Here is a 60,948-nt window from a genome sequence, read left to right as displayed (position 1 = left end):
CAAAATGGCGTAACTTTTCAGTCAGCTGGAAAAAGCAAACATTCAGCCAACCACCACCGTGCTTTATAATATTAGACATCTCTACCTACTACCACAGCAGAGATTGGTTCAGTTTCCAAACCACCTTTTGTCATTATCCTAGACAAAGGTAGTGATGGGAGGAATGGAGAGGAAACTCCCCCTTCACAAGAATTCCAACATACTCCACTTGATAAAGCAAATCTAGACTTTTTTTATTTTTTTAACAATTTGCCAAGACTGGAATGAGAGATAAATAGAAGGCACAACAATTTTGTTTTTTTTTTTATACAAATACAAACTAAAACATGAAAAAAACCTCCCTATTTCAATAAAAAATTTCACAAGTTCAGGAAAAATGTTTTAAGAGTCAAGTTCTAGACATTTAAAACCTATCTCACAATCCAAAATTTGTAAGTGGTAAAACAGTAGTTAGAATTCCTTTTCGTGATCATGTATCAAAAGAAAAAAGATTCTATGGATACCCTTTATTCCACTTTTACAGCGCCACAGAAAGAAGAATGAATGTCAATTTTTCAAGTGGCAACATGGCCAGACCAGAGGATGTGCACATGACCCTCAAGGGACAAACAATAGTTTCTCCTGCCTTGAAATGCTTGCCAAGTGCTAGGTTTTCCTACAGGCTCTTGAACACATGCAGGTGAAAGATTATTCCACTGACTGAAACGCACCCAATTTCAATATAGAGCGCAAAAAACAAAAACAAAAACAAACAAAAAAAAAAACACACCACATTCCTTTAGGAAAGACCCACTGGTATACACACACACAAAAAAAAAAAATCCAGTCCGTAAGTTTGCAGTGAGCAAGGAACTTCCATTCTTTTCTTTTTAAAATCCACTTTTCCTAAAATATTGTTCCACAAAGCTGGAATCTGGGACAAGGACTAGGGGGGGGAAAAAAAAAACCAAAACACAAAACCATAACAAACAAAAAGGGGCCAAAACAGTATCAAACGTAGCAGTCTATAACAGGCCAGGGCCACATTCCAAGATACCCAAGGCTGAAATTCACAAATCTGCAGGAACAAGGGTTTGTGCCACCATGCCAACATCCTTGATGCATTCACTGGCGTTGCCCGATGCCCCTTCCAGCTCCAAATCCTGGTTTCTGAGACATTCCTCCACGTGGAGGCCCTCGAATCCCACCTCCCAGCCCTCCCCGAGTGCCTCCAGGTCCACGTGGTCTGTTGTCTCTGCGATCACCCTCCCTGGCAGCTCGTGTTTTCTTCTCCTCCACGTTCAAACGCACCTCTCCCCTGAACATGATGGGCTGCAAGAGAAAGAAAAGATTTACGAGCATTAACAATGCAGCTGTAACTCTCCAACAAAGCCTTTCACGTGGGTAAGTTTATGCTGTTCCCTTCAATGGGATTAATATTAGGAATGGGAGCAAGCCAAGAAAGAAGGTTAAATGGCAGCTACCTATTTACAGGTTAAAAAAAATACTACATCAGTTTTGTACTCAGCCAGACATTTTGTTAGGGTGGCAGGAGAAGGCTATGGGGGGAAAAAGAAAGGGACAGTTGATCCATCCTTCCAATTGTTTGAACAGTGACTTCTCGGGCAGTTGAACACTTTACATGCTCCACCTTTCCTAGCAAGTCGTTGGAGAAGATGAGCTTGTTTCACTGACACACTTTAGTGCAATGAAAAGTCATTCAGATCACTGCTAGTTCCAGTTCACTTTTCTTCTGTTTTGAAGCAGCTCAGAGGCCCATATTGCACCCTTCCTGCATTCTGGGGAAATCCTTCATTTTCAGCAAAGCAGCATTTTATATTGTGTGATGAGGAGTTACTGAGGGCGTGTCTATATGGCAGCAAGAGAACTACCCTAGTACACGAAGCCACGCTCTGGGCCTTTCAATGTGCTGCAGCAGTGCACACATGGGGAGTTAGTGCACGGTGTGCTGTAGATTCACCACCTGGCTTGCGACACAGTAACTCACTGTGTAGACAAACCTTGAGTTGGCAAATTGCACTGAAGCAGGGAAGAGGCCAATCAGAACATATGCCCTATTAGCACTAAAAGCTAAATAAGCTACTGCCACAAGGCTGAGGAATTAAGTCTACAAAAAGCTAAGAAATTCAAGAGTGAGGGTTCCTTCATACATATATCAATTATCTCTCATTAGAGACCATGAATTATTCTGGATGCTCCAACATATAAAGAAGGGCTTGAAAATCCCCCTTGCTAGTGACAAGCAGAAAGCTTTTCAGCTAAGATTCCCACTTGATGATCCGTTCCCCTGGAGCTGCCCTGGCATGAGGGGTACCAACACCCTTCCCAGCAACCAGGTATGGGAATAGGGTTTAAGTATCTCTCTGTCACTTTGCCCCTAAACTTTACTGGCAGGGCCTCCCTTTCACACGAACTGCTAGCAAGCAGGTTTAGCTCTCTGGTTGATAGTTTACTAGTAATCTTTAAGTCCTGATATGCAGTATTTGCAATGTAGCAGAGATAGTATTGTTGCAAGAACTGGTCTAGAATTAAAGGAAACATGCTTGTGTCCAGCATACTGTGCACGACGGCCGGAGAAAAATCAATACAGATAACGAAAGTTAAATTACAGATGAAATAAGGGTTCTGAATTATTAGAAGTAAACAAATATTTGAAATGTTCAACCCTGGGTTAAATACACACAAAGCCCCCACTACGGTCTTATATTACCAAGAAGGAGAGCATCAGTGTTAATTATACTTTAAGTCTGACACAAACATTCCTTAGAGCCTGCAGATTTGTGACTTGCAGGAAAAGAGCACAAAAATGATATAAACAGAATTAATACAGAAAAGGGCCAAGGACTGGCCATTCCTCTCCAAGAGCCTGTAAGTGTGATGTCACACCAAGGGGGTGAAAGAGAAGTGCCCCTGACTGCTGCGAACTACAACTCTCTAACTGCTGGCTGTACGGGCGCAGATGTGTGTGGGTGCAAGGTGTTTAGATCTACCACCTACACAACAATCCCCATGGGGTCACTAGCTATAGCCTTTACATTCTTAGTGGCTGTGGCCAGTCTGAGAGCAGGTGACTCTGCACCCTGCTTGTTTAGGGTGCAAATTCCTTCTTCAAGGAAAACACTAACATGGTTCCCCCCGCTTTTTCAACGCTTCTTTCTTTGGGCTCGGTTTTCCATGGCAGCCTTATCTTGCTTTTGGTTTGCTTTAGGGATGTAAATATCCGTTCAAAAAGTTAACTGTTTAAATGATTTAAATTATGTTATTTAAATGGTTAACCAATTGAAGGGAGAGGGGCTGCTCCTGGAGCAGGCAACTGGCAGAGTCTGGGGGCTAACAGTTAGGATTTGTTAACCCGTTAGACTAATGCTTACCGATTAACTGTTTAGGTTCGTAAAATACTAGTTTGCTTCAGCACTAAATTTGGCCAACTGTGTGTGTTAATTTCCAAACAGCATGAACACGTGAATCACACACTTATTCAGAGTGGTTCATTTATGGACGTAAACTGGGGACAGAGGAAGAAGAGAGGGGCTAAAAATCAGCTGGCTAGAAGAATGTCCCTTCTCCTTAAGGGTCAGACAGACATTGCCCACCATTAACAGAGGAATGAATTCAAATACATTATTTTGCAGAATCCAATCTCTACTGGTCCAAACACCACCACCTTACCCTATTGCTAAGGATCTTCTGAACTGGTTCAGGATCATCGAACACCACAAACCCAAAGTTAGGGAGTTTCCCACCGCTGTTGATGCGGAGTTCCACAACGTTCCCATAATCTGCAAGAGAAGAGCCAAGTTCTTTGGTCACACATTAGAATGTTCTGCAGAAACAGACATGTGCTTATGGTTGCAGCCCCAAAACCCTGTGGTGAACACAGCAAAGTCAGCAACTTACTTTGGAAGAAGTCCTTCAGTTCAGTTTTATCCACATCATGAGGAAGGTTCCCAACAAATAGCTGGTGACTGTCTGGGTACCTAACAATCCGTCTAGTTTCCATGTCACCCTGCTCACCTTCACGAACTTAAAACAAAAAACACTTGCTTAAAGCCAATCATCATGCACAATACCTGTACAGTTCTAATCATCAGTGTAACTGGCATGCAGTAAGATTCAGACTCAAGTTCTAGTGGAATTTCAATAATTTTCACAATAGCCATGCATTAGAAACTCACACTGACGAGCAAACAAAACAAAATCTAAATACTACAAACTTTTTTTATATTCGTGAAAGTTCATTTCTAAAACAGAGGTTCAGGTCCAGATCAGCTAAAACAGCAACAGTAGCAGGAGTGATTTAGAATATCTATCATTAAGAACTGAAAAACCAACTCTAATTGGCACATGGTATATTGAGTGCCTCATGGCTCCTTAGGCAATTAAAAGGTGATAGAAAGGGGGAAAAAAGTCAAGTACTTATGCTCTTCTAGCTTTTCTTACTTGGTCTAGGCCCTCTCTGTGGTGGGATGCTTGTTCGCTGCTCCCTCACCCTCTGATCCCTCTGTGGCCTCTGTGACGGAGTCTGGGATTCAGGCTTGGACTCAGGACGGGGCTGCAGAAATGAACAACCAGTAAGTGATATGTAAAACCAGGCAAGGCTAGTAGCAAGGTTCATTTTTCAGAGCTTACTATCAAAGTTTAGATTATACTGAGATAATTTCCAATTTGCAAAAGATTGGTAGTTCTTTTCATCAGTGGCTACAGAATGCATTTCAGCTCAAGTTATACTTGTAACGTCAAAATGAAATGCTGTTCTGTTTTTACTGTGTAGTGCTCAGTCAATAAAATGTACCCTGGGGCTACACAATGTCAGAAAGGGAGATGAAGCATATCTTGCCTAATCATGGCTGAAAGATTTTAGTACCTCTAACTTGGCAAGTTTGCCCAAGCTCTGTGGAACTGCCCTCACTAGATTTTTTCATGTTTTTCAAGGCAGATACCCTCAACACACACAGTGAACACATTTGGTCCACGCTGATGAAGGTTTTCTTCATAGCTACAAGGGTTACAAATGTGATTTTTGTTTAAAAGATTATTTAGAAAACCCCTAACAATTCCAAAACCCCATCAAGAATCCTAAAATGAATGCTATAAGCAGGGAATTTCTACTGCATATTTTCCCCCCAGGTCACCAAGTAATTTGTGATTAGTGCAGAATTCCTACTTGTGAGGCTGGTACTTTCACAACATGAGGTGGTATTCCCAATACTGGAACAGCTCCACTGGGTGGGAGGTTCTTGCTGGTTACAGATGCCCATGAAAATGTCTAAAGGAATAAATAGCGTTACTTAGTAACTCAAGGCCTGCAAGTTTTAGTTCTAGCAGCAGGCCCAGACCCTGAGCTGTGCCTCTCAGAAGTGGCAGCTGAGGTGGTGGACACAGCTTTAAAACCGCTTTTGAGCCTTCCGAGTTCTGGGTCCAGCCCTCAGCGGTTTCCCCACAGCTGCCTATGAACCATCCCAACTCAGAAAAGCTAGAGTGCAGAGTATTCCAGCCACAGTCTCACTCCCAGCAGTAGCCTAGGCCTATTACACTAGGCCTGTGGCACCCATGGATCCCCGCCCCCTGCTGCAATGGCGGAATCAGAGGGAGGAGGGATAGCTCAGTGGTTTGAGCATTGGCCTGTTAAACCCAGGGTTGTGAGTTCAATCCTTGAGGGGGCCACTTAGGGATCTGGGGCAAAAATCAGTACTTGATCCTGCTAGTGAAGGCAGGGGACTGGACTCTATGACCTTCCAGCTCTATGAGATAGGTATACTTTTATTTCCATAGATTATTTGTTTCCAACCCCTGAACACTGCATAAATTGCATAAACAGGCAGGGATGCAGCACAGAATTGGGGCTATTGTTAGACTCCTCACTGCAGGGGTTACACCCTAACCGTATTTGGAAAGGTACGGTCACAACCATAAGTTGGCTGGGCATAGTCTGGCTTTAAAAGAAGAAAAAATTCAGTGGCTACTGATGCTTATTGATTAAATTTTCACAACTGTGCAAAATGCATTTTAAGACTTCTTTCTATCTCTTTAAATTTTCACAGTTGTGGGAAGTTAGATGGGGCAGATGCTTATTTAATGACAGCAGACATATAACCGTTAACACACAAACTGTCAATATCACAGGTCAAAATATAAAAGTAATTATGCTGAAATCAAACTCTAATAGAGGGGTAGGCAACCTATGGCATGTGTGCCAAAGGTGGCACGCGAGCTGATTTTCAGTGGCACTCACACTGCTCGGGTCCTGGCCACTGGTCCGGGGGCTCTGCATTTTAATTTAATATGAAGCTTCTTAAACATTTTAAAAACCTTATTTACTTTATATACAACAATAGTTGAGTTCTATATTATAGACTTATAGAAAGAGACCTTCTAAAAAGGTTAAAATGTATTACTGGCACGCGAAACCTTAAATTAGAGTGAATAAATGAAGAGTCGGCACACCACTTCTGAAAGGTTGCCAACCCCTGGTCTAATAAGTTCTCAAGCAGTATTTTTCTTACTTTGCCTAAATTTTGATTAACAACCACCAATAAAAACCTAATCCTTCCAAGCCTTACCATAAGCATTCAATTTAAGGACAAATTCAAGCCAGTTTCTGGAGCAAACTGAACAGGTACAAAATACCGAGGGCCTTGATAACGTGTCGTCATATTGAGATACCAGCAACCAGCTAACTGACCAATCGCTTTTCTGTGGATAAGCTCAATTTGAGGTGAAAAGGACAATTCAGGAGCAGGAGAGAAAAGTCTTATGCAAAAGAATTTGGATACTTCTCATCCAGCTACCCCATCTTGCCAGAGCAAAGATGATGGTGTGTTCTACATAATGAAGAGGAGAAAAAGGATGAACATACAGATTAAAGTCACTCATTTCATTACCCTGGAGTCCTCTTGCACCACAGGAGCGGGGTCTGCAGGGACCGGAGAAGGACTCTTTTCCATAGTCTCCTCAGGAACAGTTTCCTCCAATACTGGCTCAGATTTTTCTTCCTGCACTTCTGGTTCTGGCTCCGGTTCAGGCTCCGGTTCAGGCTCTGGTTCTGGTTCCACTACTGGCTCCTCCAGCTGTTCCTCCAAGTCATTGCTATTGAAGAACACCAGGAATGGAAACAAGATGTCTTTTCAATTCGGATAAAGAACAGTATTGAAGGCAGGCTTCTAACCCAGGTATGCAAAGTACAATGCAATCAAGAGGAGCAGCACAGCAAAATTCACTTCACTAGGCATATACTTAGAACGTGTTATATCAGCTGAAAACAGTTGCTCAGCCTCACAGCTAATAGTGTATCATTTAACAAGGTTTATGCTACAGCTTCTGCAGCAGAAGCCTGACTTCTAGACATAAAACATTTTCATTCCTGACTTCTCTTCACATTTGATTCCAGACCTGGTCCTTAAAGAAATCACACAATGCAAAGTTTGCCTTCACCATATTAAGAGTATAATCTTTTTACCTTACAGACTGCTCGTAGTAAGCACCGGTATCATCAACTGTCTCAGGGGTCTGCTGTCTTTCCTCAGGTTCCTCCACCTCCTCCTCAGATTCTAGAGTGGGTTAGGGAAGGAAGAGAACTCAAGTTACACCTATCACACTGTCCAAGCTCAAAGGGATTCTTTCAAAAAAACAAAACAAAAAACAAACAAACAAACAAAAAAAAAACAAAAACAAAAAACAACCACCACAAATTTTTGGGAAGTTTTATTTTAATATCACTGCAGGAAGAAGGACCGTACCAGCGACTGCAACAGTCTGTATTCCACCAGCCCATGCTGAAGTACCAGCAGTACAGAAGGGACAGGAAAAAAAAATTATATATATATATATATTATATACACACACACACACACACACACACACACACACAGGAGAGACAATTTGAATTTACTGCAAATATGCCTTCTCATAAGAGAAGAATCTTCTCTAGTCTGAGAATTGAGAGTAGTTTACTATGCCCACTAATGCCACAAAAATCTGGCACTGGTAGAATGCTCCAGGATCCTGGTACTTACTTACCCTCTGGAGGCTCGGTGTCCGAATCACCAAAAACCTCATCTTGGTAGCGGAAGATGTCGTTATGGACATAAAACTTATTTGCAACAGAACCCTGCAGGCAAGCAGGAATAAGAAGTTGGTTCCATTATATTCAGTCTCAGAGCAAAACATTACATGATTATGAAGAGTTTACAGCCATAGTGACAGATCCTGGTCAGAGCTCTGCCCCCTCCTGTGACACTCTGGCTGTGCGGAAGTAGCAACTGCCCCAACAGAGGGAACCTCTGGGTGGCACAAAACCAGCAAAGTTGCTTCTACACTCAGCTCCCAAGCACACAAGGGACATTCTTGGGCAGGCTATGAGGGGAGAATACTAGCATGTGCTGCACTCCAAAGAATCACCACACTAGGTGATGCACCTTAGAGCAGATTTGTAGTTGAGGTTGCCCTAAGCTATGATAGGACTGGTTTGGCCTCCAGTCAAGCAGAGGATCACGGGAGTGGAGAGGTTGCTCTGTACCACTTTTTGCCCCCCATTCCATATACTGCACTAAGCAGTTTATGGCCCAGATCCCTAGGTTTGGCCAGTGATTAGGGAATATTTGCCAGTCTATGAGGAAAAACCTATAAACTCATCTCCAATATGGAAAATTCAAGTACTAGGTTCATATTTGCTTTGATATACTTAATTTTTCAAATAGAATAAAGGCTTGACACGCCTGTCAAAATGGAAATATTGTTGCAATCATAACAGCCACTCCACCATAATAGCAAGCACACAGCTGTAGGTGATGAAGAGAACTAGGATAACACCCATAAAACTCTGCAGAAAGCAAAGAGACACTGTACAGCTTTTGAAAGAATTCCTGAAGCAGAAAGGAAAAATGCTATTCATTCCAAACAAGCAACTATACCTTGCTTCATTATGGCTGACAGGATCAATAAGGCCAAATTAAAGCCAAACAAAAGGTTAGCAACTTTATCTAGCTGTGGATTTGAAAAGTTTTTGGGGGGCCATCTCAGTAACAACTTGAGAACAATAGATCACAATTAGAAACAGACTTATGGGCTTGGAGCTGCTCTACAATAATTCATGAATACTGTAGGTTGACCTAGCAAATTGGATGTTTACTGTGTTAATATATAAGGAAAACAAGCAGGAAGGAAACAGAATGGCTCAAGATAAGACACCTGTTGATAAACACAAGGGGGCATTAAGAGACAATGCTAGGATGTAAAAAGCCTGGGAACCAAAGTCAAAAAGACTATAGAAGTTTAAAAGGGGACTAGAGGTGGTTTTGGAATTAATTGATAAAAACTTAACATTAACAAGTCACGGGGACCAGATGGCATTCACCCAAGAGTTCTGAAAGAACTCAATGTGAAATTGCGGAACTATTAACTAAGGTTTGTAACCTGTCCTTTAAATCGGCTTCTGTACCTAGTGACTGGAAGTTAGCTAATGTAACGCTAATATTTAAAAAGGGCTCTAGAGGTGATCCTGGCAATTACAGACCGGTAAGTCTAACGTCGGTACCGGGCAAATTAGTCGAAACAATAGTTAAGAATAAAATTGTCAGACACATAGAAAAACAAACTGTTGAGCCATAGTCAACATGGTTTCTGTAAAGGGAAATCGTGTCTTACTAATCTATTAGAGTTCTTTGAAGGGGTCAACAAACATGTGGACAAGGGCATCCAGTGGACATAGTGTACTTAGATTTCCAGAAAGCCTTTGACAAGGTCCCTCTCCAAAGACTCTTACGTAAATTAAGTTGTCAAGGGATAAAAGGGAAGGTCTGTTCATGGATTGAGAACTGGTTAAAAGACAGGGAACAAAGGGTAGGAAATAATGGTAAATTCTCAGAATGGAGAGGGGTAACTAGTGGTGTTCCCCAAAGGTCAGTGCTCGGACCAATCCTATTCAACTTATATATAAATGATTGGAGAAAGGGGTAAACAGTGAGGTGGCAAAGTTTGCAGATGACACTAAACTGCTCAAGATAGTGAAGACCAAAGCAGACTGTGATGAACTTCAAAAAGATCTCACAAAACTAAGTGATGGTGCAACAAAATGGGAAATGAAATTTAATGTGGATAAATGTAAAGTAACGGACATTGGAAAAAAATAACCCCAACTGTACATACAATATGATGGGGGCTAATTTAGCTACAACAAGTCAGGAAAGAGATCTTGGAGTCATCGTGGATAGTTCTCTGAAGACATCCACGCAGTGTGCAGTGGCAGTCAAAAAAGCAAACAGGGTGTTAAGAATCATTAAAAAAGGGATAGAGAATAAGACTGAGAATATATTATTGCCCTTATATAAATCGATGGTACGCCCATATCTCGAATACTGCGTACAGATGTGGTCTCCTCATCTCAAAAAAGATATACTGGCACTAGAAAAGGTTCAGAAAAGAGCAACTAAAATAATTAGGGGTTTGGAACGTGTCCCATATGAGGAGAGATTTAAAGAGGCTAAGACTCTTCAGCTTGGAAAAGAGGAGACGAAGGGGGGGATTTGATAGAGGTATATAAAATCATGAGTGATGTGGAGAAAGTGGATAAGGAAAAGTTATTTACTTATTCCCATAATACAAGAACTAGGGGTCATCAAATGAAATTAATAGGCAGCAGGTTTAAAACAAATACAAGGAAGTTCTTCTTCACGCAGTGCACAGTCAACTTGTGAAACTCCTTACCTGAGGAGGTTGTGAAGGCTAGGACTATAACAGCGTTTAAAAGAGGACTGGATAAATTCATGGTGGTTAAGTCCATTAATGGCTATTAGCCATGATGGGTAAGGAATGGTGTCCCTAGCCTCTGTTTGTCAGAGGATGGAGATGGATGGCAGGAGAGAGATCACTTGATCACTGCCTGTTGGTCCACTCCCTCTGGGGCACCTGGCATTGGCCACTGTCGGTAAACAGGATACTGGGCTAGATGGACCTTGGTCTGACCCAGTACGGCCGTTCTTATGACTCAAAAGCAATGTTCCCTCTAATTTTTCCCATGCATGTGAGGAATGAATTTTGTTATGTGCACCAATATGGAGGTGATGTGTGGTGTGGGTAGGGCCAAGGAGTTCAGGGTGCGAAAGGGGGCTCAGGGCTGCGGCAGAGCCTTGGGGTGCAGGGAGGTGAGGGTTCTGGGATGGGGGTTGAGGATGAGGAGTTTGGGGTGCAGGCTGCCCTGGGGCTGGGAGGGGAGGGAGAAGAGAGCTGCCTCTCCCCAGCAGCTCCGGGACTGGAGGGGAGGTGGTGCGGCAGCTCCAGGACTGGAGGGGAGAGGGCCGCCTCTCCCCGACTGCAGCAGCTCTGGGGCTGGGGCTGCAGCTGCAGGAGAGGTGCCTCTCCCCGCTGCAGCCCTAAGCACCTGCCTGGCAGTGCAGCTTAGAGGGAAGCTAGTTCAAGAGGGGCAGGCAGTTGTTCAGGGAAAACAAACCCAACCCAGGACCTGCTGCGGTGTCTGAAGAAGATAGACCTGCCTTCACTACCATGAGGAGAAGTGTATAGTAAGAGACATGTATATACCAACTATTTTGCTGCACTTTGACCGTGTCTTAAAAGTAGTAAAATAACACTAATGACTTCTATTTCAAACAGAAAAGGGTCAAAAGAAATTCATTCCATTCTATACCAAATATTAACTACTTTTAATCCATCTGTATCTGGATAGCACACCATAGCTCGTGTCTGTGATTGGACTTCAGAGAAGAAAAGGTGATTAAATACAGAATACCAAGCGACTGATGAGTAATCTAAATGAAATCCCTGAAAGCATCCTGACTTTATGGATAAGTCCAGTGTCATATTGCCCATGTAAGCGTTAGAGAATTTATTAATAAGCTCAGAGACGAACTCTTTGCTGAGATGCTGCATAGTAGTAGTTGTTTCCCTAATGGTGCTGTATTTAAGAAGTGATATTTGAGGTATGCCAAATATAAAAAGTTTAATAGATCACAAACACGAAAGTGGGATTTTAGGTCAAACTAAGTCCAGTTAGGAAAGGCTGGAGACATGGAGATTAGGAGCTACCCTCAACTATACAGCCTCTAGAGTAAAGGCACGTGCTCAACATAGCAAGATACTTGTAAATAAGATGGGTGGTCTGCAATGATGCTCATCATTGACATCTCTTTCCATGCATTAATCATGACTCAAAGATAATTTGTTATGAACTACCAAAGTTGAAAAAGACTGGGAGCTACAGCTTCCAAAACGGAAATTGGAAACTGCCAAGTTAAAAATAATGTCACTCAATTATGATCACTTTCTTCACTCCCACTTTCAACTGTCATATGATTTTGAAAACTGCTATTTTGAAAGCAACTGCAGCGGGAAGTCAATACTTTATAGCATCAGAAAGCTTGGAATGCAAGTCTTCAAATGTAGGAGAGCTTTGTTCTCCAACACTAGATGTTTGAGGTATCAGCTGCAAGATACAACTGTTAAGTGGGGGATCTGCAATATTTTGAGAATACCTACCTAAGCAATATTTTAATGATACTTACTAGCCACAACTCAAAATGTGACATCCCCTCCTGATACTGTTCCAGGTTAGCATAAACAAATTAAAGTAATGTAACTTCTTAAAGCATTTGCAGCACACCACTGTTGGACTCTTGTGCAAGAAATACTTCCCAATTGGAATCTTCAGATTCCAGTGGTGAGCTGAATAGCTACAACTATTTTCATGTCAGTACTAGCACATGGGTTAAAGTAACAGCAGAGCTCCATAAAGCATACCTCAGGTGCAAGTACAAACGTCTGCATGAACCTGCGCACTGGCTGCATGTTATTGGAGAGTTCTCCCATCACCTGGACTACAACACCATCATTAAGAGTAGCATGGGCATCCACATGACGGATCTTTGTGTGGCAGTCCTTAAAGTTCAGTGACAGCACCTTCTTGTGGATGTCCTGCAAAAGGCAGAGAAGAATCAGTTACCCATTTTCTAAGATAATTCAGTTTATCAGAAAGACTTGTATAGTGCAGATTGGTGGGTATAGAGATTATCAAGTTTAGTGAGAGGCTTGCGGCCTAGGGTTGCCCTCAAAGCCCTAGAGAGCATAGTCCCAAATGCCACTCCCCCTTGGTGTAGTTCTTTATATTTAAACTTTTCTCAATACCTTCAGTCTTCACTATTTTAGTCTCTCTAGGTCAATCTGCTGTTTGGCCTTTCCCCCCTCCCTCTCCAATTTTGGTGCCACTTGCAAATTTGATCATAAAAATGAACTCACATCAAGGCAACACAGACAGACAGACAGGCCATGCCACGCGCTTTTTCTTCTGAGTTGAGACAAGAGTCAAAGAGGACACTTGGACTTTGCTTTAGTTTGCAGAAGATATCATTGCCTGAATACCATTAAATGCTTCACCACTGACACTCTGCTTTAATGTGGTGTTCTTATCAGTATTTTATATCCATCTCCAAATTTCATAGCTTTTGACAGTTTTGGGAACACGTGACAAGTTTGCCTACCAAGCACAAAAGGATGGCAAATTATTGCAAATTAATTCTCAAGTCCCAGAATAGACTTCTCCAAGATGTTCATATTGCACCCAGTAAAACTACAAACACCTCAGAGAGTATGGACACACATATGCTCAGTATCATCTAATAGACAGATCTGCTTGAAACACTAAACAAGCCAGAAGATCTTAGATCAGAAAAATCTAACTGTAAATATTTAATTCCCTGCAAAAGTATTTCACTCAGTTTTACAGACGCTTACAGATTGCCCATAGACTGCATCAGCTGGTTTTCCATTGGAATCCAAGCCACCATGGACATAGGAAGAATTCTTTCCATAAAATCTGTAAAAGAGGGAATTTATAGATTAAGCCTTGTTGCATTAAAAATTGAATCATGTTACTGGTCTTCAGCAGACAGTATTTTACTATAAAAATACTATATTTGAACTAAGTCTTATTAACAGCACACAGTCAAGATTGCTCAGTCCAAAATTTCAGCGCAAGCAAATCCAAATTCCTATTTGCAAGTATTTGTTCTTCAAAACCAAAATTCTTCAGTTTTCCTACCGCAAGGTGCAGAGTTCAGCACAGAAGATAATACTCTCACTGAACAGGCCCTCGAGTTTTCTGCTCTTTTAAAAGAATTCAAGGGGTGTCTAAAGTCACCTAGCCAGTTCCAGGTTCTCTGGATAGGTTTTAGGAAGACAGTACTCTGGAATCTGTCATCTTCCCTATGGGTAGATACTCAACGATACTCAAACCACTGGTAGAGGCTCAAGACACCAGTTTTGACATACAACTGTACTCTGGAAAGTGGCCTCTAGAAACAGCAGTGTTCATATGTTTATTGCTTCAGTGATTTCTAGATCAAAATTTGCTCAGTTAAAACTCTTTTATCCCAATTAACTGCTAACCCTGTAAACTCACCTTAGTATATAAAAGTCAAGTTGAATTATTTCTGACTTAGACACTTTCAACAAAGAATCTGTAAGTGGAACTTGGTTCTGTTGACTGCCAATTTTACAGACTTTTCCTGATCATAATTACACTAGATTGGTTTTATTACACTCTTAAGAGGAAATAGAATTATTTTAAACAAAAAACTGAACAAGCCATGCCAGCCCTAGTACCACTATTTACCCAAGTAGAGCTCCACTGACCCTAAAGGACACCAAATGACTGCAGAAAGCCTATAAAGACTGTTTTTTTAAAAGGTTCTTAAACACATTTGCATGCTGACTCTCAACCACAGCCTAGAGAAGCTTTAACAAAACCATATTCTGCTGGAATATGCAGTTCCATCAAAATTGAAATCCCTTGTGAAATGTTTTTGATTTTGCCAAAGCTTTGTTTTGGAAGAAAAAAGTTCTGACAACACCCATTTCACTATGTTCGGAAGGAAACATTTTGACTTTGTTTTCAAACATTGTTTTGAAAATTTTATATCGTACACAAGTTTTGACTAAAAAAAAAAAAAAAAAAAAGTTTTAATCAACCCAAAACAATTTCTTCACATTTTTTTTGTGAGAGTTTAGAAATTCGTATCTTGAAATCCTTTGCAAAATGAAACTTCCATTCTATACATAGCTCTAGTGGAGACATTTAGTATTTATTTTAATTTTGACACGTACCACAACTCATCTATAATTTTCCTTCTAAAGTCAGCAACCTAGTATGCAGGAGCAACATCACAAGAGTGAGAATGCAGTGATTTACAGACAGAATAGTATCATCTTTAAGAGACTGGGGGGGGAGAGCGGTGGAGGACCCACAAAAGAGGCCTGTTTCAGTCAAAAGTACCTCGACACTTCCCATTCAAAGTGCTGCTAAGCAGAATCAGTGTCACAAACTACAAAACTTTGCCTCTCATTTTCTTTGTACAATTTGCCAAGGCTATTTCTGAGAAATACGAGTAATACTTCCTAGACACTTGGGTGGCTTGACAACCCATTCAGTTAAGTGAAGAGCTTCTCCTGGCAAGTGAAGGACATACATCCATTTCTGTAGAAATTCAGCTTTTTAAAAGAGTTCTTGACACTAGTAATTGCAAAATAAACTTCCTAAGCGTGAGCCAATGCAATGCAGTCTTATGAGACAGCAGCAAGCCTCGCAGCTTCACACTGCTGCCTAGGATAATTAGCAAGACGTAGGTTAGTTTCACTCCTGCTATTCAGAACTCTCTGGACAGCAGCGAAACTGACAGGACGCATGCGAATACGTCTCTGGTGCTGCTGTTTTGGAAAACTATGAACAGCAGCACATGCAGGCACTAACGTATTCGGGAAGACAGCCAAAAAAACCCCAGCTAAAGTAGCAGGAAACAGCCGCCTCCACCATTAGAGCCATCAGGAAGTTCAATGATTTGGGGAGCAAAAGAGACAGAACCACCAGTATGGTCCACCACAGCTCCCTGCTAAGGATCTTATCAGCCTTTTCCAGCAGCTGGGATTGGTGCTAGGCTTTGTAGGATCCTGGTGTGCTCCTCTCCCAAGCCCAAAGCTCATCTTCCATATCAACCTAGTCCTTTGGCTAGCAGGTGCCATCTGGCAATATTTAGTCAAGTCCTGGTTATAAATTATATTCAGAAGGATATTTTATTAACCTAGAGACTTAAAAGATACTAATGTGCAAACTACAGGTGAAACTTACATTTTATAGCTTCTTCTACTATTTGCTAAAATAGCAGTAGTATTACAGAGCAGAGAATTTTGCCAGCAGGTACAAGTTAGATTAGAATAAAAACCCTGAGAATATGCAATAAACTGTGTCTGGACTAAATGAGTGGGTTAGCTGCTCTGCACACTTGTGAACAATTCCAAATCATCTTCACCCGATACCCGGTGACATTTATGCATGAAGAGGATTTCAGGATTGTGGGAGTTCTTAGCTTATGTAGTGTGGTAAAGCCTAACCCCAAGCAAGCATAAGTCTCCCAATGAATGATATATTTATTATCAGGGTGGACCTATTTAAGTCAGCAAGCAGGAAACCCTAATTTAAATAATTGATTTTAACCTTATTTAGCATTTGCGCTGGTTTTTCTAAAGAAAGGTTAATTTTCACTGCTTGGTATAACCATTAAAATGTGTTCATTTCCAATCAAATATACTAAACTTGGCCTTTACACTTCATGAGTCTTTTTGCTAACAAAAAGAAGGTTATGGGGTGACTATCATAGTTTATAACTAAACTACATGAGAAACAAAAATGTGATTGATAATAGGCTCTTCAATTTAGCAGACAAAGGTGTAATAAGATCCAAGGGCTGCAGAGTGAAGCGAGACAAATTCAGGCAAGAAATAAAGCACAGATTTTTATCAGTAAGGGTAATTAGCTACTCGAACAATTTACCAAAGACTGTGGTGGATTCTCCATTACTGGTAATTATCTAGATGGGATGTTTGTCTAAAAGAAATGCTCTAGTTCAAACAGGATTTAATTCAGGAAAATTATATGACAGGCGTTATGCAGGAGGTCAAACTAGATGATCACACAGCAGACTCTTCTGGCCTTATAATCTAGGAATATACAGGATAAGCAATATAATTGCTTAAATATAGATATACGATAACATACATTTTTACTTTATGTTAGAAATGCATCATTCATCAGTTTATTTACTAGATAATGATTTCCCTGAGCATGTGTGTCAAACTGCATTTGAATGGAAATTGGAGTTCAGTTAAAAGTGTACAAAATTCAAAAGGGCCCTGCTTTATCTTGAATAAACTAGTCCAAAGGAAAATATTCTCTCTGTACCTGTTAGCTAACCTGAAACCCAAAGTAATCAAGACAAAAAAATATTTCCGCAGAACAGAAACCAGAAGTAGACATGTAAATACCGGCATTCATTTCATTGTAAAGCTGAAAATATGGATACTTAATGCAATAATGTGACATTTATAAAGCTTGAGTTGATCTCAAAAGTTAGAGATTTTTTCCTCTGATTCTGCATAGAATTTAAAATTCCAGAACGCTTTAATTCCTTACACTTTTGGAGCAGGTCAATGATATAATGTGCCTTTTAAAAATTATTTTAATGGATTAAATTACGTGTAGGCCTTAAAAATAGGTTGCCGTAACTTCCGATTTAATTTTCAACAGGTTTATTTTAATTTAAATCTTTTTAAAAAAAGATATTCATTTTTAGCCAACCTTGTTAGTCTTAGAATGAGACCTGAATGAGTAAAGAAGCTTCAGACTAACACCAAACAGAGCAGTTCTCAAAATTTAAGCACTGACAATTAGAAATACCTTAGACAAATAAAAATGGTCTGCTGTAACCTTTACTTTTATCTTCTATGTGGTCGCAGCTGGGAGTGAATTAATTTAATGTAAGATTAGCATCCACCCAGCATCCAAATCTTGCATCTGGCAAGCCAAAAGGAGGGTACAGGTTTGTTACAGTTTATAGCATACATGCAAAGAAAAACAAAGTGAAACATTAAGACGCATTACCTGTGCAGGTAGTCTGGCGCTTGATTCAGCAGAGTATAATACTGCCTCACAAATTCCCGCCCGACCAGCAGGGGACTTGGCTTCTCCATCACCATTTCTTTGGTCAACTGGAAACTGAAGAACAAAAGCTCCATGAAAATTTAGCTCTCTATTTTGTTGTACATATTGAGACATGAGACAACATGAAAGTATATAATTATAATGAAAAACAAACACTATGATTAGTTTTAACACAATGTTATCCACTTAATTCATACGGATATACTATCGACTTTTTTTACTGGGGAAAAACAACAGCGTGAACAACTAGATTTTTGTTCCATTTCATTTCAACAAGAAAGAGTTTAAGTATCCTAAATTCCCACATACCCTGGTAGCAAGCATACAAGAAAGATTCTTCAAGAGGATTTCCTAAGCGGTTAAGTCATTCACAGCAGATTCAAGGTCTATTTACCTCACCTGACTTCACAATAAGGACACTCTAAAGTTTGAAGCCTATGCTACTGTATTAAGACCATTTTTAAAAAAGGTCAGTCCAACCCATTTTTGTCAACAGCACAAAACTCCTACAGGACTCTAATGCAGTTCTAAACAATCTCAAATTTAACAGGCATGCTGGACTGTATTAAGGTAGCCTAATGAACAAAAGCAAACTCCTTCCTTCCCACCCATCTTCCCTCACTTAGCTGATCACGTGTCAGCTAAATCCAACAGATAAGTCAAATGAGTTACAGCTTAGGGCATAGACTGTCTATTTACCTTTTATTTAATCCGACTGGATCAATAATTATAAAAAGAAAATCTTTGCTGCTAAGAGAGATTCACAAAACATCCAGCTTCGAAATCTTAATGTCTAGGTCAGTCTAAAAAAGGACTCCATGTGGTCCCTATGTGCTTCCCCTCAATTATTCACATAAAAACGGTGCAGATTATAAATCAATGCCAGAGTTTTCTGGCTCCCAGTACTGGAGTTCAAGCTGGGCGACTGTTGCTTCATACATCGCCATTACAGAGATGGGTACTGGGATCGGCGCTTGGTTGGCAGTTTTGTTGTTGTTGTAAGGCAGAATACATGATAGCTGGCTCTACTGGCCCTGCACTGCAGTCAGTAATAAAAACCTAGCAAAAGTTTGTACTAAACCAAGCAGATGTTACCCAAAAGGCATATGAAAGCCACTTTCCCCCAGTGTTCAACACCCTAATCCCTTCTTCCTGCAGCCAATCAGGGTTTTAGACATGTGCCATACCTGCCCCACACACCCATCACTCAACTTGAGCCTCAACAGTGAGTTTTAGATTGGTTTCATTCTTTTACATTTGTGCTACTAAAAAAAGCTTCGGGGCTGGAATCGGGTCTCCTCCAACAGCTTGAAGGGGCCATAACAACCTCCTAGGGAATTTCTCCAGCACAAAAGCAGCACAGAACCAACAACGGCAGCCCTACTCTGCCCTCTGGCATAATGCCATCGTGGGGGTAGACAGAGAGAGAAAATAGCCTCTGAATGTTCTATAGATGGTCAGGCAAGGCTGCCCTAAGTCAGAACAGCCTCAGGACCTGCTTTAACTTATTCTGGAGGCTACACCAGCCCAGGAGGTAGCCCAGAATTGGAGTGGTACATAGCCACCTTTGCCCTCTCTTACCTGGACTACATCTTTTGTGCCGCACCTCTGAAGAAGTACAGCACAGCATCTCAATCTTAGGCTGTGTCTACACTGCCACTTTCAGCACTAAAACTTCAGTTGTTCAGGGGTGTGAAAACACACCCCCAGTACAATTATTGCCGGGAGCCGTGCTCCCAGCGATAAAGTTACCACATCTCGTTCAGGGTGGTTATTTTTTTATTGCTGGGAGAGCTCTCCCACACTGATAAAGCATGACTATAACATGGGCAGTGCAGACAGACTCTTAGTTTTGTTATTTTAAAGTGACAACCAATTGGAGTCCATCATAAACCAATTCATTAGAAATATTCTGAAAGCAAAAGTCAATAGCTTCGGTGTTTGACTTTAAGGACATGTTACTTCAAGTGCATCCTAAAAATGCTGGATTCACATGTTCTAATAAAAGCTACGCGCAAGGAAGCAAGTCATTCAAAAGATGAAGAAAACTACAAACAGACATACAAAATTTGATTATTAAGGGATCATAATGGTCCCATTCTCAGTAGGACAAGTCGTTATCAAGATGCCCTGATATTAGCCAAGCGTAAGTTTTGCACAAGACTCAGTCTTCTATAAAGAGCCGGGCCGGAGGGAGATGGGGGGAGGAGATCAAAAAAAGAAACAGCAAGAGACTGTCTCGAGAGACAGAATTCTAATGAACAATTCTGAACAGAAGTCGCTTGACTCTCAAAAACAATAATCAAAATCAAATCCAAGCCTACAGAGTTTTTTTACATTCACATATATAAAGTATTGCTCTTGCCTTTAATTGTATGCCGTCTCATTTTGGGCCAAAGTCTCCGCTCTGCTCTGGCAGCCCAATGGGGATGGAAAGCCAGCTGGGTGCTCCCCATATGTAGAATACCCAGGGAAACCAAGCTAATATAGCTGGCTCTGATACCTGCTCTTGAACTTTTCTTCCCTTCCCCCTGCATCCAGAAGCCCAGTGCACCCCTGAGACAGCAGAACTGCCCCAAATTACCTTCAGGATTCAGGAGTGAAAAAAAATTACTGATTTCCCCTGCCCAGATGCACTATGCCCTGTTCCAGCATACCTGAGGATCCAGCCCTATGCTGCCAGAGAAGAGTGGTTTTGCCCAAATTATAGGCGAGATGCCCCATCAAGCTTACAACATGTGGCAGTCTAATGGTCTGTAACGAAGATAACACCAGAACAATTTAGGAAGAGGCAAATACTGATGGTTTCCAGTATGCACATAGGCATGCAGAGGAAATTATGGCCACAGTGGAGGATGTAGCAGATACAAACAGTAATTTCAAACTCCAAAAAGAAAAGCAGGGAACTCCTGAATATCACAAATTCCTAAGTCTACCTTATCAGATTCTTTATACATTTCAGCTTTATTCATCTGATAGCCCACAAGAGGCCTCCTTCTCTACAGGAACGAAACCATGCAGATGAGTTTTATTCTCGGTTTGGTAGGACTTATGAATAATACATTTAAGTATTATAGTAGCACCCAAAAACTCAGTTGTGACCAAGATGCTACTGGGCTAGGTACTATGAAAATGTAGGAGACAATCCCTGCCCTGGAAGACAGTCAAAAAGACACAAAAACAGACAAAGGTTAGGGAACAGGGATACAACGTACAAGCAAACTAATATGGTGACGCTTGATACAGCTGTGTAAGTTACACATTTAGTTGTTTAAATTGGGGTGGAGAAGGGTGAACAATGATAAGGATTGAAGCAGCATGAGGGAGTCGGAAAAAGGAAAGTGCGGGAACAGCCATGCTAGCTACGACCTACAGCGAGGATTTTGTAGACCCCACATCTGAGATGAATTTTAAGGAATTGGAGGTTAAGAGAATGGCTGAACAGATTGTATCAGGAGTTTTGCCTACATAGGCAGTGGTGCGGGAGAGACTGCGAAAGTGTTTAAAGTGACAGTCTTACTGATGGGCAAAGGCTGGAAACTTTTACAGATTGAAGGAGGAGCATGGCTCAACACTGTGGTGTTACTAGATCAGCTAGGTAAAGTAGAGTTAAGTTGTGAAGGGCTATTTAAAGATGACCTACAGAGGATTAAAAGAAGATTTGTGCTCTCTTCCCCCACCTCCAAAATTTATATAAAAAGAGGTCTAATTTGTGACTTAATAAACATGTTCGTGTTTTACCTTAGCAATATCAGGAATGCCAAAGCCCGGAAAATAAGATTTGACATGCTCCGGAGGATACATATTTGTGAGGGCCTGCTCCTTTTGTTGAAAAGGCTGGTGTATACACCCTTGGACACAAAACAAAAAACACACACAGCCTTTCTTAAAGGTCCTACAGGTAATGGTGTTAAACACGAACTAAAACCAAAATCAGGTTCTCTCGAAGTTGACTGAATAGCTGTCAGTCTCGATATAAATTTCAGGAGTTCTGCAAGTCACCACAGACCAAGGAAGCTGCACATATCTGGCCCACGGACACACTCAGATTCTGTAGACTCAGAATTACTTTTTTTTTAAATGAAAGTTTCTAACCATGATGGTTATCCAAAAAGCCTTTCAAATGTGAATCATGTGTATAGATCCAGCTCCCCATCCACTGTTAATTTCATTGGGTGAAAATTCTAAATCCCAAGGATGACACTGCAAATAGTAAAGAAAGGGGGCGGGGGGGATGCATTAAATTGGCGGAACTACAAATGATGAAAAATAGGAGTCAAGTCCTATCCAATACCCACTTTAAGAAAAGAGGCAAGATTTAGTTACTACACGGATCACAGTGATGCTGCAATAAACTCATGAAATGATTGATTTTTTCATACCCATATCATTGTTTACATTTGTAAATGAGCTGGATACCATGTTAGTAGATGACCTAATACTTGCTTGTTTGCCTATAAACCTGGTTTTTTTAGCACACAAAAGATTTGGGAATACCCACATCTAGGGCCTGATCTAACTCACAGTGACTCAATAGGAGACTTTTCACTCACTTCAATGGAAGCTGAATCAGACACACAAAGATAACCATTTTATAAAAACAATAATCTATTGCTTTCAGAATGGTAGTCCAATTTGGTACACTTTTGTTTCACAGCGCCGTCATGACCTACTACCACAGAATTCGACACAGTCCCAAATCCAACAGAATATACTGTACAAAAACCACAGCCATTTTATCAGAATCCTTCCCCCCCTTTGAGGTGTATCTTTTTCCTTTCATAGATGAATGTTTCCTAGCTACATTCAGCCACTAGGGTTCACATTACTTTGCATGCTGCTGTGTTAAACTGTGCCACTACTACACTGAAGACAGATTTCCACCTCTGCTAATCAAAGATGGATTTTATCATACAAATACCAAACTAAATTAGCACAGGGCAATTCTAATTCAATACTTGCTACTTAGTTCTGATATAGACTTTTCATATTTACTGCTGACTTGTACCATGCAAAGAGTGTCCAACTTTTTTTTTTTTTTTAAATCTGCTTAATAAGTGAAAAACCAAACAGGATCTAATCAGTGCACAGCAATCTGTTTTTACTCCAGTTGCACCTGCTGCTTTTCTACCAGCAACCATCTGCTCATGTTCTCCAGCCAACAACCTGAATGATACAAACCTCATTTCTCCAGAAAGAATATTGCTCCACACCACTCAAGAATATATTACTATCATTATCCTATGGTCAAGGAACAGGATAATGTAAACATGTATTTTATATTGTCCACATCACAGTAGCATCTGAGTGCCTGAGTTATCACACACCCATCTTTTTGGCAGTGGCGATGAGGGAGAGGGCCTTAAGAAGAGCTGGAGACCGAATGATTTCCTAACATTCATTCACCTTACTCCCAAGTGTAAGGAATAACTTATTAGGTTACTCTACTCCAACATAAAACTAACAGGTTAACTACATTCTGTATACTGCTCCCAAAATTTAAATCCTAGCCATTTATTAAAGCAAGAGATTAAATTTAGACAAATACCTCAGCTAAACTGGTCTTCACTTGGTTGGTGGAAAATTCCATCATCTGTTATAATGCTACAACTTTGCAGAAAATCAGCGATAGTCACTGAGTTTCCAAAGTACAGTTATGTAAATTAAAAATTGATTTATGCAAACAGTGCATTCAACAAATTAAGATTTAGAGTCACAACAACTCATGACCATATCTGGACTGTGATAGATAGCTCAAACTAAGCTGAAAGAATACCTAAAACTGAATAGCATTTTCTAAAGCATTCACCCAAATTACTATATAATCAAAATAAACTAACCTGTGCTTTTCAATAACCCAAGACTGAAGTTATAAAATTCAATGAGAGTCCTAGTTGTGTCACATTTCCTCCAGATATCCTTATCTCCTGTGCTCTATATGCAGAGTTCAGGTTCACAGCGAGGCCAGCTAGTGATCACTAAAGCTATTTAATCTGTCATAATGATCCCAGAGGGGTAGGTTCAACTGACATTTTAAATCAAAAGGATTCCAGACATCCCTTTTGAGGAGACTGCTGTTGTGTTTAGTACTACCAAGTGTGCTACCAGAAGGGTGCTTTACACAGCGGAAATCAAAACAAAGAGGGGAAGAAATGGTTTCTAGAAACCTCAGGACCAGGCTACAGTCTTCTCTGAATAGCCTACCTTCACAGCCCCTTGTACCTTTATCTTCCACCTAACTCATCACTATGTCTTTTTGCCAACATTTCAACCTAAGAGAAAACATCTACCAAAATAACAAATCACTTCAAAGCATTAGTTTCTTTTGATGGGAAGATTTTGCAGAATAATGAAGTGAATAATCCTGCAGCAGTCTGATTCCCAATCTTCTACTGTTACCATATTTAAAAATAAAGACTCATCTGAGATCTCCGTTACATCAGTCCGATTTTTATGACTTATCGTAAATTTACAGAATTCTGAAGAAAGCTGTCCCAAGCCTTTGTAACCATAACGTAAGTGTGTGCAAGGATTCTCACCACTGTCACACCACTTAAGTGACACCTACACTAGCCTTGAGAAAATACAACACATTTTTAGTTTTTTCACCTCCATAATCTTATCTAGTTATAGAAGGGACATTCTGGCACCATGCACTCAATATGTTCTCCATGGGAGGATTTTTGCAAACTTCAGGGTATGACTATAATTACTATATACCCTAGCTCTTGACTGTGTTGGTAGTTCCTTAACCTCTACCAATTGCTACTTTTTGAAAGCTGAAGAATTGCTAAGAAAAAACCTGCACAGTAACAGAGATTTATAGAAGTTGTATACCCTATTCCATACTTGAAAGACACAGGATATTGGATATTTAAGATATAGTCATTAGGAATCACAATTGCAGTAATGAAGTGCCATTTTCAGATTTTTCCAGGTTGCTGAGTAACAGGTGAGAATGACCTGCTCATGTGAGAATGGCTCCGTATAAACAGTGATTTGTCAATATGACTGTAGAATAGCCTACACTAGAATCACAGTCCAACGTGAGTCCACCATGGGATGAATGAAAGAGAGCAAACATAGTAAAGGAACTTAATAGAGAAAATCCCCACCTCCCCCGAAAATGGACTAAACAACAAAATATAGATAACTATTAATGAAAGCATAAATATTCCATTCTGTTAGCTTCTGCTCCCAAACTCTTTTAGATGGATCCATTTGGCTTTGTTTGCTCAAATGGGGGTGGGGAGGAGGAAGCAGCAAGTGGGTACCTGTGGAAAACTATAGTGTTACAAACACTACAGATCAGATAGACAATATGGTAAAAGCAGGATAAACATGTATCTCTAAGTGAAATCCAGAGCATTGGTCTCCTAGCTGGTGAAGCATATCATTAGGACAGCTTGTTCTGAAGTAGAATACGTAATGTGAACTTTTCAAGGAAATACCTTTTTAGTGTTTAAATATGCAACAAATACTGAGCTACAAGAGATCAGAAAGAATGGGTAGGCCACTAAACTCACCCTCAACTACCTGGGGAAAGAGGCTATTAAAAGAACAGTTTTTGTTGACAATCAAGATTGCAAGCACTGGTAGGGGCCAGCACCCAGTGAAGTTCAGGTACAGAAATCTTGACGCATTACTTAAAATCAGTAACATGGGCAATTAATGTCGAAGTTCTGTCTTCCATGAGTTGGGGAATAACTACAGTAGAACCTCAGTCACAAACACTTTGAGAATGGAAGTTGTTTGTAACTCTGAAATGTTCATAACGCTGAACAAAATGTTATGGTTGTTCTTTCAAAAGTTTACAACTGAATATTGACTTAATACAGCTTTGAAACTTTACTATGCAGAAAAATTCTGCTTTCCTTTTTGTTTTAGTAGTTCACATTTAATACAGTACTGTATTTTTTTGTGTTTGTTTTTGGTCTCTGCTGTTGCCCAATTGTGTACTTCTGGTTCCAAATGAGGTGTGTGGTTGTCTGGTCAGTTTGTAACTCTGGTGTTCTACTGTACTCGCAAAGATAAAGGGAGCCTTTTTTATTATTATTATAAAAGTGAACCATTTAGGTATTAAATTTCAAAAGCCAAGAACCCTAAATGAAAAAGAAAGCCTTTATATAAAGGCAGATGGAAAGCATTATAGGAAGTTACCTGTTTATAGACAATAGCACTGTTGTACTTTTACTGTATGGGAGAGTGTGAGAAAGTCGTACATGCTGGCCTTCCAAGCATGGTCAGTTTACAGTAAAGCCGACAGACCGCAGCAGCTGAATGGGCATGAACTGCTCTATTGCCTCTAAAGATACAATAAATCAAAAACCTCATCTCTTCGGAAGTAGGTGCACAAAGCTAAGTGATGGGATGTCTGATGTAAGGTCTCTTGTCCCTGAATAATGGAATTTGTAATGAGTTACAGTGACTGGTATTTTAACTGTTACATTACTTTCTCCTGTGAAACCTAAAAAACAGCAGCAGGTGAACCTCAGTCAACCCAGCATAGAGTAATTAAAAAGTGTACAGTGCTAATACAATTAAGTGGATTATGGTTACTAAAGGACATTTTAATTCAAAATGTAGCTGTACCTAACAAAAAGTTGACTTATTTCAGCCAGCCATGCACTAGGTCTGCAATAAACTCTAGTCACTGTTGGAGAGGGAGGCCACATAACTTATGGAAGGGTGGTAGCACAGCCTACTGGACAGAGCAATTGACTGGGATTCAGGAGATTTGAGTTCTATTCCAGGCTTTGACACTGACTGCTAGCTGATCCTGGGCAAATCACTTCACTTCTCTGCTCCTGTTTCCCCAACTTACCTCCTTTGTAGAGAGCATTGAAAATCTGATGAAAAACATTATATATGAGTGACGTACTATAGCAGCTGGGGGGCAGAGGTCTGAACCAGAGGCATTTTTCCTGGTTGAAATAATATAGCCAAACCATCATGACAGGAAAACATCTAAAATTTTTAAGAGTCCTTGAAAAATCCACTTTGTACCACACAGAAAAATTTTTTAGAGGGATGCAACTTTTTTGCTCAATGACACATGCTAAAAAGTTCACATGTAAAAAACATGCAAAACAGCTCAAAATTAAGTTTAAAGTTAACACTGCCCAGACCAATACTTGGAAAAAAAATACACATACACACGCGCACACACACACACTCTCTCCACCACTTGCCAATGGCAGAGGGGAAACCTTTCCAGACAGGCCTCTACACAATACTAATAAATAAGCCACAAACTTCCTAAATGACTTGTATTCTGCAGAAGTTACATTTCTAGTCTCATTGTTGAGAATAACCCTTTCCAAAGGCGAACCAACAGTAAATAGATGGAGCATTGTCAGCCAGTTTGTAGACAAAATCCAGTGCCTCTGCTGCTGTTCATAGTTTTGCCAACCAGCAAGCGCTAAACTAACTAGTGCTTTTCGTTGCTATTTAGAATCAGAGCAGTAGTGGATCAAGAATGTTAATTTCATGCTATAGAGGCAGGCACAGGAGGATGTTCATAAGAGAAGAAACCCCAGAATATGAAGGATAAGATAGAGTAGCGGAGACCTGCTCCCCTCAGAGAAGACTAGAAGCTCTTGGCAGGGAAGAAATTAAACAGATCAATCAATCAATTCTTACCCTACCTGCAGCTAGGAGCATGGGAGGGTGCAGCTTTCACTCTATCACCACACCTACTAGCTAAAGGCAGATATTAAAGAAGTAGTCCCACATAAGTAGGGCTCAGGGAGAGAAACTTGGTAGAAATCCCAACTTTCTCCTATTATCAGCACCTGAGGATAGCAGGGCTCAAGGTTTCTCATTAAGATGTTGCCCTTGGACCCCACTGACTGAGCTTCCTCATGACATTTCATAATGTTCTCTGCCTAATAGGCATCTAGTAAGTTTTTCATACCCTGGCCCAAACACCACATTGCTATACAGTGCTGCTGGAGATACTAGGGGTATTGGGGGGTTATAATATTTCAGTGAAAGAACAAGGACTAACCTACACAGAGTTCTTCACTTTTTCAGAAGAATATACAATAGGTTGGAAGCTAGCTTCCCTATATTGCTGGAGTCAACAAGAAGCATCACTCAGCAGGTGAACACAAGAACCAGTCTCAAAAAAGAACGAATCTATTTAGTATTATTTTCACCAGAAGGTAATAAGTTTTAAAATTTACCCTTGCAGATCTGGATACAAGGGGGTCAAATAAAGGGACACCATGCGAGTTAAAAATTAAGTGCTTGGTATAGTGAAGATGGTTTTGATTTTACTTACATTCTAGACAAAAAAAATTCAGACCCAATTTATTTCACCATTTATTTGTTTTTTTTAAACTCCTGCTGGAATCCTGTACCACTGCATAATGCATAATTTGCACAGAATTAATGTTTCCTGCAGAATTTTATTTTTCCCCCCCAGTACTCTTGCCTGGCAGCGGGAGCCCCATTATTCTGTGTTATTTTGATATATAAAATATGTAGAATTTTAAAATACTGTATGCAGAATTTTTAGGCAAATTCTCCCAGGAGTACTTTTTGTCCAAAATGAGATGTACCATGGACTAAGCAGTTTCACTTTCAGGCTCTCCTGCTACTAGCACAAGATTGTACCACATGTTGCAAACACTACTGGGTAATGTTTGTTTGTTTTTACTGGCACATCTGCCTGTAAACTCAACATGAAAGCAGATCTAGAACCCTACTTGCCTTCTAAATGCACAGAAATGCATAGCTTCAGAACATTCATAGACATTTCAATTACCATTAGGTTTTGTAAAATCCTAGGACACAATGCCCTCTCCCATCCCCCCCCACCCAAAATGCTGGTCCTAGTTCAGGCATAGGAAACTTCTGATCTGTGGTACTGGACCAGTGCCTACAGAAGTTTACTGATCCTAAAACCACTTGTATTGATTCTCTAGTGCAGGGGTGGGCAAACTAAAGCTTACCTGAAGTAAACTTGCAGTTTAATATGACAGTCAGGTGCAGGGCCGGCTCCAGGCACCAGACGAGCAAGCTTGTGCTTGGAGAGGCAGATTCTAAGGGGCAGCATGGCCTTTTTTTTTTTTTTTTTTGGGTTCGCCGCCCCGGCTGCCCTCTAGCGGGTGGCAGTGCGGAGGAGGGGAACACCCTGCTGGGAGCGGGCTGCGCACTCTGTCTGCCCCAGCCGGTGCAAGGTCTACAGCAAGCCCAGCAGGGCAGCCCACATCCTTTCCTGCCCGCCGACCGGAGCGGCCCCCTCCCAGCAGGCAGCGCAGCGGTGAGGGCCGCCTGGCGAGCGCTCCACTGAAGCCCTGGCCACTCCCCGTCTCTCTCCCCCCCCCGCTCCCTTCCCCTCCCCCTGATATCTGGGGCACGTCTGCAGCACAGGGAGTCCCCCTGCACCCTGGCTCTCCCCCCCCGCTTTGCCGCTCCGGCCACGCCGCAGCTTTGTTTTTTGTTTTGCTTGGGGCGGCAAAAAAGCCAGAGCCGGCCCTGGTCGGGTATAACATCTGGGTGGGGGAATTGCATGCAGGGCTATGAATGTAAGGCTAGGGTGCAGGAGTGAGTGCAGTGTGCAGGAAGAGGCTGAGGGCAAGGGGTTGGGGTGCAGGAGGGGTGCAGCAGGGGCTCAGGGCAGGGGGTTAGGGGTGCAGGCTCCGACCCAGCATTGCTTACCTCGAGTGGCTCCGGGGTGGCACCAGCAGGCTTAAGGCAGGATCCCTGCCTGCCCTGGCCCCATGCCAAACCCCAGAAGTGGCCAGCATGTCCAGCAGTGGCTCCTGGGGGTGGGGTGGAGCAGAACAGGTAGCTCCACCATGCTCTGCCTTCACCTGCGGGTACCACCCCTGTGGATCCCCGTTCCAGGCCAATGGGAGCTGCAGGGGGCGGTGCCTGCAGGCAAGGGCAACGCACTGAGCCCTCTGCCTCCAGGGGCCACAGGGACGTGGTGCCAGCCGCTTCCAGGAGCGGCGCAGGGCCAGGGCAGGTAGGTAGCCTGCCTGAGCCCTGCTGCGCCATGGGGCTGGCAATTCCACAGGCTGAACTGAAAGCCCTGACGGGCCAGATCTGGCACGCAGACCGTAGTTCGCCTCCCCTGCTCTAGTGTTTCTAGTCCTGACAGTTCACAAGATATTTGAGCCTAGAAGCATGAGGTATCAGTTTATTAAGATAGTCAATATTTTCTGTGTACCATGTGCTAATTTAAGTACTTCAATACTCCTATAAGTCAGCTTTTTTCAGTGTTTGTACCTTTTCTGCAGTTCCCTCAACCAACCAAAGTGAGAGTGGCTATTGCCATAATAGCCAGTTGTTTTTACAGGCAAGAGCAGCTTCAATGGCTCAATGAAGAGAAGAAAAATCATTCATCATTAGGGCCACAATTTTTCCATCTGGATTCACTGGGCCACTGCAGCTTCTTCTAAATATAGACAGGTCTTATTTCAGTCCTGTTTTATTGTTAACACAAGTAACCCCTCAGATTTCACTTTAAGAGGGAACTAAGTAGCAATACAAATGTTAGAGTTAAGTATGAATGCTATGAGAGATTGACAAAATTAGCACTGGACAAGCATATGGAAAAATCGTTTTAGTATGTTAGGCAACATGCACACTTTAAAAAAAAGCAGGTTATCCTGACCATCTTGCTCTTGTCCTCGCTTCAATGCTGGCATGAATTTAGACATGCAAAAATGTTTTTGCCATTTGAAAACAGGATTCCAGAAGTTTTGAAATGGGTGTGTGACAGTCTGTACCCTATATTCACCCCTTTTACAAGATTATGATAAATGATCTCACAAGGCACATCCTGCACAAAATTTGAGAGTGATCATTGTTGTCCTGGAGGGATGTGTATGGCAGCATTGTGTGAAGTGTTGTGGAATTCTACTGTGATGTTGCTGGGACATGTTCCAGGTCTGGAGAGCAGTCGTGGGCCAGCTCCACGGAGACAGGGGGTGGCCGACACCTCAGTCAGGTGTCAAATGGAGTCTGGTGGACCATCCCATGGTTGAGTGGCTGTTCTTTGGCAGGAAAGAAGGTGTAGGAGTGGGAGAGAAATCTACATTTTGACAAAAACAGATTGGGGCTCTCATCACAGATTGTCTCCTGGACCTCAGGTGGGGAGGATTCTTGAAGAGAAAGAACCACAAGGGAGAGCAAATGCCTCAAATTTTCTCTTCCTTTCTCTCTATCCATGGCATTGACAAGACCTGAGGAACAAGGAAGCTGCACTGGAACAGGGGAAGGATTCTGACTGAAAGACATTCAGCCAGTAAGACTGAAAAATGTAGTGAGAGACCTTTGCTTTGAATTCACTTTGCTTGTTAAGTTAGGGATTAGTTGCATTTTACTTGTAGTCACTTAAAATCTATCCATCTGTAATTATTAAATTTGTTTTATTTAAAACAGTATGTTTAGGAAACCCCATTTGGGATAACTGGATTTGTGCAGATCATTTTCTATTAATAAAATGACAGACTTTACATGAGTATGCATTGTCCAGGAGAGAGCTAGATAGTACAAGACCCAGACTTTCCCCAGAAGTGTGGGACTTCGACTTTCCTAGTGTTGTTCTGCAGTGTAATTCATGAGGGGCTGGCTATAGCACCCATACAACACAACTGGGAGTAATATGCTAGAGACTGTGTTTGGGCAGACCAGGAGTGGTAGCTCTCAGAGCAAAGCAATGTAAAAGGCTCCCCATGTTGGAGAACTGAGTAGAGACAGCTGTTCATCAGTTCAGATTGTACCCTGGGTAACTTCACAGTGCATAACACTGTTTTTTCCTTCATCTAATAGTTAGCACAATAGCACTAATAAATTAAATTGGAACCAAAGTGGTGTGGGATATGACCGAAGATACAAGATAGTGACCAAAGTTAAGAGGGTGATTTTAAAGGTTAATCTTAAGCATATTGTTCCAAATGTGTAGGATATTGAGGGTGGCTCCAAAAATATTTTTAAAAGTTGGGGGGGGGGGGGGGGGTATGATTCAGAAGAGTTTGAGAATGCCTCCTGTAGTATCGGATGCATTCATTTAATAGTTTGTGTTTAATATCTGACCTCTTTTTTCCTAGTCAAGGCAGCTGGAGACATTTCCAACACAGCAGCTTTAGTTGAAACAATTCTGACTGATATTTTAATCCAATGCTAAAGACTTTCAATACCAGTCAATTAAAATGCATGTCAATAACTGTACACATGCCCATACTTTGTGAAAAAAGTCTTTACATAAATGACACCAAAGATGAAGTGCAAGGAACGCAGAAGCTGACACGTACATGCACAAGGCAGCATCACTTGTCATAAGATCTGAGAACTACTCCATTTTAATCCACCTTCTGACTTCTCTTCAACTTCCCACCTGCCATGTCACTTAAAAATACGCAGCGAAAAAGGCTTGGGTTATGTCATTGGAAAGCTGCTGCAGTTAGTTTACAAGTGTTTCGTAACTCATCCAACAGGGCCTGTCATGTGTCAATTTCAACAGCTCTTGCTCAAAGTCACCAAGGTTAAAGGCCAAAAACCAAACAACTATCCCTATAGTTTGAGAAACTAACCCTCAGGTTTGTTTTTTAAACTGGGACTTTCTTTAACCAGTGTTCCTGTGTATAATTTGGTATACACAATGTGCAAGGGGAAAGCACAACCTCAATTAGCATGTGTTTTCAGTAGAGTTCTCAACTATCTTCAGCAGGTGACATGTGCTAAAGCCATCGAGGTGTTTTTCTGCAGCATGAACTGAAATGTTAATAGGAAAAGGTTTTTTGGTCTAAATTTCAGCCTTAAGAATGCTGTTTGATAACACTGAGCTAAAGGAGGTAAACTCAACAGTGAGTCTTTAAAGTAGTTCACATTATTTCTAGGAACCTTTGTGGAAGTTTGAGACTAAAGTGAATTTAGTTATTTCCCTTGAGAGCGCTTGTAGCCTGGTTTGGTACTTTAACAAACAGGTAAGAACATCATGACTACAGTTCCTAGGCAAATAATGGACTTTAAAATTAATTTTCAGAAATTTTAGTAGATTTTAAAAACAGATGAAGTTTAAATTTGTGTCATTACTATTCTTGCCAGTCACCATCTAAAGTGATACCATGGCTGCAGCAGAATGGACAGATAGTTCACTAGTCCTCAATTGGCTATTATACAAAAAAAAAAAAGTCCTCTTATCACTAACAGACACGATAAGACACTATTTTTGTACCTTTATTAGTTTTGCTGCTTTTGTGGCTGCCCAGGACCATGAAAGGGTGTATGCAAAGGGTTCTTTGCTATGTCATTCCACATTAGGGCACCTACAAAAGATTACCAAATGATTTAGGTCTTGCCAGGGAGTTTGGGCATGTCAAGAACACATGGAAGCAAAGAAAGGGAAAATACTTGCCACATCTTCTAGCTTTCAAGTTGGTTACATTAAGTTTTAATGTAAATTTGCCAAGTCAGACACTGAAGGTTTCCCCATCTTCCAACTAAGCTAAGTCCTTATGATAACCGATTTAATCAAGAGACTTGAAGTGTATTATTTTCTAACATCTTCTAACACAGGAAAATAAGTAAATGGGTATATTTTGCATGCTTACATGTTATAAGATAGTTATAAATTGCTCTTAAGGCATATTAATCTGAGGGATACATTTTAAGGTTTAAAGCACTCTGATACCTGGGAACATAGATGTATGAATTCCCCCCCCCCCCCCCCCCACACACACACACACTAGTATTGCTCTGTTTCAGGCAGCTCTTTAGTTATCCAACTACTTAAAGGAAACTTGCAGCTTAATAGGACATTCAGGTGTAACTGGGTAGAACAAGCAGCTGCACTTTAGATATTTTGCTGCAAGTCATGACTTGATTTTACTTCAAGTTAGAGAAATGCATAGTATCTTCTGAAAGATGTGAAGTGTGAACATTCTACCACAAACAACAACTGCCATATACATCTGAGAATCTAAGTCTGTCAGCAAATATGCAGTCCACTCTCATCTTCCCTGAAATCCTATTTGAGAACCTAGCATGTTTTCTTAACCCCTTTTGCCCATGAATAAGTGAAGTGACTGATTTAGTGTACAGAAGATGCAATTTTCTAGAGGAGAAAGTAAGCCTCAATAGCTGAAACACGGCTGAGAAGATATGCATAATGGCTTAACATACATTCCAAATGATTTTATTTATACCAGCTAGAAGTTACAATGTTCAGGGCTTGGTAGCCTCTACATTTCCTAAAGCTGTCATTTGTCTGTGAAAGGATGGGCCTGACAAAATAGCAGACTGGAAACATTGCTGTTTGCTGCAAACACTCCTCACATCCATATAGGAAGATGCCACTTCCTTCACATGGAATACATTATATACATAATGCTTAATGCAGATGTCTCACCACACAGATAACATCCACATACCAGTAATTCCAAGTACAATCTTACAAACTAACTCTATGGAAGGCATCCAAAGTGATGAACAGTAATACAGGTAGGGCTTTCACAATCAAGTCAGTCTGGGGCCTCGCAAGTGACTGGGCGCTCTTCAGACACACTATTCTATACACAGTTCTGCATTTAATCCCAGCTCCACCATTGTCTTGCTGTGTGACCTTGGATAAATCATTTAATGCCAGAGATGAGAGTGTTACCCCATCTGCAAAGGAGGGGTGAAATTTATCCTCTTTTGTATGATGCAGAGATTTACAGGTGACTAAGGCTACACAAATGCCAAGTATTATCCTCTCCACGGGTGGGTATTTTTCCATGCCACCTTAACCCAGGAAGAAACTCTGCAGCCTAGCTACCTCATGTGGGCATTTTCCATATTGGATAGAAAAACACAGGCTATGTAAAGCACAGAACAAAGCTTGCAGCTTTGTATCCAGCCTCACACAATGAAGTTTCGTTTTCTTCTGTTTGGGTCCCTCCTCTGAACTCCCCCTCCCCCTTTTAAATGTTTGCTTTCAGCGAGAACACTATTGTCCACGGCTCCAACAACGGTTACTCATTTCTACAGCGTCACTCCTTTCCGTAGGGCTAGAGGCAGGTTCTGCTCACATCCAGGATGCCAAACACACAAGGGCTTTCAAAGCAAAGGAACCGCTTCGTGAAACGGTTTTGCGGTTCTAGCCCAAACTGCTCGGGGTTTACTGTCCCCACAGACAGCGCAGGCAGCCCCCTTCTCCGGCCTGTGTGCATGGGGCACTCTGATCCCCGCAGGTCAGGAAGCTGCGGGAGCCCCGGCCCCCCGCTCCCCACCGTCCTCCTCCCTGAGTGAATTACAGCCCCGCCGTTCCCATAGACACCCCCCCCCCCGGTGACTTACAGCCCCACCCCCCGTTCCCACATACACCACCCTGCCCCCCCCCGGTGACTTACAGCCCCGCCCCCTCCGTTCCCACATACACCCCCCCCCCCAGTGACTTACAGCCCCGCGCCCCACACCGTTCCCACAGTCACCACATCGACTCCCCCCCCCCCGGTAACTTACAGCACCACCCCCCGTTCCCACATACACCACCCCGCCCCCCAACAGTGACTTAAGGCCCGGGCCCCCCCCGTTCCCACATATACCACCCTGCCCCCCCCCCCCCCCCGGTGACTTACAGCCCCGGGCCCCACACCGTTCCCACAGTCACCACATCGACCCCCCCCCGGTAACTTACAGCCCCACCCCCCGTTCCCACATATACCACCCTGCCCCCCCCGGGGGCTTACAGCCCCGGGCCACCGCCGTTGGAGCTCCCCACAGGGGCACAGACGCGGGGGACAGACCGCCCCACACCTTGCCGGGCCTGGGGGGAAAGAACACCAGGTTCCTCCCGCCCTATTTGTTGCCCGTCCCGCGAAGAAGCTCCGGACCCCCCGCGCCGGCCTGGGCGAGCCCGGCCCGCGCGTGTCGGTGACGCCGGGAGTGGGAGGGAGCGCAGCCGCCCCGGGAAGGACGTGAGGCTGTTCGCAGCCGCCCCCCTCCCGGCAGCCCGAAGGAGAGGCCGCGGCCGGGCCCCCTCCCCCGTTACCTGCGGACGGAGCGGGACTGGAGCAGGAGGCTTCGCTACAGGCCGGCCGGGGAATGGAAAGACCTCACGCAACGGCGTGCTCACCCGCCGGCTGCATATATCCGGCGCGCAGCCTAACCTCGCCGCAACCCGCCAGCCAATCACTGAGCGCCGCACTTCCCTGCTCGGACGCCGTTTGGCCAGTGCTGAGAAAAAAGGGCGGTGCTTGTTTGAGTGGCAGCCAACCCACCCTATCCCACTGCCTTGAGGCAGGAGGCCGTTAATATGAGCGACGTAAGTACCAGCCAACACACGTTGTAGTTTCAGCCACAGAGGTAGGACAAAGCTCAACTGACTCCCCCGCTGGCCAATGAGGCGACGCACCTCTCGCTATTAGGTGAGAATGGAGGAGGCGGGGACTCAGATGCCCTAGTAGCGTGGTTGAGCCGTACAGCGGCGTCCTTGAAATCTAGCAAGGTAAACCCCGTTTTAGATAGGGGCGGCACTCAATCCGGCACTGAGCGCGATAACCAATTAGGCAGCACGACTGGGCGTGACTGACAGGCCGGAGACCAGAGCCTCTTAAAGGGAAACGCACGACTAAGAAAGGGGCTGCCCTTCCCCAGCCAGCACACAGCGCCCCCCCTGCTGGAGGGAAGGGCCGCCTGCTCCCCATCCCGCCCCAGGCTGCTGCAAGCCCACTGAGCCCGCCACGGCTATCCCAGCCTGCAGCACCAGGGCCCAGGCCTCCCCCAGCCTCCTGGCCTCCCCCAGCAGCCCAGGCCAGTGGCCCCTGCCCCCTTGGCTCCGTGGGACCCTCTACACAGCCAGGGATCTGCACAGACCCCAGCACGCCGAGAACCCGCCGACCCCGCCACGTCCAGCCTCCGGACCCCTGCACGGCCCCGTCACCCGCCGGCCCCGCCACGTCCAGCCTGCGGCCCCCTGCACAGCCCCGTCACCCGCCGACCCCGCCACGTCCAGTCTCCGGCCCCCTGCACGGCCCAGTCACCCGCCGACCCCGCCACGTCCAGCCCGCGGCCCCCTGCACGGCCCAGTCACCCGCCGACCCCGCCGCGTCCAGCCTCCGGCCCCCTGCACGGCCCCGTCACCCGCCGACCCCGCCGCGTCCAGCCCGCGGCCCCCTGCACGGCCCAGTCACCCGCCGACCCCGCCACGTCCAGCCTCCGGCCCCCTGCACGGCCCCGTCACCCGCCGACCCCGCCACGTCCAGCCCCCGGCCCCCTGCACGGCCCCGTCACCCGCCGACCCCGCCGCGTCCAGCCTCCGGCCCCCTGCACGGCCCCGTCACCCGCCGACCCCGCCGCGTCCAGCCTCCGGACCCCTGCACGGCCCCGTCACCCGCCGACCCCGCCGCGTCCAGCCTCCGGCCCCCTGCACGGCCCCGTCACCCGCCGACCCCGCCGCGTCCAGCCTCCGGCCCCCTGCACGGCCCCGTCACCCGCCGACCCCCGCCGCGTCCAGCCTCCGGCCCCCTGCACGGCCCCGTCACCCGCCGACCCCGCCGCGTCCAGCCTCCGGCCCCCTGCACGGCCCAGTCACCCGCCGACCCCGCCGCGTCCAGCCTCCGGCCCCCTGCACGGCCCCGTCACCCGCCGACCCCGCCACGTCCAGTCTCCGGCCCCCTGCACGGCCCAGTCACCCGCCGACCCCGCCACGTCCAGCCCGCGGCCCCCTGCACGGCCCAGTCACCCGCCGACCCCGCCGCGTCCAGCCTCCGGCCCCCTGCACGGCCCCGTCACCCGCCGACCCCGCCGCGTCCAGCCCGCGGCCCCCTGCACGGCCCAGTCACCCGCCGACCCCGCCACGTCCAGCCTCCGGCCCCCTGCACGGCCCCGTCACCCGCCGACCCCGCCACGTCCAGCCCCCGGCCCCCTGCACGGCCCCGTCACCCGCCGACCCCGCCGCGTCCAGCCTCCGGCCCCCTGCACGGCCCCGTCACCCGCCGACCCCGCCGCGTCCAGCCTCCGGACCCCTGCACGGCCCCGTCACCCGCCGACCCCGCCGCGTCCAGCCTCCGGCCCCCTGCACGGCCCCGTCACCCGCCGACCCCGCCGCGTCCAGCCTCCGGCCCCCTGCACGGCCCCGTCACCCGCCGACCCCGCCGCGTCCAGCCTCCGGCCCCCTGCACGGCCCCGTCACCCGCCGACCCCGCCGCGTCCAGCCTCCGGCCCCCTGCACGGCCCAGTCACCCGCCGACCCCGCCGCGTCCAGCCTCCGGCCCCCTGCACGGCCCCGTCACCCGCCGGCCCCGCCGCGTCCAGCCTCCGGCCCCCTGCACGGCCCAGTCACCCGCCGACCCCGCCACGTCCGGCCTCCGGCCCCCTGCACGGCCCAGTCACCCGCCGACCCCGCCACGTCCGGCCTCCGGCCCCCTGCACGGCCCAGTCACCCGCTGACCCCGCCATGTCCAGCCCCCTGCACGGCCCAGTCACCCGCTGACCCCGCCACGTCCAGCCCCCGGCCCCCTGCACGGCCCAGTCACCCGCTGACCCCGCCACGTACAGCCTCCGGATCCCTGCATGGCCCAGTCACCCGCTGACCCCGCCACGTCCAGCCTCCGGATCCCTGCATGGCCAGCCTCCCACTGGGCCCCGGCCTCCCTCAGCCTCCAGATCCAGCACAGCCCAGTCACCCGCTGACCCTGCCTCGCTCAGCCTCTGGACCCCTGCACGGCCCAGTCACCTGCTGACCCCGCCACATCCAGCCTCCGGACCCCTGCACGGCCAGCCTCCCGCTAGGCCCAGGCCTTGCACGGTCTCCATACCACAGTATGGCCCACACAGGTGTTGCCACCTGTCTTCATCTAGGCACGTGTGCTGCACTGATTATCATGGTATCTCAGTGCTTTTTCCCACCATCCCAGTCTCCCTGGAAGAGTCCTGTTGCTGCTCCACTTTGTGCAAAGCACTAAATCGTCTCCATTCCCATTTATTTCCTTGGGGCTGCCACAACATGTAATTCAGTATCAAGGTTCAGTAGTGCCATCGCCCTTGGGGCTGATACTGCATCCTCTAAAAGGTTCTGACCCAGGGCTCCCTGGGTTTACCAAGCCCTACCAGCTTGTGAGGCAGGTGTGCTCAAACGTCACTGCTCCCTTAACCCACTGGGAAAGTGAAGGGCCTGCTCTTAAGAATTTTCAGCATAGGAATATGATAAAAACCATTCCCATTAGACACCAAACTCCATCCTGGGAATTTCCCAGCAAACATCCCAAGTGACAAGTCCGCTTGGATATCAGATCAGTAAAGGTCACCCGCTATGATCAGTGAGAAAAGCACAGACTGGATATCTATGCTCACCTCAAACGGAGTTGAGTGCAGGAGCACCTGGATGAGAAGACAAATAACTTAGTTCACCTGTTTGTGCATTAGCGTTCTTCTTTCACAATTTCTTACCGAAATAAATAGAGAAATCAATCCACCTGAAACTTGCTCTTAGAGTTTTGATAACAAACAAGTCACCAAAATGAGCCTGGAGTTGAGGTTTTTTGCGTTGCCTTTTCAGTTCTCTACCCTAAAAAGATCACTGTCCAAGTGGAAAGAGATGCCCAGTTACTGATCCATCACATAAAATCCAAGTCGCATTGCGTTCCGTCACTTGAAAGGATTAAAGAGCCCCATAACGTAACAGCAGCTTTCATACCACATCCCTACTTTAACGAAGTAAAAGCTGTCAGTGCTTGAGGTTAGTCTCCTAAAGCATGTGTTTATTTTTGCTGTACCTCAGCAAGTCTGTGGAGGTGGTGGACAGGGGGCGGACAATTGCTCGGACCGAATTGACTCTTCTTCCAAAGGACCAAAATTTCCCTTCACCTACATCCTGTGCAAACCAGCTAAATCAAAGGTGTTGTCAGAGCGAGGGTAACATCTGACCCTATAGCAGGGACTTAATGCCTCTTGTTCCCCTAGCGGGCAGTCTTTTAAGAAGCCATTGTGTAAGCCTCTTCCCCTCTTCTCTTGTACGGAGATTTACAGCTGGCATTATGCCATCCTCAGCATTAATATTCCCCCCCCTCTTTTTTTTTTTGCTATTTATATCCGGAGCCACATTGCAAGCTGCCAGCTCATAAATCAGTAGCAAGGCCTTTGCAGAGTTTAATACAAGCCAAGGGACAGCCGTGTAAAATAACCCCTCTCCCAGCCCCACAGTTGGGACCCTTGTGATACAGATTCAGAGAGGCACACGGCACAGTGCAGCAGCGTGGTCTCTCGAATAACCCCCGTTCTTATAAAAACGATCACATCAGCACCGACTTTTACAGCCGTGAAACAAGACGACATCTCCATGTGCAGTGAAATGACATCCGTCCTGACCCCTGTTCTACTGGGCCTCAAGGCTGGTATCACCTTCCACCCTGCCTCCCTTGAGGTGGGCCCATGTCCAGCTAATTCAATGAGAGTCATGACTGGCAACTGGAACCTGCTGTTAAGCTTGATTCAAAGAACAATTGCTTTAAGAAGCAACTTAGCTTGCTCTGGCCAAGGGCCTGCAGGAGATGCTCCCCATTCAGATTATTTATCCAACTGAAGCTTGGTGCTCTTACAAGGGAGGGGTGAGCCAGGCACACAGTGGTCAGTTGCTGCCTGTAACTCCCTCCTACACAGTGCACTTCCTGTCTGGCCCCACACAGCTCTGCCAACGCACCTCATTCCTGCCCTGCAGCAGGCCTGCTATTCCAGTCCTCAGCTCCCCATGCAGTTCATCTAATCCAACCTGCCACGCCCCTTTCTATTCCAGTCCTGGGCTCCTCAAACAGCTCGGCCAATGCATCTCAATCCTGATCTGTCACACTTTCAACACCGATTATCCTGGAATCTCTACACCACTGCCCATGCCTCTCAGTCCCACTGTGCAGCACCTCCTCCCCATCACCCCCTACTCTCCAATTTACAATGCAGATTTCTTTCACTCCATTTCTTCAAAAGATTAGTTTAATGCAGTGCATTGGGATGGGGGCCAAAGACAGGAACCACCAGCTCGCTAGCCAGAGCTTGGGAGATACACCTCTACCCCGATAGAACGCTGTCCTCAGGAGCCAAAAAATCTTACCAGGTTATAGGTGAAACCGCGTTATATCGAACTTGCTTTGATCTGCTGGAGTGCGCAGCCCCGCCCCGCCCCCGGAGCACTGCTTTACCGCGTTCTATCCAAATTCGTGTTATATCGGGTCGCGTTATATCAGGGTAGAGGTGTACCTGCAATTCCAGTGTTCCCAGATGGATTTTTGTCTGTCATTTCACCCGACCTATTCTAAAGCAGAAAAACCAGAACACCTATCCGGCTTTCACTCAATGCTCTATCCCATGCTGGTCAGGGTTCTGCTCCTATACAGTTTAATAACCTCTTACAACTGATTTCCTGAAGCAACCAAGCCAAGCCAGCTCCCTCCAGCCCATTAGGCAGCTAATCCTCACTTATCTCCCCACCAGTGAGACCTTCTCCCCGCCACCAACACCCTTTCTATTCCAATGCTGAGGACTACCACTTTAATCTCCAGGGTGCATGTGGCTCTGTACTAAGGATGGTGGAATTTCCCAACAGCTGTTAAGTATCCACCATTGATTCAGAACTTTACCAATTGTTTCACCAACTTCTTTCTTTAACGCCCCCACCCTCCTTTTAAATCTCTTTTCTTTTAGCAGGTACTTCTATTGCTCTCTCTCACACACATTCTTATGGAGCAGTTTGTCAGCAAGTTCAGCTGGGAGAAAGTCTCCTTTCCCCAAACCCAATCAGATTCTCAGCATCTGCTCTTGACATCAGCTTTAATCCATTTCCTAATCAGGAGTGAAAACTTTCATTATTTAAAAAAAAAAAAAAAAAAAAAAAGAACAGGAATACTTGTGGCACCTTAGAGACTAACAAATTTATTTGAGCATAAGCTTTCGTGGGCTACAGCCCACTTCATTGGACGCTTATGCTCAAATAAATTTGTTAGTCTCTAAGGTGCCACAAGTACTCCTGTTCTTTTTGCGGATACAGACTAACACTGCTGCTACTCTAAAAAAAAAAAAAATATATTCACCCTTCATCCTAAATTGTTCAAACCCTGATTTACTGTCCCAGTCACAGCTCTGTAGAAAAGGGAGGAGAAATGTAAGTGTGCGGGGTTACATTTGGGTCTCACCTATGCTAGAGAAATTTACCAGCCTAAAATCCATTTGGTTCCTAATGAAACATTGGGTCCTCCACGAAAGTGCTCCAAATAGCGCACATGCATCATGCCAAATATAGCTTGGGTTAAATTTGCTTTCGGCAGGTCTAAATGCTGGGCAGCTCACCCTAAACCAGTTTAATCCCAGCATGAACAGAGAACTCCAGTCCTCCCACAATTACCTTTTCTCTCTCAGTAGCAAGTAACTTCTGATCTCAATCCTTGCCCCGCACTTTTTGATTTGTCCTCCCTATTCAGTTAACCTCCATGTAGAGTTTCTGGCTACTGCCCTCTGGTGCAGTGGTGGCATTGCAAAATCTTGCAGAATCCACCATTTCTAGAAGCCGCTCCAGGAACAGGAACTGTGCGATGGATACACAGAAGTCACCGCAACTTGGAATGGTTTAGAACAGCACTAGTGTGGGTGGGCAGGGTCAAGGCACAATGCAGCGTGACCTGTGTGAATGCAGCAGGCCAGCCAGCTGCACTTAAACCAGTTCCTCAGCAGAGAGTCCCTTAGGAGCAGTTCTATTCTCTGGTGTAGACACAGCTTTTGTGTAACAAATGGTGGGTCAACCGTGCCCTGAGCCTGCCCAAAACCTGGGAACAGAAAGGCGCTGTGTGCCAGCGATGTCCGGGCGGCAGGATGCTTAGGGGAGCGCCAGCTGGATGGACACTCCCCTTGAACTAGCTTGGCAGAGTATAGCCTGTGAGGCTTGCACCGTTTGGGTGCGGGGTAGTACTCCTGGCCAGTCCATGATGCACATTAGCAATTATTGGGCCCCCTTAGCGCGATGGGAACACAGCGACATGCCTGTGACGGGCCTTCCCCAAGTCTCTGGGCTGTTCCAACCCAAAAAGTAACAATCACTTTAAAATAAATAAATAAATACATAACACCTCCCTTTAAGTGAATCTGGACAACTGCAGGGCTCCAAACCTCAGGGGCTCTCCATCTTTATGGCCTGCCTGGGCATAGGGTGACCAGACAGCAAATGTGAAAAATAGGGATGGGGGTGGGGGTTAATAGGAGCCTATATAACAAAAAGACCTAAAAATCGGGCCTGTCCCTATAAAATCGGGACATCTGGTCACCCTACCTGGGCAGGACCCATCTATTCTTCCTCTGTGTTACAGGTTCCCCTTTCTAGGCTAGCCACAGAAGCTATGGGTCTGTTACAGCCCCGTGTAGGGCAGCTCTGTAGCTCTTCCAGCCCATGCTTTCAACTCTGGAAGACCCCAGTTTCATCCCCAAGGCGTCAGCTAAGAAGGCAGCGGTCCCGTTGTCCCCGTCCTGGTGTCCACAGCTTTGGCACGGCCGAAAATGCTGGGGGGATGCTCCTGAGACACCCCCTAAAAGCCTGGGGTCCAATAGGGATGGCTGAGTGTCCCTGGGCTACTGTGCCGGGGGCTCATATGAGCTCTCAGCCTCTGTCTGGGGGGGTTCAGCCAGGGGGGGAAATGGAGGGGGCGATTGTGTCACCCCAGAAAGCTCCATGGGAGATTATATTAATCCTACAAAGGGGGGGGGGGTTATGGAGCCCGGGAGGGGAGGTAAAGCCAGGACTGGGGTCAATTTGTCCCCCATGGCAATAATGACACCGTTTGCGAGCCCCGGAGCTCGCCAGGCAGGGCCGGGGCCGGGAGCGCAGGGAGCACCGCGCCCTCCCGCGGCACAAGGGGAGGCGTGCACGGCCGGGCGAGCAGCCTGCCCCCGGGAGGAGGAGGCGGCGCTGGGCAGGGCGCGGCACGTACCGGCGGCCTGTGCCCCAGTCCGCGCGGAGCCGGGAGAGGAGCAGCATCGCCCGCCGCGGCTATGCCGGTGGGTGCCGCGGCCGCTCGGGCTGGGAGCCGCGGTTGCTGCAGGGCCGGGGCTGCCCCGGAGCTGGGGCGTGAACCCCGGGGGTGCAGCGGGGACGGGCCCCCCATTGCCGGAGGGGTGGAGCATCCCCGGGCCCACGCCTCTGCGAAGCGGGCCCTTTCCGGCCTGGATTCCCACTGGCTAGGGAGGCGTCTGATCCGAATTCGCCCGAAGCCTGCCGAGGTTCGGCCCTCTATGGGGGTCCGGATGCGAAGTTCAGAGGCGGATCCGGGCTTCCCCCAAAACTGGGGGGGCCTGGGCCAGTGAATGTTGTGCCCAGCAGGGACCAGGGGAAACTGGTTCAGGGCTGGGCTTTTGCCTGAAAACCGGATAACTTGCTACAGTAGCTACAGTGGGGACACGCTCGGGCCTCTAGGGCTAGGGGGCCTCTGGGAGATAGTCATCAGCACAGGTTAATGGCACCTGGTTGTCTTACTCGTGGGGGATCCTTATCCTCACGCTTGGGAGAAGCCAAACATCCGCAAAACGAGCTCGTTCTCCTCCTCCAAACCAATCCGTACCATTCTCTTTTGCTGTAGAGGCTAGGAAATGCTTGAAGGTCAGGCTGCTGGGGTATTGAGACCACTGCTTGTCATCGGGCCGAGCAGTGTGCTCATTGCTTCCTTCTGCTCCCCGTCTGTCTGTATCACGTAGTCTCTGTTTGGCTTGCAAAGATTGTAAGTTCCTCGGGGCAGGGACTGTGTTTGTACAGCGCCTGGCCCGATGGAGGGCTTGGTCCATGATGCCCCTTATTTATACCTCTTGCCCCCATTCAGATGTTTGCACCCAGTTTAACAGAAGGGGAGGGATTTTCCAAAGTTTTTCATTTGGGAAAATTCTCTCAAAATCAAACTAACCTTAATGAATTTTTAAAATGTCAACGAGAACAAAAATGGTTGTCTTTCTGGATGGAAACTTTCCCTTGGAACCTTGGGAACTCAAATGCTGTGGGAGGGGGACAGAAACTGACTAAGGGCTTGACTGTACTTAAAACGCTACGGCTGCAGCGCTTCAGTGTGGACGCTACCCACGCCGAAGGGAAAGGTTCTCCTGTCAATGTAGCGAATCCACCTCTCCGAGAGGCAGCAGCTACGTTGGCGGAAGAAATCTTCTGTTGACCTAGCGTTGTCCACACGGGGATGTAGGTCGGCTTAACTGTGTCGCTCACGGGATGTGGATTTTTCACACCCCCGAATGATGTAACTGGGTCAACCTAATTTTCTAGGGTCAAGGAGCCCATAGCCTTGAAGCAGCAGTAAAATGAAGCCAATTGGTTTTATTATCTGCACAGCGGACATACAGCGTTAGTGTGAGGGAAAAAAAACTGAATATGTTCATTAATAAGACAGGCAGATATAGTGTATGTTACTGATAGAGTATCTCTGAGTAGCTGCTAGGATCATAATTAAAAATGTATGGTGGTGGTGTTTTAACAATGTAACAGTCATGTCCCTTTACTCATGTTTTCAAGGTACAGTAGTATTGTTTGTATTGCAGTGGGGTGTCTAGGTGCCCCAGTTATGGACAAGGATCCTGTTACATTAGGCCAGCGTAAGAAAAAGCCCCTTCCTCAGAGAGCTAAGAGTCTAAGACAACACAGCAGGGGAATACAGACAGGTTGTGGAACACAAGGAAGCAATGAGATAAAGTAACTAGATATGCTGGAGTTTGCAGAAAGCTTGGGTTTATGCCGGAGTACGTGTGCAGTGTTTGGATTACGATCACGGCCTGGTAGGATTGGGGTGAGAGCACCTTTTGTATGGGACATTATGAGGGTTTCAAACCCAGGTCTCCAGAGGTCCCAGGCCAGTGTATTGGGATCATTGCTGACAAAGCAAGAAGGGCTCCTGGTTGTCTCCAATCTGTTCTCTTCCTTATTTCAGAAGCACGAGTTCTCTGTCGACATGACCTGCGAAGGCTGCTCCAACGCGGTCACGCGCGTTCTCAACAAGCTGGGAGGTGAGTGGCACTGCTCTGAGCCAGGTGGAGAATTGCACGGGGATCAGCAAACAGCTTTCACGGATGTGGGAGTTTCCATACTCGCCTTAAGGGACCAACGGCTCCTGTGGCAATGAAATGGAAACTGTGGTCCAAGTGCCCCACTCAGACTGGCCCCCGCCTCAAGCTAATGATTGGCACACGGCAGCCCTTGCGTCAGAAGAACCATTCTGGCCCAAACACCGAGAGTTTGTGGTGTTATCATTGTGTCTGGGACATTAACAGGCCAATTGCAATGTCCAGAACATTTGGATAGTGGTTTCTATTCGCAGAGGCATCTTGCCTTCCCCGTATCTCCGTGGTCACAGCTGTTGCTTGCCTAGCACTGTGTGTGGAGTTAAAACGAGCATCACCGGGGTCACTGTGTCCTGGTAAAGTCACCTGTCACCGGGGGTAGTTCTCAATCCCCACATGGGAGGGAAGGCCTCGTTCTGCTGACTCCCCGTGGTAAGAGACAGTGCAGCCCCCCAGGAGAGGATGTTGCTTTGGACTGACCAGCCGTGGCGTTTGTCCTGGAAGCTCCGGCATGCCAGACGATGCCCTTCACCAACAGGGAGCTGCTCTATTGGCAGGTGACGTAGCCTGTCAAGGCACAGTGTGGATTGTCTGGCCTGGATGAAGGGCCATGAAATCCTGGCCCTGCTGAACCCCAGGGGAGTTTTGCCGTTGACTTTAACAGAGCCAGGATTTCACCCTGTATGTTATAAATGACTTCCCTAAAGAGCTGGGTCCTCACTTAGAGCCTTCACCTGCTCCCCTCTCTGCAAAACCGGCTCCTGCTTTTGTTCCTAGCGTTCGGTTTACACTTCGCCATGTGTGGCACCATTTCAGGACTGGTTCTGGGGAATGTTCCGGCTACTCTTGCTGCTACCTGAACACCTTGGGGCTGGCACCTCTGGCCCAGCTGGGGCCCTTCTGTCAGTGATCGGTTGCATTCCTGGCAACAGACAAGAGTCTGCCAGGTGATCTTCTCCTGAGAGAAACTTGCCTGGGCAAAGTAGCATTTCTGGGCAGCCAGGAGAAGGGGGGTGAAGCAGGGGCATGCAGTGGCATGAATGCTGCACCTGTGAGAGACAGCAAGGGACAGAGCCCCTGCAGGGGGCTTATGCAGCTCCTTTCTGGGCATCCTTGGCAGAGAGGCGGGCGACATCTAAAACACAACGTGCCCGTTCCTTTTGAAAATCCACCCTGCCCCACCCCTTCTGGCTATTTCAGAGCCAGCCCTTCTTCCTTTGTAGTCTGATGATGGGGCCTCTCAAGCCCATTCTCGGGGCACTTGCCGGCCCAGGCCTGGGGAAAGACTCCTGGCAAAGAGAAGCAGAAAGGACTTTGGCCGCCATTGCAGTCGGCTTAGCACGGTGTTGCCCAACCACGCTCAGAGAGGAACAGTTGGGGGCTGGAGGGTTGCCTGTTCCAAACTCAGTCCTGCCCTCCCCCTGCAGATGAGCTGGGGGTCAAGCCACTCCTTGTTCCTGTGGGAGCCCCTGCCGCAGCCGGTTAGTCAGTAACTAATTATTGATCTGCAGTGGCAAGATGTCTAATTGGACGCTGTGACCTTTGCTGAGGCGGGGGGAGGAAAGTTGCTCGGCACTAATTTGTAACTGCAGGAAGTTGCAATCACCGGACTGCAGCAGTTTCTGTTCTCCTTTCAGTGCAAGGCCTCCTCCAAAACCCACTGACATCCCTGGGAGGCTTTCCACTGCCTCCACTGGGCTTTGGACCAGGCCCTGAGAGCAGAAGGAGCAGAGGCCTGATGCCTCTAGCATACTCCTCCCCGTGCACTGCTGCCGTAGGGAGAGCTGTTGTGATTCCCCTGAGGGATATTGCCAGCTTCAGAACAGCGGCCCTGCCAAGCACAGGGAGCCAATCACTGCAGTGACTATGGAGAAACAGGCCGACCTTCCCAGCCACTGATCAAGGAGCCTGCACTTTCCCATCCAGGTGCTTTTACCACCTCTTCCAAACGACAGCCCCCAGCCCCCCTCTGTGTTAAGAGGAGTGGAGTCGGCCCGGGGTGGGTAAGTTGGCAGCTGCCTTCCCTACCCAGTAGAGGAGTGACTCCTCATGGAAAGCCCAGCTTTGTTCAGCTTGACTGAGAGTGGGTTAGCCCAAGTTTCAGCTGGAGAGCGAAGATCACCAGAGGAATGCCCAGCACTCCAATTGGCCTGCTGGAGCTGAACTTTTATTTATTATAGACTTCAAAATAAAATAAAATAAAATATTGACGCTGGTGTCTGCTGAGCTGTATGTACCAAGAAAGCCACGCTGGGGTTCCCAGATAACCCGATGGCCGCTCCCTAGCAACGTGGCAGGTGGAACAGTAACTGACAGGGCAAAGAAACGTCAGAGCGCTCTGAATGAATGCAAATGCACCCAGCGCTGGTGGCTCATGCCAGTTCTGGTTTCACATGGATGCCTCTCACTCTGAGTGGCCCTGCGGCATCAGGAAGAGATCAGGAAAATGCCATTTCCCAGCAGGCTGGCAGGGCTAGCACTGAATCAGTCCAGCCCTGCTGCTTAGCCTCTCGTTGGAGTAACTGCATGCTGCTCTGGGGGCCATAGACAGTGCTGCCATTGGAAGGGAAGGGCCAGGCGGGAGGCAGCAGGCGAGCTCTGAAGTGGATAGGTCACGGTAATCTTTTTGTCTGGTGGTGGTAATATGTTGACATGCCAGCAGGAGGCGCACAAAACCTGCGTTAACAGAATATCCTTTGACTGCCCCGCTCTGTGCGATGTACTCCATGTATCCCGGGGGTAGTTCTTCTAGTTAACGGTGTGCCCTGAGTGTCTACGTTTTCAGACCCCAGCAGACAGAGAGAGACTCTGCTCTGGGGGCCACTGGAAACTAAATTCCTGTCTCTCAGCTCAATCCTGAATCCCTGCACCCTTGGCCTGCTTCTGAGCACTTTCCTCGCCAGTCACACTTTTAAGGATTGTCTCTAATTAAACCAAGGGGGTGAGGACTTCTGGTGGTTGGAGGCATGGGCTGAGAAGCTCCTGACTTGCTGTCTGACCCTGGGGAATGTCACACAAGGTCCCTGGGCCTCGGTTCCCCCCTCTGTGAAAGAGGGCTAATAAGACAGGCTGTACCTTCCTCCCAGGGGCTGAGGTTGTGGGGAAGGAGCCCCACAAAGCGCTCTGAGACCCGTGGAGGAAAGGGGCTAAAGAAATGCAGTAGAGGGGTATTCGTGCCCTCTCCTGAGGTTGCAGAGAAGTCAAAAGGCTGAGTTAGCAGCATGAGAAGCTGCATGGTTGGGGGCCTGTACCGGTGGGGCAGGACTGGCATGTCCGAGCAGGAGCAATGGTTGGGTGATGTCCGAGTTTGCATCAGAGCAAGGATGGGAACACGCTACCCGAGTCTTGTTTATTTTTTCAGCCTGCTCACCTGGTTCTTACTCAGTGCATCAGCTCTACCCCGTCCATAAGGGAGGGGGAAGAGTCGGGGGGTGATGGCTATGGTGGATGCACTGGTTGGAGGCTGCACGGTTGGTTCCTCTCACATGTGGAGTATCCTTTCCCCTCCCCCAGGTGTCCAGTTTGAGATCGACCTGCCCAACAAGAAGGTGTGCATCGACTCGGAACACAGCGTCGACACCTTGCTGGCCACGCTGAAGAAAACCGGGAAGAGCGCCTCCTACCTGGGGGAGAAATAACCCCTGAGCCGACGGGTCCGAGGGTCAGGCTTTCTCCACACCCCAAACGAGGTCAGTCTGCTGCTCTCCTTACACAGCTAGTGGATGCAAGACACGGAGGAGGAACCCTGAGCTCACCCGCTCTGCCCAGGGTCCCACGTGAAGTGATGTTGGGTCAGGGCAGCCCTGACAGTGCAGTAGCAGCAGGGTTTGGGCACGTTCCAGTGTGAAGAGCTGGGCAGCAGGCTAAGCTGTGAAGCCAGTGAGGTGGGACTTGGGGAGTCATGGCCAGTGTCGAGTTTGGCACGTAAGGAAGGTTTGGCCGGTGCTCAGTTGTGGTACGGAAGCTAAAACCACCGTAACATCCCACTCCCCTGCCCTCCTTGCCAGGAGGCACCAGCCCCTTGCCCCATCCGGGACGGGATCTCGATCTGAGGTGGAAGCGTTCACAGCCAGCATGGCCGGAAGCCTACAGACTGGCCCCTCTGAATGCAGAGCTGATGCTCCCGCAGCGGTACGTGTGTAGGGCTGGGGTGAGGGACATTCAAGAACTGTTGCTCTTTCTGGGGGAACCTTGCGCAGACTTTACATTTGGAAACCTGTCTGCTTCCCTCCACCATGTTGACTGGCTGCAAATATGAGCTTTGGTTCTAGCAATTGCCCTGTTGTGGTTGCATCACTGTTACTTCTTCAGCAGCCACATGTGATCTCTCAAAGGGCGAGTTTGGGGGGGTTGCGTGTCCCCGGGCTCTGCTCTAGCAGGCTGTTCAGGGGAGCCAGAGGGTGGCTCCTTCCCTTTCCCACCCCAAGATGACCAAACGGTGTGTGTATAGGGGGAGGGATGAGGCTGAGAGGGGCTCTCTCCTCCCCCTGATGGCCCCTCATTCCGAGAGACGCCCTCCTCCGTGCCAGCATGTCAGATGTGACAGGGAAATGGCCAGGGAATCTGCCATTCTCCTGGGCTGATACTCCTCCCAGGCTAGACTTTCTCCCCTGGTTAAAGGAGGCCTTTTGCAGCCAACGTTTCTGCCCACTGGAGCAGGAACTGGGGAAGCCTGACTAGGCCTGATCCTTCTCCTTTGAGCCCCCGCTCAGAGAGAGGAATGCCTTGTGCTCGCAGAGCACTTCTCATCTGTAGATCTCAGGGCACTTGACAAAAGAGGCGAGTATTGTGACGGGTTGGATCACAGAAACCCCCTTGGGAGCTGCCACCTGATGTGCAAAGACTACCCCTGCTTCTGTTTTCCCTGCCAGCTCAGGACTCCAGCACCCTGTCTTGCTGAGCCAGACAGTCCCGTCTGCCCCGACACAGACCCAGGGTCTGAATCACTTGTCCCAGAGCTGCAAGTTTACCTGAAAACAGCTCCCAGAAGTGTACTTGTCTTTAGCACTCAGATGCCCAACTCCCAATGGGGTCTAAACCCAGATAAAGCCGTTTTATCCTGCATAAAGCTTATGCAGAGTAAACTCATAAATTGTTCGCCCTCTATAACACTGATAGAGAGATATGCACAGTTGTTTGCTCCCCCAGGTATTAATACATACTCTGAGTAAATTACTAAATAAAAAGTGATTTTATTAAATACAGACAGTAGGATTTAAAGAACAGGAGTACTTGTGGCACCTTAGAGACTAACAAATTTATTAGAGCATAAGCTTTCGTGGACTACAGCCCACTTCTTCGGAGGCATATAGAGTGGTTCCAAGTAGTAACAGACAGAACAAAGTAACTCACCAAGTAAAATAAAATAAAATGTGCAAATCTATGTCTAATCAAACTAAATACAGATAAGTTCCTCACCAGTTCCAGAATGCTCCCTTTTACAGGCTAATCTCCGTTTAGCCTGGGTCCAGCAATCACTCACACCCCCTGTAGTTACTGTCCTTTGTTCCAGTTCCCTTCAAGTATCCTGGGGGGGTGGAGAGGCTCCTTCCTTAGCCAGCTGAAGACCCAAATGGAGGGGTCTCTCACGGGTTTAAACAGACCTGTTATTGCTCAATCTCGGGTGGCTGAACGCCACTTGTCCCTCTAAGAAGTTGGACACCGACCGCTCGGGGGTCGCATAACTAGTTAGCATGCCAGAGTCTCGTTCGTTATCGGAATTAACCAGACAAATCGCTCCACCAACTAAGAACGGCCATGCACCACCACCCACAGAATCGAGAAAGAGCTATCAATCAGACTCTCTCTTGTGGGTGGAGACCCCCCTCCCTCCTATGCAAAGTCCAGCTCCACGATGGAGTTCTGGAGTCACCTGGGCAAGTCACATTTCCCTGCATGAGACAGTCTTTACAGGCCGAAGCCATTGTCCACATAGTATCTTGCATGTCTCCAGGAAGACTTCTTATGTGGATTGGAGCATTCCAAGATGCATTGTTCCCCAAGTGTTTCCTGATCAGGTACTTAACCTGGCAAATTCCTTCCTAAAGAAGCTGACCAAATGCCTCACAAAACTTACTTAGAAACCAAGCAAGCGTACAACCCATATTCTTAACCTCAAGTAGAAAATGATATATATGTACAAATAGGATGAATAGGTATAGTAGACCATAACCTTTACGGAGATATATTACACGGCACAGGCAGCACAAAACATATTCCAGTTATGTCATACATACATTTATAAGCACCCCCCCATAAAGCCTTATGGGGTACACTGTCACAAGTATCACTAACCCCATTTTACAGATGGAGAAACTGAGGCACAAGGTCGCCCAGCAGGTCCATGGCAGAACCAGGAATAGAACGGCGCTCTCTGGATTCCTAGCCCAGTGCCCTATCCAGTAGGCCACATGAAAGAGGGGAAGGCTGATTCAGCCAGTTCCAGCAAGCTCAGGGAACCCCGTCTTTGCCTCTAGCGCTTAGGGACATGACCAGGTCTCGCTTTTAGTGCTGTCAGAAACCAACCCCTTTTCCCTACAGGGCCCTGGGCCTTATCTGCTACTAAGCCCAAGTAATGCTGAACACTACTTCAGTGAGAACAAGCAGAAAAGGAAATAGTTTGAATTTCATGGGACTTTTAATTGTTTGGGCTACTTTTTCTGGGGAGGTGGAAGAACACCAGCCTAGCACCATTCCCAGCTGAATCTACGCTCTGCTGGAAAGTACCATCAATGAAAACAAACACTGAACAACACAAAACAACCCAGCCAACAAGGTCCCCGGTGTCTCAGTAGCGCTAAAAGGGAGCAGGACATAGACCCAGAGAGACGATGGCTCAGGAGATTGCTCATTAACTAAAGAGGCACCAACCTCAAGTCAGTTTTTTAACCTAGTTGAGGACTTGAATACATGAGGGTGCAGAAGATGGAGCACTTGTGGGTGTCAGTCCGGTTCCTTGTGGGTAGATAGCCAAGAAGCCATCACTGCAGCTTGCACGTCCTCTAAGACCTTTAGGGGAGAGGCTACAGACTGAACTGTCCTCCTGCCACAAGAGGTTGTTTCTCCAGGGCAGGGTTGAGAGACAAGTGGGGTGAGGTAGGGAGGGGAAGCTGACACTGTGCTGTACCTTGGATATCCCAAGCTGTCCATCTGGCATCTGGGCTCATCTACATTAGCAAAGTTGCACCAGTTTAATGAAGTAGATTTAAGATCTATCTAGTTCAAGCAGTGCAGATCCCTAATGTAGACGCATTTAAACCAGTTTGTGTTGGTAAATTCCTGAATTAAGATAAAGCAATTGAAGTGAGGATTAAACTGGTTTAAGTGTGTCTGTGTTAGGGATTTGCACTGCTTGAACTAGATGGGTTTAACAAAACTGATATTAAATCAGTGCGACTTTGCTAATATAGACAAGCCCTGAATTCTTCTACAATGTTGTTTGAAGAAAGATCCTGGTTTTAAGAAAATGTCATTAGTAAAAAAAAAAAAAAAAAAGAGTAACACAAACATTTATGAAATCTCAGACTGTTTTTAAACATAAAATACTGAAGAAATATTCCGTGAACAGGAAAGAATAGGAAGCCAAGGAGTCCTGAGTTCATTGCTCTGCAGGTGACTCATTATATGATCTTGGGCAAGTCACTTAATCTTTTTATGACTCAGTCTCCGTCTCATACTGTTAGCTTCTCCCTACCTGAGCTCTGATTGGCTAAGTTCTCAAATTATGAATATTTATGACCCCGCCCATCATTCACCATTTTCTAACATACTAAATGTACAACTAATAAGAATCTGAAAATATTTACTTATATAATTGCATAAATAAATGTACATAATTATAGCCTACCCTCCTAGGTAGCAAAAAGATGGACCAAATCTATTGTAAAGGGTCTGTCTGTTCAGTTGTAAATCAATATGTATTAGTGGTTATATCAACCAATGAGAATGCACCTGAAGGACAAATGGAAAAGTTGATTAAAATTGATTATTTAAATTGAGGCTTTCCAGTTGGTGATTTAAATTGCCTTGATTTTAAATCAATCCACCCTGTAGGACTCTTTGCTTAGGGTTAAATTTTCAGGATTGCAGGATTGCTGACCCATCCTACTGAAGTCAATGGGAGGTGCACATGCCCATTGCCTCTGAAAACCTGGCCCTTATCTTTAGTGTAGCGCTCTGACAATTGAAAGCACTGGACTTGGATCACGTACATTATATTTGTTGCTGTTGCTACTTGAAAATTGCTCTTCGAAAATCCTTTGTCTACCCTTGTTACAAAGAACCCCCTAGATAAGTGTAGCTGGAGGACAGTAAATGTTTTCCTCTCTTTTCTGGTAGTTTGCTTTACATCTGACACAATGCTTCTCATACAGCCAGTTACTTCCTGCGAATATTGCACACTGCAAGAAGGGAGAGGATTTTTTCTTTAAAATGAGGATACTAGTTGTGAAACCACATGCACTGGCTGGGGGGTCCCCGGGGGAGTTAATACCTGGAACTGTTCAGTTCCTATTTTGAAATTGACTAGATGTCAGGTTGTTGAGTTTCCTTTAAGGTTTAACCAGCAGGGGGCACCCCAGTATAACTCCCCTCCCCACTGTCCTTGTTTTTGCAGGAGTGCTAACATGATGGCTTCAGTGAGAAGATGGCCTGTATACAGATCTGTCGCCACCCTCTGTCATTTGACCCCGGTTACCCTGCCAGATGTTGGAAAGAAGAAGGCTGGGAGGAGGAAGGACCCTCAGAGTAAAGGACCAGGATCTACTTGAACCATAGTTTGTAAAACTCCCCTCTTGAAATGGAGGGTTCAGGTGTGCTCTCCCTCTCTGGCCTTGCAGTAAACGAAGGAGCTGCTTCTATTTTCAAATACATGTTCTGGTGCCTGGTGTTTTCTTCAGCCGGGAGAGGTGGCCGATGCACAAGTAGGGCTCTTAGAACTAGGAGACTGCTTGTTACTTAGGAGAGGATCTCCAAGCTTCTTGTTCTCCAGGGAACTTGCACTGAGCCTTGTGTGCTGGCTACAGAGTCGGCTTGAGATAATGTCTCTGGAGAGCTGAGTTCAAATGCTGATTAGGTGATAAGTCACATGAGTTGGTGTCTCAGTGGACCTTTTGTTATAGTCAGACTTTGCAGCGGGGGGCCTCGAAATGTGGGAGAAGCACAAGATTTGCTGAGCGGATCCTTTGGACAGTGGAATCAGTCCCTTCCTTTTAACAGTATCATTTTCCCCCTATCCAAGGGAACAGTTATATTACAATAGCACCTCGTGATCCCAGCTGGGAGGTGGTGGAATCTCCATCCTTAGAGGTTTTTAAGGCCCGGCTTGACAAAGCCCTGGCTGGGATGATTTAGTTGGGGTTGGTCCTGCTTTGAGCAGGGGGTTGGACTACATGACGACCTGAGGTCTCTTCCAACACTCATCTTCTGATTGTCTGATTCTATGATTGATTCTATGATCAAATGCCAACACTGCTAGTATTTATGGAATCTTTCCTAAGAACTACGCAGGATGTGCATTGGAGCCACGTTAACGGAGGGGGTGAAACCTAGCCTTCTGGCATGGCCAGCCTGTTATGCACCCAGTTTCTTCACCTCACCGTTGGGTTCGCATTAACCAGCTTTATTTATTGACTCGATGTTCTTTGCTTTGGATTTCCTTCCCGCCCAGGTATGGCAGACACGGCTGGGCATTCATTTTAGCAGCCAGTCATAACGTACACGCGTTGGCTGTTGTTGTTTTTTTTTGAGGGGGCGGGGAAGTCTGGCGTTAGCTTGACAAGGAGGTGAAGGGAACGGTGTGACGTGAAGGCACAGCTCCCCGCTCTGTCTCAGTGGTAGTTAAGTGGAAAGAGCAGTCTTTCAGGAGCTAGCCCTCCCTGCCAAACCAGCAGGCGCTGCGGCCTTGCTGCGTTGGTAGAGGAAAATCACTGACCGTCCCACTATAAATCAGAGAATTTTCGCTCATGTCTTTGCTATGGCCGCAGAATCCACTCCCCAACTCTTCTTTTGTTTTCCTCTCTCCTCCCCTCTTGGTGTTTCCCAGAGATGCTGGCCCCCTCGCTCCCATCAACGTCAGGGTGGATTCTCCTAAGCTTTTGCCCACGAGCCGTGCACCTACGGGTCCCATCTACGCTACCGATGGCAGAGCAGTGGATCTCAAAATGCGCTAGGCACAGCAAGGGCTTGACTGTGCCGTGGCTCTGGTGGCGCGGTGCCCCATGCTAGTGGGGCGGTGGGCGGGTTCAGTGCTGCCCAGAGCTCACCCGAGGCAGTCGCTGTACGACCCTGATCGGTCACTGTGGCTGGTAGCTTGGTACAGCATCCGCACTCTCTCCCGTGTGCCCAGCCCCTACCCACGGAGAGATGGGCAGCCCCTGGGGAGCTCTCCTTGGGCCCCCATTTGCAGACGCACATGGAAGCCCGGTGCAGAGCGCTTCTAGTTAATCATCAATGAAGTGGGAGCCTCCCCCTGTGGATAAAACAGATTCAGAGGGACAAGGGGATGGGTGAGTGGTGGTCGAGCACAGCATGGCTGTTACGTGTGCCAGCCCAAGTATCGGCCTATCTTACAGAGCACTCTGGGGCGCCCTGCATACCAAGGCAGCTTTCTGCAGCACTTCACAATCCCCCCAGATGCCATTAACCTCTGCCCCTTAGGCCTGCCTCTCTTCACTAAAAACACAGGCCAGCGGAAGCCGGTTTATTCCTTAAACGCCAGTAGGTTTGTTTGGGGCAGGAGATAAGGCCTGGAGTGGGATTAAGCTGCTGTATGTGGGTGAAGCTGGGAACAACGCCTTGACTCCCCCAGCCTGTGCAAACTTCTCGCTATCGGTTCAGCTGAGCGGCTGCTGGGAGCGGCGGATGCATGACAGACCCATCATTGGTGCCTGGATGCAGCTGACACAAATTCACTGGAGCGAACCGATATCCCGGGGCTGATGCCCATCCCTGTGCCCCTATCTGCCTTGGGGTTTGAGAAATGCCTCTGGATGTGTCTAGCTGTGGGCGATGGTTATCCTAGGACACTGCTCTCTTCCCCCTGCCATTATCTCGTAACGAGAACAAAACCCTGTCATTACGGCCTCCGTAATTTTCCTGCTGCGCTCAGCCTGGTGGGTTCCAGCAGCAGCCTCTGTGCCCAGTGCAGATGCCAGTAACAGCAGCTTGCTGTGGAGACAAACCCTCCCAGCCCTTTGGTGGGTAGGATCGCATCCCACAGCGACGTGCTTGGGGGCTTTTATGTGTTAAACTTGGCTGGCACCGGAGGTTGGCGTCTTCTCGTGCCTCGGGTGGCGCAGAGTGGGCAGCGGCAGTGTGTCCTCCCCAGGGCTGGAGGGCCCAAGAGAGAGGAGTGGGGTGTTCATGCCCAGCGAGAACAGACCCTGCCAACGGTGGTGTGTGCTCCTGCCTGGTTGGAACCAGACAGGCATCCGTCGCTCATTTCCCATGTACTTCAGATCCTGCCGGGCACTGGGGTCTTTCCCTGGCCCCGAGTGTAGCCTGAGCCAATGGGCTGTGTGAAGAGCAGGTCAGGCAAGGCTTAACCTGTTCTTTGCTTAGCTGGGGCTGAGAGGGGGCCTGGGGCAATACCTGCCCTTAGGTGGTGAAGGAGCATAGTCATAGAGCCTCCCGCTGCTTGCTCCCTGCCACCCCCTCCCCCCACCTCCTGCCCCCAGGGAGCAGAACTTGGAGGGCTCATTGTTCCATAACCCCTTCTGCCCCGGAGGGGGTGTGCTGACCAGCAGAATGTTCCCCCGAGCACAGAGCTGCTCGTACCAGGCGGCCGTTAACACATGCTGCAGCGCGGCGGCATTCCGAGCACGTGAATGTAAAATCCCCAAAGAATTCAGCAGGATTAATGTTATGTGAGAGCAGAGCGAGCGGCGCAAGCCTGATTCGCTGCATTCCCCCTTCCCCGAGCAGAGCCTTGGCCTTGCGGGACAATGGGACGGCTCCTGGGATCCCACAACCTTGCTAGCTTATCAAAGGAATGGAGCATTTCATCCAGTCCTCACAACAACCACAAGGACACGCTCTTCCTCGCCACCTTGCGTCCTTTCTGATAAGATAATAAGCATTTGTGGGAGCCTAGTTTTCTCGCTGTCTCAGTTACCAGCAAACCACTGTATTTTATAACCCACTACTCTAGGGATTCCCGGTGCCACACAATACCCGTCCTTCCCCAAAAACATAGTCTGAAGATACTGTCATCATCCTGGCGTTGGTGGGTGGATAACCTTTTACCTTTCAGTCTTAAAACAAGAATTTGTCTTTGTTTGACGGCAAGGTGTAAGGGGCCAGTCGTGCATTGGCAAAAAGCAGCCTCGCCGGCTATTCTGTAGCCGTTTAAGGAACACTGGGTTTTCCACTCTTTGTAATGAAGTGACATTGTGGGGCTGGTGTAGGGCAAAGGAGCAGTTCGCTCATGTGGAACAGCCAGGAAGTGAGAGAGTTTCCAAAATAACATTGCCCGGTGTGTAAAGCAAAGGAAGGCGACCACAGACAAATGGTCTCTCTGATAGGTCTGGAAGTGAAAACATTGGGCAAACTGTAAACTCTTAATGATCTTTTTGAAAGAGGAGGGATGGTTTGGCTTATGGGAATCTCAGGCTTTCTTCCTTTGGTAACAATCCAGCTGGCACGTGGGGTGAAGGGCAATGAGTGTTAGCCATTTACAATGGGGGATTCATTAAACCGAGACAGGGATTTTCTGGCATTTGCCTGTTAACATTTCACTTTTAAATTTGTGCTGTAAAACAACGTGCTCAGTGCAACACCCAGGCAGGCTCACACCTTCCAGTTTGGCTCTGCCCCCCAGTGCTTCTCTGGAGCAAGCATGAGCTAGAAATGCACCCTGGGTGATGCTTGACATGCAGGCAAACACGCAACCCCCCCCACACACACGCACACTTTGCTTCAGCATTGTCATGTACTCTGGCAAGTTGCCTCTGGAACTGGAGCAGTGTTCAGCCAGGCCAGATGTGCAGCCAGAGGCACGTGTTTCCCTCGGCTGGCTATTGTCATAATTTATAAACACCAGTCCAGGTTGCGCTACAGCCTCATGCTGATGAGACCAAACATGACAAAACACCCGTGTCTGTGTTCCCTCGGCGGAAGATCCCGGTGGAGGGGTTCAAACAGGGAAACTGGCTGGAGAACTTTTGGGTGCCTCTCCGAGCTGAACCTGAACTTCAGATTCACCCATTCCTACAAGGGAGAACCCAGGGCTTAAGAGAAGGAGGAGTACAAAGATCCAATCTAAGGACAGGACCAGGCTCAGAATATTCTCTACCTGCCATCAAACAAATCAAAGGAAGTATTTCTTCACACAACGCACAGTCAACCTGTGGAACTCCTTGCCAGAGGATGTTGTGAAGGCCAAGACCATAACAGGGTTCAAAAAAGAACTAGATAAGTTCATGGAGGATAGGTCCATCAATGGCTATTAGCCAGGATGGGCAGGAATGGTGTCCCTAGCCTCTGTTTGCCAGAAGCTGGGAATGAGCAACAGGGGATGGATCACTTGAGGATTCCCTGTTCTGTTCATTCCCTCTGGGGCACCTGGCATTGGACACTGTTGGAAGACAGGATACTGGGCTAGATGGACCTTTGGTCTGACCCAGTAGGGCCATTCTTATGTTCTTATATTCTTATCATGCTGACCCGGTCAGTTACCTCTCTGCATCTGATGCTCACACGAATCCCAGGTGAGATTGCCGGCATACCAAGACACCCGTGCCAATGCACATAAGCACTGTCTTCTGACCATGCCAGGCAGCTGTCTGTGCTGTGAATGTAGCACAAGAGGGGAAAGAGGACACAACTTGGCAAACATCTGTTACAGGCCCTCCCCCAAACAGATGCTAAAATCAGTAAAAGAACATCTATTAAACAAGCTTAATTAATGGTGTCAGAATATGGAAACACACACACCCGTGAAGCCAGTGTGCAAATATTTTATTTCAGAGTGACTCTATAAAAGGCTTAGGAAAGGTGGTCAGGGCCAAGTTAAAAATAAAGAGCAGAAATCACATCTCCCAGCCGCTGTGGAATGTAGAAGCACCGCGAAGAGCTGTTGTTTTGCTTCTCTTTTCTCCGGCAATTTGGCCTGGTCTAGTTCAGGGCTTGGCTTTAGGCTCCCACTGTGGAAACTGAAGCTATTCAACCATTTTGCTGAGAGCAGATGGGGAGGGAAAGAATACAAAGTCAAATGAGATGCAGAAATGTAGCTCTGGTGGCGGGATAAGTTTGTAAGAGCCCCGTGCTTCTTTGGTCCTTGGTCTGACAGAGAATGTATCTGACTCCGGAGGTGCTGATTAGCCTGGCTGCTTTCACGGCCCGGCAGCTGCCACCGGAAGCGGCATTTCAGGTGGCGGTGGGTAGCAGCTTGGAGACGTCTCTCATGAATGATCAATACAAATGAATGGCACGAAAGCCTTGGCGCCTTTGCTAAGACACTCTGCCAAGCGTCCCACTCTTCCTGACTCGCAGAGAGATGGTTCAGTTCTCTGGGAGGCTTCACAGGATGCAAGGGACGTGCTGAGCTTTGGCTGCTGTGCTCGCAAGGCAATTCGCCACTGCAACCAATACAATACATAGACTGACCATCTATCTAGCTCTCTTTCAGGGCACAAGACAGTCTCTATCTAATGTAACTTAGGAAGAAAGTTTCTCTGTGGATAGACTGTTCCGTAGCTACCCACAGCAGGGTTTCTTGCACCTTTATCGCTGCTGTTTCTTGGAGACAGGTCACTGGACTCAATGGATCACGAATCTGAGCCCATCTGGCAATTCCTACGTTACCATCTATCTGCATATCCGTTGCACTTATGACTGTAGCACTGTCTGGTGTGTGGGGAAGATGCTTTAGAACAATCTCTGGCACTACGGATAAGTAGGGCTACATTGTGCCCTTCTTTCCACCCAGGCAATCC

At 46.7% G+C, this 60,948-nt stretch overlaps 2 protein-coding genes across 6 annotated transcripts; one reads left to right on the top strand and one right to left on the bottom strand.

Annotated features, from left to right (window-relative positions):
* Window positions 1-212: 212 nt before the first annotated feature.
* On the bottom strand, window positions 213-36,168 carry G3BP1 (G3BP stress granule assembly factor 1). Of its 4 annotated transcripts, none has more exons than XM_065555111.1 (13): window positions 35,985-36,115; window positions 33,189-33,279; window positions 17,936-18,049; window positions 13,738-13,819; window positions 12,748-12,921; window positions 8,017-8,107; window positions 7,457-7,547; window positions 6,882-7,086; window positions 5,165-5,266; window positions 4,441-4,552; window positions 3,898-4,023; window positions 3,670-3,779; window positions 213-1,311 (listed from the first exon to the last, which is right to left on the bottom strand). In XM_065555111.1, the coding sequence occupies exons 3-13, from the start codon at window positions 18,028-18,030 to the stop codon at window positions 1,105-1,107; spliced, it is 1,395 nt and encodes a 464-aa protein (XP_065411183.1). In that variant the 5' UTR covers window positions 18,031-18,049; window positions 33,189-33,279; window positions 35,985-36,115; the 3' UTR covers window positions 213-1,104. The 4 variants fall into 4 exon arrangements, with proteins under 4 accessions (XP_065411183.1, XP_065411181.1, XP_065411180.1 ...); XM_065555109.1 differs by having other exon boundaries at window positions 3,670-3,800; window positions 35,985-36,094; XM_065555108.1 differs by lacking the exon at window positions 33,189-33,279 and having other exon boundaries at window positions 3,670-3,800; window positions 35,985-36,168.
* A 7,638-nt stretch (window positions 36,169-43,806) lies between these two features.
* On the top strand, window positions 43,807-54,885 carry ATOX1 (antioxidant 1 copper chaperone). 2 transcript variants are annotated; one of them, XR_002888567.3, is made up of 4 exons: window positions 43,808-43,963; window positions 45,886-45,961; window positions 49,529-49,704; window positions 54,630-54,885. XR_002888567.3 is itself a non-coding variant. In XM_024103719.3 (3 exons), exons 1-3 carry the CDS (start codon window positions 43,958-43,960, stop codon window positions 49,651-49,653), a joined length of 207 nt encoding a protein of 68 aa, XP_023959487.2. In that variant the 5' UTR covers window positions 43,807-43,957; the 3' UTR covers window positions 49,654-49,705. The 2 variants fall into 2 exon arrangements, 1 of the variants encoding a protein (XP_023959487.2); XM_024103719.3 differs by lacking the exon at window positions 54,630-54,885 and having other exon boundaries at window positions 43,807-43,963; window positions 49,529-49,705.
* The last annotated feature ends 6,063 nt before the right edge of the window (window positions 54,886-60,948 follow it).

This window comes from Chrysemys picta, chromosome 8, assembly GCF_011386835.1.
Source record: "Chrysemys picta bellii isolate R12L10 chromosome 8, ASM1138683v2, whole genome shotgun sequence".
NCBI lineage: Eukaryota > Metazoa > Chordata > Testudines > Emydidae > Chrysemys > Chrysemys picta.
The sequence above is the reverse complement of the archived record's forward strand: the minus strand, read 5'-3'. Positions and strand labels throughout refer to the sequence as shown.

Bases quoted from the DNA above. Each gene is read 5' to 3' on its own strand.
- G3BP1 (XM_065555108.1), bottom strand. From the start codon at position 18,030: ATGGTGATGGAGAAGCCAAGTCCCCTGCTGGTCGGGCGGGAATTTGTG. The intron at 8,108-12,747 runs GTATGCTTTATG...GCTTGCCTGCAG, and splicing joins CGTTTGTACTTGCACCTGAG to GGTTCTGTTGCAAATAAGTT. The intron at 7,087-7,456 runs GTAAAAAGATTA...GTTCTTCAATAG, and splicing joins TACTACGAGCAGTCTGTAAG to CAATGACTTGGAGGAACAGC.
- ATOX1 (XM_024103719.3), top strand. The intron at 45,962-49,528 runs GTGAGTGGCACT...CCCCTCCCCCAG, and splicing joins CGTTCTCAACAAGCTGGGAG to GTGTCCAGTTTGAGATCGAC.